Raw genomic sequence first — 72,089 nt, forward strand, 5'->3', positions numbered from 1 at the left:
TGTGGGTAACTCCAAGTAACACCAAGGGAAAGTGTTTGTACTCAACACACAAAGGGAGTGTGAGTCACCCTGGTTGAATAATCTACAAAAATATTAAACTAATAAATAAACAGTCAAATTTTGTTTGACTCGTAAGAATTTAGACACTAAAGTGTCCTTATTTCAGTCATGCAACTCTATATTTTGATAAAAGGTTTGACATTTCCAGAAGGCAAGGCACAGCAAGATTTTGTGCTGTGTTTTTTAAATTTTTAATGGCTGAGAAAACCAAAACCATACAAATCAGATATTGCATGCCTGCTGATTGCTGATAATGAGATGGGCAAAAACCCCTGTGGGGAAAAACTCCCATGCCGGCTCCACTATATGGCAACCAAGTTTGTCAACTCCACACATCAGCATACATCTACATTGAATAAGTGAAATGAATGTGCTAGAATATATAGCGAAACATTCTCCCAACTCAGCCCTAGACAACGTTTCAGTTTACAAACTTGATAATTCACGACACAAGGTGAAAGTATGAGCAACTCACCACAGTGGAAGTGGGAGAAACTCACAACACAAGTTGGATGTGCAAGAAATTCACAACACAGGGGAAGTGCAGAATTTCACAGTGGAAAGTGTGATCATTTCTACACACAATGGAAAGTGTGAACATTTCTACAACTAATTACAAATTATACAAAAACAGACATGCCAACCTCTGGGATCACAAAACTGTATTCTGAAACCCCAAAACCTGTATTTTGCATCAAAAACCTGTATTTCTTTTTAAACACGCGTAAACGTAGTTTTAAGCCCGAAATAGACAAAACAGAGAAGGTGTGAAAGCCATTAAGTTATCAAACAGCCGAATTAAACCAGTTAATTAAAACTTGAAGAAAAAAATAAAAAATAAATAAATAAATAAAAAATAAAAACAAATAAAAACAAAAACAAATAAAAACAAAAATAAAAACAAATAAAAACAAATAAAAACAAATAAAAACAAATAAAAACAAATAAAAACAAATAAAAACAAATAAAAACAAATAAAAACAAACCAAATAAAAACATTAAAAAATTTGGCAGAGGTTTCCCTAGGGGTGGTTAACCCAATGGAACCGGTTTTGTATGAAAAAAGATCTTGATCAATCATATCTTAAAGACATTGATTAATCATATCCTTTTTCATATAGAAACCCTTGTCAACTAATTAAATATCATTTTCTTTGTCAAAAGAAGACAACTACAAAACAAAACCAATTTAATTTCAATGAAGATGACAAAAAAACAAATCATCCCAAAATTTTTCGTTTGTTGTATTTGGGGGCATAGTTCTTAAATTTATCTTATAAAAATCTCGCTTCAGGCGCTCTATATCTTTTGTGTCTTTATTTTGGCAAAAAATTCTTTTGCAAACCCGATTCGTCCATTCACAAAACGACCGATACCATATAAGCGCCCTCTGTTGGTCAATGAATTGTGTTAGACGGGTTCCCTGTGAAATCGGGACGTCAGATAAACTGGCGTGTAGTAAAGCAATGCAGGTTTGTGCTACTAGCGTGCGTGCAATGATGGATGCGAGGGAATCTCCGTTGCGCTCGCTCGATGTGTGGTGAAAGTTGAATAAGGAATACCCCCGTGGAACAATAGAGTTTACTGGATAATCATTATTGGCCGTAAGTAGTTGGCCGAAAACTTATTTGTGTAAAAAAAAAAATTTTTAACTTGAGTTAAAAAAAGGGCATGACGGCCAACTGGGATAAAATTGTATTTTTGCGGTGGCGATGCTCAAACCGTATTTTTTTTGCAAAACCCGTACACCCGTATTTTTTACAAAAACCCGTACGAAGTACGGGAAAAACGTACTAGTTGGCAGGTCTGCAAAAAGGTTGATACATCGATGTTGATGGCGGTATGATGGGCTGCAAACTCCTTGTGAATATCCGACACTCTCTGTCTGGATTTAGTTGATCTGCAGGAGATGGAAAAAAGGAAAGAAACACAAATAATTTAACACCTTCATTGATATAGCAATCACAATCTAATAAGGCAATGCAAAATATATATGTGACACGTTTTTGTCATGATTCATAAAAGCATTTGCCTCTAATCCTCTAGAATTGATTAAAGGCACTTTGATTTGAACGCGTCGGCTGGTCATGTTGTCTGCAACAGACATTTGCCAAGTGCTAGATTCGTCATGCTGGTAGGCAAACAAGTACAAACTTCATCTGAACTTGTGAATGTTCATGTTACACTATTGTGCACAATTTTTATTGCCAAAATCAAGTCTGTGGAGAATGTTATTTTGCACGTAGCAGTAGGTAAAATAATTTTTAAATCAAGTTATAACTATATCAACTTCCCAAGTTGAAGTTGGCCAGGGCCACCAATCTAGAAGCCAAGATTGTAGGGGATTTCTATGCTACTCAATGATTGAGGCACACCAAGGTTGAACTCTTCATAGTCGCACAAGTACTGTTTGGAGTTTAGTAAATATTGTCTCACATTATGCCTCTTTACTACAAGTCATGATAAAAAGGCAATAGTTTTCATTTCTGCACATTCATGAAAGACAAATAAACTCCACTGGAGGGATGTATTGAATAGCCAGATAGATGAGTGATTTTGGCCCTTGCTATCTTTGATTTTGAAAGATCGCAAAGAGATTTTATGCTATAATCTGAGAAATAGTTGGGTTTTTCTGAAAAATACTTTTATCTCTACCAATGTTAACATACCTCTCAAGTTGGTTGATTGTTCAAGGCACAGGTACTTCCACTCTGAATGAAGATCTGACACTCTCAACTGTCTGGATTAGTTGATCTGAGTAAATGAAACAAGGTTAGAAAAAAGGTTGAACATACCAACAATAAAGCCATTATATACAGATATTTACTACAAGCATGATAAAAAGGCAAAAGTTGTCAGTTCTGCTTATTCAAGGAATACAAATAAACTCCACTGGAGGAATGTACCGAATGGAAGATAGATAGATGAGAGATGAGTGAGTGATTCTGGCCCATGCTATCATTTACTTTGAAAGATTACGAAGAGTTTTTACACTATAGTAACCGAGGAATAGTTGGGTTTTCCTTAGAATTTTGTTCAGTACTTTCCCGGAGTCCTGTGACAAATATCACGGGCATATTACTCGGGTGGGATACGAACACATGACCCATGCAGTTCTAGAGCTGTGTCTTACCAACTAGACTATCAAGGTTGCCTGGTAGCAAGAGGCAGTTCGAATCCTATGTTTTGACTTCAGTCACACAAGGGGGTAATTTTATTGTCACTTGTTTTCAGAAAATAAGCTTATATAAAAAATGTTATGATATTTTTAAACATCAATCATAAAAATTTTGTTGTTGTCTATAACAACTTTTGTTTCGCACCTTTAAATGTGAAGTTGATTGAGTTGTCAAAGCAGACTGCTGGAGACTCTCAAAGACTTCATCATTGATAGATTGAGACATCTCTGTTCAGTTTGATGGACAGCCAATGAAGATCAGACAGCTCTGCAGTCTTCATTAGTACGTATCTGCACAAGTTGACAAAACACATTCATAAATACCTCAAACAGTTCGCTTTTCCTACTGATGGAGAGTGTGTCACAAGGGGGTGTTTAAATGGTTGATAATGACCAGCTGGAGCTCTGTTTATAACCGGTTGTTTTCGGATACTACCAATAGTCTTGGTGCAAGACGTTTCTTGGTACATGCAATGCGGGCGCTGTCGGTGAAGTGGCCGCGCTATGTGTGAAAGGAAAACGAGAAAGTCTTGCACCAAGACTATACACACACAAACAGATCAGGGGTACAGCGCTCAAGCACGTCAGAAACAAATAAGTTTAACAGAGTTTCTTACTTTATTACACCTTTTAACCAAAAAGGCATTTATGAATGGGAATAAAAGAGTAGTGACTCGTTCTTAAACGGCTGTTTGAAACCTTGCAGGGTCATTTCCTGTGATCACACGGCAACGACCCTGCCAGTTTTAATCAGGCCGTTAAAGAACTCGTCGCTTCCCTTTCTTTCCCTTATTTAGGAACCTGCTTAAAATTTAAACATTTTGTGAGTAAACTATTCATTGTGTCATGCAGAATTTTCCAATACCAGCTTGTTCAACACAAGAATAGTAATGCAAATCATACCTGTAAATCAGGAAGTTGGTTGAATAGAGAAAGCAGACTGCTGGCGACTTATCAAGGCTTCAACATGGATAGATTGAGACATCTCTGCTCAGTGTGATGGGCATCCACAAAGACTGAAGACCAGACATCTCTGTCGTCATTAGTTCATCTGTAGATGAAAAAAGGAAATGAGAAATATATTAATAGTTTGTCTTCATCACAGCATTTTTACTCCGCGTGATCAGCCCACAAAATACAACAATACAAACCAGATCAAGAAAAAACACCAAGAAAAGTCGTGTTTGTAAACACAAAATGCCCTGCTCAACAGTCCGTTTCTTGACATTTGACACATGAAGAACAGAATGGGTATTTTTTCACAAAAAATTTTAGCCAGTTTTGTATGATGTTGTGCTGCCTTTACTCTGCCATATTAATGTAAGTGGGAAAAACCAATGGGTGAAAACACTCATACACACTACAACTCCCCCCCCCCCCAATTTCTACTCTTTCTGCATTACTTATTTGAAAGAAGATTTATTCATTGTCGAAGAGGGTTGGGTTAAAGTAAAATAATAAACCAATACTGAATGAATGAATGAATGAAGGCAGAGGGGATAGTGATAGTATGGTGGAAAGGCAACATTTCTTTTGTTTTAGCCGTTATAACCTTGACAATTTGCCTAAGGTACAAAAACAAAAGGCTTCTTGGGGATACCAAGACCAATCAACAAACCAAGTTTTGTCCTTTTTTTTCAAAACATTTCCTCAATGGGGTTTTGAGTGTTATGAAAGGATACAACAATGTATATTAGACATCCAGGATCAAGCTTGTGTCCTTAATAGAGTTTGTGCCATGATTTTCAAAAGTGGTAAAAGGGGCAAGTCTGGTGACTAGCTGTCGAAATTGTACGCGTTAGACCAAGTTCTCGTTTTGCTGATAATACTAGTTCCTAACCCTCCATCTTCGTAGACGGGAGGAGGGTTACCTTATCGCAACTAAGTGCTCGCGGTAACAGCGCCCTCTCTTGACTTAAACCGTGAACAAACTACAAAAAAAAAAATGTTCTGTTCTTATTTGACATTTTAAGACCGAGCTGTTTTGACTGGCATAATTCGATAACTAGTGTACGTCCATTCCCCCTCGGGCCTGTGAGTGACCAGAAAGGGGCCTATTTCCCTCGGCCTTCGGCCTAGGGAAACAGGTTGCTCTTCTGGGCACTCAAAGACCCTCGAGAGAATAGACGTATACTAGTTACCTCGTTGCCAGTCAATATGTGCAAGGTTGTAGCTAGGGCAAATTGGATGCCGCTAATTTTGTCGAGAGCATAGTCGAGAGGGTGAGTGTAGTGGCAGCGTAGCGCCTCACAACCCGGTGGGATCAACAGGGGCAGCGTTCTTTGGAAGCTGAAGGGTTTTAGGGAGACGATAGCCGGGCGAAACCGAAATAGTTCTAGGAGTACTACAATATCCATGTGTTTTCAGTAAGATAACAGGAAAATTGTTCACAACCAAAAACTAAATATTTTTTTTTCAAATCATCTGTCTAATTTTTTTTACAATAACACTTACACTTCATGGTGTGTTGAAATTTTTAAAGCTTTGGTTTTACGTTGCGAGAGACTGTCCGCCATTAACAGTGTTTATGCATGCACGACATTGGAGCAACGTCATATGTTTTCACACCTTTCATTGGTTGGTATTTTATTGAATATTCAGAAGCTAGTATGGCGTGCAAAATAAATCCAAAATGTTATTCAATTACTACTTAACAAATTTAATCACATTTTTGTCCTAAGGCATTATGGCTACTATATTAGAATCCAGAGATATCATAAGGCATGAAAAGTAAAACACCCCACCCCCCTTGAAACACACACACTTCATAACAATCCGTTTTCCCCCATTTCAGACCAGTAATGTTTGGTTTCAGGAGATAAGAAACCAATCTATGATATTTTCTCTTTAATGTAGACTTAATATTTATTACGCATACCGGAATTTATTAATTTGCAGTAAACCCCCCCAAAAAATGGTTGTCATTTTCACTTAAAATATTTTAATATTTTCCCCACATTTGCACACCATAGAATCCCAATTGGTAACCACCTCACCTGATCCATCTAGTGACTAAAGCAGAATGAAACTCAATCTAGCAGATAGTAATTTTGTTTTGAACTTTCGAGGTTGGATTATGTTTCTTTGACTCATTTGAATGTTGGCATATTAATAATAATGCACTATTGATTAGTACCAAAAGTCAATCATTTAATTAATGTTTGAGCATAACCAACGACAGGAACTTTATTCTCAGCATGATTAAGCCTGATGAAAATACAGACCGTGAGTAAACTGCATAGCTTTTGTCACCGGTGCAGCTTGCACAATCTCGCGGTAATTGGGAATCAAAGTTGGGGACCGAAAACATATTGGAAAAGTTTCCGTATGGCGCCACCACTTTTTCATTCGAAATAAAATAATATAGTATCTAACTTACCTGATTGATATATCCCTTTTTGTAAAAATGAGTGAAAAATGGTGGCGCCATACGGAAAGTTATCCAACATATTATGAGGGTCGATAACGTATGACGCTACGATATATATAGGCTATCCCTTTTTGTAAAAAATGTATGAAGAAGTGGTGGTGCCATAGGGAAAGTTATACAATCTTAAATATATGTAGAATCTTATATACTAACTAAGTCACACTCACAGTGAACAAATTGTACAGACTATTCCCTCTCGTCACAGATAACTTAACATCACGATGTTGTGATGATGATTGCCCACATGTGTACATGCCTTTCCTACTCCTGCCGATGGGGGCGCATCTAATGAGACAAGTTATCTCAATATAAAAAAAATTTCACTTGGCACACTCAACAACGACAAAAACACAATATTTGTTTGCATTTACATGTTTATAAAGCAAAAGTTACTTACCACAATGTTCTTCAATTCTTGTGGAACTTGCAAAAATCGTCCAGGTGCATGAGAAACATGTAATTTCGGGACATTTCTGGTCGTCCGAGAGGCTTAAAAACGTTTACACATGTGCTGAAGAAAATCGCCATCTTTAAATTGACAACATTTCACCTTACTGCGCATGTCCTTTGCCTACACACACAACCATACACCACATCATAGTTCCCAAATTTTATATTAAACGTTGTGAACCCAATGCAAACATTTTTTCTTGCCAAAAAGAATAATCCACTCGAATTATTGAACTTTAAGCGTTTAATAAAGTAATGTTGTAGACAAAGAGCGCCCTTTTTAATTTAGTTCTATTACGGCGGAGTGATATCCAGACCCTTTTCCAAGTTAAGTCGGCACACACCACTTGTTATTCGGGGGTGGAGCAAGTTTTAAGCAGGGACTCTGTATGCATGGTACAGTGGTAGAGATGAGAACGTTCCATCATTTACTAACCACCCACTTTTAAAAGCCATTCTGCTGATAAATAAACAGAATGAAACGAATTTCAGACGAAAACAAGTTGTAATCCCTTGAGGGAATGACAACTTAAAAAATAGGCAATCTCAGTAACATTGATAAATTTCTTGTTGAATAGGGCCCTACTAGTTGATGGGAATACAACCAATTTTAGGATTGTCTTTTTAGACCAAAGACTTTTGTAACCAAAACCCACACCTTATCTAAACAAATTTAGGAGAAACACCCTTTTTCAAGCGTTTACAGTTTTTTTTATTGTTGTATTAAAAACAATCCACTGAGTTTTGTAGCAACGTACATCGGAAATGGCGAAAGTGTATGAAAACATCAAAAGGATTGTGCAGCAGGCCCACTTGTAATTTTGGCTCCAATGACATGAAACATCACAAAGTACCCCTTGTATATTATCATAAGTTAAAATTACACCAAACTCTGAAATTATGAGTAGAAAGGCTTTATCCCTTTAATTTTTGGCTCAAATGACATGAATTTTTAAGAGGAATGTGCAGCAGGGCTACCGGTGGTAAGTTAGGCTCAAATGGCATGAAACATCATAATGAATGAGCGGCAATGCCCTGTAGTTTTAGCTCAAACGGCATATGGAACATGAAAAGGAATTAGGGTTTATTTTGGGGTGTTATATAATAGGTTTTGGGTTCGGTTTGAATTTATATAAGATTTTATAAAGGGTTCGTTGTTTTTATGTTATAACATGAAGAAGTACACACAGAAAGGCTGAGAAATGGTTGTGGTAATTGTAACATTATGACTTTATTGTAAACAACATTTTGTAGGTATTATAAAGGGTAAATCTTTATTTACATGTAATTTATATTTATTTGCAGACAAGAAACCATAAGTGGTCTGTTGGTCCGTAAAGTCTAAGTATTCTACACAGAACAATGAAGAATCCAATGTTGCTAGAAGATTATTAAGCTTCCATTATGTCATAAATGTAGACTTCAACTTGCATTTCTCTAAAAAGGTAGAAGTTCACGTCTCGCAAACATTATGTTCTTGAATATTAGAAATCTTGAGAGTGAGTACGAGTCTTGTTCACAGCTATTGATTTATAAAGAGAAAAGTGACAAGGAATTGCAGATATCAAGGTACAGATTGAACAATAAAATATGGGTGCGTTCGTTTAGCTTACCTGGGTCGACCCCGGTGGTCTGTCCCCCGTACGTTCGAATAGCTTCGACGTCAATCCAGGGGCTCACCCGGGTCAGCCCCCAGTGCCCTGCATGTGGAGTGGGTCACTTTGGGGTGACCCGAGGTGCATGACTTCACCACGAGGGCGAGTTTGATCTTTCGATTAGCTCTTGTCAGGGGGTCACCCGAGTGACCACTGCGGGGTGGACCCAGGGAAGCTTTTCAAACGCACCCTAAGTTTGTATAATAAGTACTACTCTAATTCAAAGCCTGAAGTGGAGGAATAGTTTAGTAGTGCTGAATCAAGATTAGCAATTTTGTTCAAACCCCAGCTATATTATTCAAACATGCAGCATACTTTAAAAACATTATTTCCACCAAATCGAATCATCATGTTCCAATTTCTCCGACTCCATGGAGAGCAAGCAAACACGCTGTTCTTGATCCAATGGGGGAACTTTGGAACGCTATTTGGCAGCAGACTTATTGTCATTGTTTACGTCTGAGCATGCGCGCATTACCGAGAACAATGGATTTGACCTGGCAAGTCTGCTGCCACCAAGCGCCCCGAAATAACCCCATTGAAAGATTAGGGTTCACTGTTTTGAAAAAGGAATTACATGGAGGTAACAGGTGTGAGTTGATAAAGACATAAAGGATGTATTATTCTGGCCTCTTTCTTTAATAGAGCCTTTCCAGAATGTTATCACACATGGGTGCAAAACCAAACTAATTATGAAGCCTACTGTACATTGATTTGAATGCAGGACAAAACAAGATGTCCGCATCATCACAAATATCCCTGGGCCTTCTACCAGAAACCACGGACCTCTTTCCTTAGGCTTTGTATCAGTAGAATATCAAAGTGATGCAGTACAGAATTTCAGATTCACATTCACGTTTCAATTCTTAATAATTTTCTTAGCGATTTGTTAAAACTGAAAAGTTACTCATGTGCTACCAATGGCATTATATCAATACATCAACGTGTAAAAGTGTGATAGTGGTATTTCGCTATAATCATTACTGTCCCTCTGCAAGTTCCGATATAAAAAATAGCTCTACAACCCATAATTCTATACTTTTTGTTAGTATTGATAATGCAGCGATATATCTCGTTACAGTTGAATACTTAATTGCTTTGTTTATTATAGTGACTATTGCTGAAGATGTTATTTTTGTGATATAGATCAACATACACCATTGAGATATTTTAATGAAAAGAAGAATGCTATTCTTGTGAAAATCCGAATATATACATTTTTTTTTATAGATACTTGTATTAATTTCAATGACTGTTAAAATGTGAATTTTTTAGTTAGCTATAGTACTATGTCAAATTGGCAAAAGGCAGGGAAGGAATACTGGATGCATAGTTTCATGACGTTATTTACATAAATACAATGGCGTCAGGTAAGTAATTAAGTCTTGAATGTCAATAAAGTCCATTAAGTGAATAACCTTTAAGTATTTGGGACAACCAATCGGGCTTTTGTTTATAAAGTAGAGGGTCGATAGTAAATTTGAATAGATTTATCTTTTAGCCTTGTACAGAATTGGTACATTTTAAATGTTCCTGCGTTTCCCAGTATTGTTCATGCCACTATTACATTGTACAACTCATTGAACATATAGTAGGCTACTTCATCTACTGTTGTTGAGTAAATATTCATACAGATAAACCCCTCGTTTAGTCTACTAAAAAATGTTCAAGTTACAGTCGCTGTTTTGTCCACTAAATATTCCAATACAAATTGTACATCACTGATTTACACAACTAATTATAATAGCCAATAAACAGAAAGTTTGACATAAATTCTACCGATTCATGGTATATAAACCATAACAAAAATGTACCATTATTATAGTATTTTTAGTCACCTGTGACCCATCAACAGAAATTATTATGAATCAAATTGCTAAACTAGACATTTCGTTTTGGTTGAACAGACTTTCCTTACAAAGATGAAATAGTATGAGGTGTTAATGGTCCCAATTGTGTTTAGAGTGAACAAATGTTGATATAAAAGAATCTAGTGCTAACTAAGCGATACAAAATTATGGTCAAGTGTTAACTCTCAAGTGCACTTGAGAATATTTCCATAGTCCATGCAAGTCTTAAGAATATTCAACAGTTGGGAATGTAAGTGCATGTTTACTTTACATGTTTACATGTTAAAGTTATTGGGGACCAAGCTGCAATGACCTTAGACCAAGAAGGCTGTCTGTGATGGGTCTGTTTCAAGTTCATTCTTGAGGAACCAGCTGTAATGACCCTAGACTGTGATGCTGTCTGTGGTGGGTCATTTAAAGTTCTTTCATGGGCTGCAATGACCTTAGACCCCAACCTTAGACTGGCAGAGTGTCTGTGATAAGTCATTTTCAAGTTCATTCTAGAGAAACAAGCTGCAATGACCTCAGACTAGGTCGTCTGTGACGGTCATTTCCAAGTTCATTCTGGAGAAACCAGCTACAATGACCTTTTAGACTAGAAGGTTGTCTGTGACGGTCATTTCCCAGTTCATTCTGGAGAAACCAGCTACAATGACCTTTTAGACTAGGAGGTCGTCTGCGACGGTCATTTCCCAGTTCATTCTGGAGAAACCAGCTACAATGACCTTTTAGACTGGGAGGTCGTCTGTGATGGTCATTTCCCAGTTCATTCTGGAGAAACCAGCTACAATGACCTTTTAGACTGGGAGGCTGTCTGTGACGAGTCATTTCCCAGTTCATTCTACTGAACCAAGCTGCAATGGTCTCAGACTGGCTGCAGATTTGGACTTGAAAGCTGTCTGTAATGGGTCATTTTCAGTTCTAGAGAACTCATCAGTGGCATTGACCTTAGACTGGCAAACGGTCTGATGATACAGCGTCACTTAGAAATAGTGAGAGCATCAGTATGGCCTATGGTAAAGCTAATCGGTCAAAGCATTTTCTGCAGGACATCCTCTAAGAAGAGAATGCCCTCACTGAAGCCTCTGGACCACGAGCCTGGAAACGATGGATGATGTTCCAGCTGCCCCTGAGGGACTAAAGCCATACACGGATATCCAGTTACAGCACCGATCGGGCAACAACCTCCCATGGCAGGGTCTGGGGTGCAACTCAATAGACTGCAGTCTGGTGCCGGTTGCTTCGCAGCCAACAAAGTGGGGCATTGCATATACTGTCCTTTTGGCCCCAGTGGACAAGTATCAAACCTATGAACATGGTGTACCCGAGTGTGCTATGACAGTACCTCCCTGTCCACTATTCCACACAGATAACTCCGAACTGGTGACCTCACTAACTGCCAACTAGTGCACTGATGTAGTAGACATATACGAAATATTAAAATAGTTATGAAATCCATTACAGTTTTCTCCCAATATGTGTGTTCGTGCATGATGTATTTGCATTTATCTTAAGATATGAGTTATCTATAGTGACACCTCTGTGGAATATGAAATAATGAAAATATGAAGATTATGCTTTATGAAAAAAGTCTCAGCCATGTTAAGTGAAAAATGAACATGTAAGCTCAGGAATTACATTGACTGACAGAAGAAGGTAACTAATATCGCATCAATTAGCAAAACAAGAACTAGATGGAGGTAACTACAATCATGGTGGCAAGACACTTATTTACAAAGTATTTATTTATAGTGATATCGATATGTGTTTATATACATTATACCCTGCAAAAAGTCTTTGTTTGTTTTTGGTAAATACAAAATTGAGGGAAACAGATAATGTTAAGTCATATTTACATTAAGGTATATAATTACCCAAAATAATTAAGTACAATTTAAAACACTTTTTTAAACAATTGTGGCCAACGCAGTATTCACATCAATTTCACAATATTATTAAAAATAAATATCATCAACTTAATCCAATCGACTGCATAATTTAACTAACAAACAAAACAAAATAAATTTGATATGTTTGCTGTAAGCTTGTAAGTCTCACTCATAAACTAAAAATCAAACTATTTGACAAACTTTTTCACAAACTAAAAACAGTCTGGTTACAAAATTGAGATACTTCACAACTACCTCTAATTTAATAATACTTATAGTATTGCATTTTTTTCTATTCCTCATATAAGGAATTATTATCAATAATGTAGTCTATGAATCTTATTATTTCTCAAGCGTTCAAAAGTAAACTCTCACAAGGAATGTAAAGGTTTTCCTATTATGCAAATGAGTTGATTAGCATAATATATATATTGTATGTAAATAATACGTAGGGGATGGATTATAAGATTGTTGTGGTGGGAATAGGTGTATAGTATCTACTGTCTATGAAGATTAAACCATTATAAATCTGTGAGATAAAGTGAACATTTTAACCACCTATTATGTAAAGTTTTTGGTATCTTCATAATTCGCTCAGATATTTTAATAAGATGTATATGTTCAAGGTTATGAGTATAACGAATCTGAGATGAAAACAGGATCACTTCATTCAAAATGATTGAAGTCTAAATACTAAACAATTCATGGAATTTTATAATGTGATACATCGACAGCAGTAAATTTTAAGGTGCAAACATGACACTAGTTTTAAAATTTAGGTTTTTGCATCAATGTGACACAGAGTCAACCAGGACAGCAAAGTTACATCGGAAGACGGTTTCATGGTATTCACATGAAAAGCATTTTATACAAAAATAATCCTACAACCTTTGGCAACTTGGGTATAGAAGTGAGTATAATGCAAATTTGTACTCCATGGTATCAGAAAGAAGGAGGGAGGGGTGTATATAAATGAGTTCTGGCCTTTGGCAATAAAATTTTATAAAGAAAACATCCTCGCAAGTCTTCTCACTACTTAACAACTTGAAGATTATACTAAGAGATTTGTTAAGTGTAACCAATGAAGTGAACAAAACTATGGTTTCCACAAAATATGATTTTCGTATGATTTTTTTTCAGGATTATATATGGGGGAAAAATTGTTTATAAAATGTAGAAGTGGGCTGTTTCCGAATGAGGCGTGCTGACTTTCACAGTTGTTAGTAGAAGTGTTAGCAGTCGTCTACCTGATCGGCTATAACTCGATAGATGTCTCCGGTATGGCGTTGTTCATATTCAGATCTTCAAAGTGTTTGAGACAGAAGATTTTGTCCCCTAACGTGAGTTCAAAGTCTTGGGATGGGTTGGTGATGACGTAACGTTTCCCCAACGATTTACCAGCAATGATGAGGCTACGGTAGATCCCTAGACAAAGGATGCCGCTCTCGAGAGCATGAAGAAACAAGTGGTCGTAGGTGTGTCCCTCCTGAGTTAATGGGGGGAATAATGGACTACTTTTAGCAAACTGTGCGTACCAAAGAAAATGTTAAATGGGCAGAATCTTTCTCAAGGCTTTATGAAAGACAATTAATTCTATTCAATTCGATGTAACGTTTATGGATGGCCAATGCTGTTGTTATTTTGGCTCAATTGTTAAGATGTCTGGAACAGGAATACAAAACATAAATTTCATTTTGAGAAATGTATTGTATTTTAAAATTGGAAAAATTGTAGGCAATTTGATACTATTAGAAGGCTATAAATTAAGGCTAAACAAACATTCCTCTAAGGGGAGTCAGTTAAATAAATGGAGAAAATAAACTTAGGAAATAAAAATTTTGTAATTTAATTTCAATTCTTGGCAGCACTTCAATTTCAAAATCTTTAAATTAAATTGGAACGTAGACCATACAATCTGTAACATCACATTGTTACAGACACATATCATCTTGCCCTACAATGTACACGTACAAGGTCATTATTTTGTAAACAAAGGTTATAACTTGGACTTATAGAAATGAACGTTGAATTTCTTATTTTAACAACAATTTTATTAGATGACTTGCTTCGTACTTCCCAATCCATGTCACTATGGCCTCTCCCTCGTTCCCATGTATTGTCTCCCCCCCCACCCTTCCTTCTCTCCTTTTCCAACCCCCTTTCCTTTCCAAGTCATCCTTGATTTATTTTCTGATTTGATGTATATTTTAACTCCGGTGTATTTTAAAACTATTTATTTGTGCAATGTCATATTTTTATAATATTGTTGCTGTTTTAATTTCTACTGTTCATGTAAGTTTTGTGCTATTTTTAATTACTGTAATTTAATGTGCAAATCGAGAAAGTGATTTTCATGCTTGGCATGACGAATAAAGAATTGAATTGAATTTAATTTAATTTAATTGAACTTTGGGCTAGAAACTTATTGCACAATAAAAACCGGAATCTTGAGAGCTTACCCTAAACTGTTGAAACACACCAACCCCAATACTAAGCTGTGCCACAGTACACCTATCTCGGAGTAGTTCCATGAGTCTATTGTGACCAATCTGTACCCCTGGGGGTAGCTCTCCACCTTCGGATAGAATCTCCTCTAAGTCGGCATTTGTTCCTCCAGTGATAAGGGTCCTGATGAGGGTCAGGGAATTGGAGTTGAAGTATGTCTGTAAAGAGCAAGAACGTTGGAAGCAGTTATTAGTTACATGTACAACAGTCACAAAAGTTCTAGTCTTGGACATAAACGCCTCCTCAAATTAGGGTTAACTTAAAAAGGTCAGTCAAAGGTCTAGAATTCAGATCTCTTTTTAGGGTAAATTCAATTTCTTTAGAGGCACTGGACACTATTGGTAATTGTCAAAGACCAGTCTTCTCACTTGGTGTATCTCAACATATGCATAAAAAAACAAATGAGAGAAAACTTGATCTCAATTGGTCATTAAGAGAATAATTGAAGAAAAAACACCCTAGTCACACAAGTTGTGTGCTTTCAGATGCTTGAATGCGACACCTCCCCTGAGGATTTGAATTCAAATTAACTATACTTACTTCAGAGTTACCAAGAAAGTTTTGATTCCAAGAATTATTTTGAGTATTTACCAATAGTGTCCACTGCCTTTAAAGAATTTGTTTGTTTGATAAGAATAAAGAGTTTGTACTCACTGCGCTCATCAATGAGTCTAAGACGCTGACAGCAAATGCTGTACCACAAGCAAATGGCTGAGTGAGATATAACTCAGTATCAGGATCATCTTCATCGTCGTCATCGAGAAACTGAACGTTGATGTCGTTTACTGAGAAACACCAAAAAAAAAAGAGGTGGTACATCTTTAATAATCAAATAAATTAATATTTTAGTTTATTATTTGGTAAATTATGTGGACTTTGCTACTTTTGCAAGGTCAAGGGTTCGAATCCTTTCTGAGGTGCCTGCAGAGTACTGAGTATATAAAACAAAATAGTAATAATAAAACGTATTTATAACGCGCTTTTCCAAAACTTGATCAAAGCGCATAGTTATTACACGTACAATAAAAAAGTTCTGATTGTTCCAAAGATTGTAGGATATAGTGCCGAAGGGTGCAAGGTGGGCAAATGGTGCTCATCTATTGTTAGAATTACAGCCTGGGCACCATTTTGGTGAGCAAATAATATTTGATAACAATATAGTCATTATCTGCTCTGATTGCATCAAAAGAGTTGCATACTTAATGGCGTCCAATGGCTTAAAATGTCCAAGGGTATACGTCAATTCACATAACAGAACAGGTTGCCCATATGGTCAGGTCATTGGCAGTCAGGTTAGTGTAGTGGTGCCTTGCCTTGTCTTCCACCTCTGAGACCCCAGTTCGGATTAAACCTGGGGCACTATTTGGATCGGGTTTCGGTCCCTATACTAAATTGACTGTGTGGGTTCGTTTCCCAGGAACAATTCTCTGGTTTTTTTTAATCCCAAATCTAAAAATGGAATTTCTTCATTGTTTTCTCTCTTCTCGTTTGGCTCTTACAAAAGCATTGAGAATATATATCCCAATCCAAAAATCTAAATGTGATCTTTGTTCAGGAGATTGACCCAAAAGAGTTGCTTACTAAAATGGCACCCTAATGGTGTTTGGTCAGTGAGTATATTGACTTACCTAACTCAGTCAGCATTGGAACAGTAATCTTAGTTGATCCTTGTGTGAATAATGACCTCTTGATACTCCCTCCGTTTAGCCGCGTTGGTGATTCTGATGGTAAAACAATTTTACCAGTTTCAAGGGCAAGTGCTAGGCATAACTTGCTAGGCACAAATACGCTCTAATCCTCCAATCAAATTTGCAGAATGGAGGGGTGATATAAACCTATATTGCAGGGCCAATATCACTATCCTGCGTCTTGTGTGTTCTATGTCACGCGCCAATGTTTGCTTAAAGATAAACTCGTTATCACACGCGCGCTCGTGGAAATACTGAAAAACATAGCGCGTCTGCGTCCCATATCCAACTCGGCCGAAATATTGGACGCAGAAGCCCGACATTTTTCCGTAATCCAATCAAGCTTGTGTTATAACTATTAATCTGTTCCCCCACAAAACAATTCTTTTTCCATGTACATTTAATCAAAACAAAAAAATACCTTATACATATTTATGACCATTTCATGAGCCAAAGTCTCACTGGTTCATCCGATTTTTTTACATTTTTATTATGCCTGTTTGCCTCACATGAATCGTCGCAAGGTGAAGTATATTTCACATGCAAATTATTGCTCATACTGCAAACCATAATTTCTCAAGAAAATGGAAAACAAGATCAGCTGTAAATTTATGAGACTTTCCTTTAGAGAAAAAGGAATCTATTTACCTGCAGCATACGCTGCGATGATCTTCGAGCGTCTACTATGAGCCCCAGCAGCCATGATGGATTTAAGATTCAGAGAGGACAAGATGGTCTCTTTGTCTTGAAGCCCCTGCTCAATATTATCTCCCATGTTAGCAGACAAGATGACACACATTGCACTCTGATGGACGTTGACGTTACGCATGTCTGCACGGCTCAGCGGGGATCCCTAGATAGTATGAGGAAAGTAAATTAGTTATAATGACTTACAGGTTGCTCATCTTAATATATGTTTCAGGTAATTAAGACAAAGATCCGCCTTTACTACAATATATGGACATGTAGAGCGAAGTCAATGAAGATTGGATGTTTGTAGTACGCCGCTGCTGAAGAGCTTGCGATTAATTATGGTAAGATTGAAAAAATGCCAAGTCGTGATCCAAGTTTAATTTAATTTCACTTATTCGCCTGCAAGCATTACGAAAATTAAAAGTTAAACAGTTGCAAATCAAAGGATCTAAAATCAATACAAATGTTTTAAGAAGAACATAAACATGTCCAAACACATGCAAGTACTGAGGAACCTGGCTTGTCGGGCAGATACTTTTAGGGAACACTTAAACTGGAGGTGGTAGGGCCTACACGATTAGAAGCAAAACCAAAACAAAGAACCCTGACAGAGAAAGCCAATAGTGACAGAAAGTCAAGTCACTTACAAAGTGGCTAACCATTTGGTTCTAAAACCACAAAAAAGACCAAACACATTACCCCCCACCATCAAGGCAGGCTGGGCAACTCTGAAAAAAAGACCACTACATGTTAACAAAAATTGAATTCTTTAGAATGCTTTTTTGTTTATTCCTCTAACCAAACCAGGGGCTTAATACAGATAAAATCACTTTTAGGCCATCTCGACATTCAGTATTAGCCAAATTATTCGGAACACTGCTACCATGATGGTAGGTATAACTGTTATACACTTTATTGTGTTTTTGTTCAGTCAAGTATGTACTTACATTACATAAGAAGACCTTGGGAAAATTCTTGATTTTATCCCACTCTCTTGCCACATACTTGAGGTTGCCAAGGAACACGATGGTCCGTAGATCCTCACTCTTGAAGTTACTTGCACGCAGAGGCATTACAAAGTTCCTTAAACCAATCAGAGGAGAGTTTTCATCCCCAAACAAACAGACTATGATGTGGTTTACCAGGTGACGCCGTTGGTGTGTTGATGCCTAAAATGGAAGAGTGAACAAAAATGTTAATAAGAAAGATTTGAATGGAGACACTGGACACCTTTGCTAAATGTCAAAGACCAGTATTCTCACTTGGTGTATACCAACATGTGCATGAAATAACAAACCTGTGAAAAATTGGGCTTAATATGGTTATCTGAAATGTAAGAAGATTATGAAAGAAAAAGTACCTTTGCTGTGCAAAGTTGTATGTTTTCAGCCAGATGCCTCATCAGAAAGGCTTGAAGTCTTTCTCAGATTCGAATGAAATTACCTCTTTCTCAAAAACTATGTTACTTCAGAGGGAGTCCAGTCGCTTCTCACAATATTTTATACTATCAACAGCTCTCTGTTGCTAGTTTTACCAAGTAAGTTCTTACAAAGTGCTTATATATTTTTTAGTAATTACCAAATGTGTCCAGCCGTCGATTTCACCAAAATCTTCCTAACTTAGGATCAATCTTAGGACTTAGGACGGGTTCAGTTCCGTATCCAAATAAGTAGGACGCGTTGAACCCATCCTAAGTTAGGACGGGTTACTCGTCCTAACTCAAGTTAGGATTAATCCTAGCGTTTCGTGAAATCGGCCGCAGTGTCTTTAAGTTTGATTTTAACATGAATCTTGACATTTAAATAGGCTAGTACAAAACTTTAAGCAGACAACAGAATCTTCCAAACTTACAATTAAAACTTCTTCGATTTTGCGTGCAGGGCACCAGTGAAACAAGCCAGTGAAGTCATACGCTGGTTGGTGGTCTGATGAGGACTCAGTCACTGCACTATAAAAATAAAATTTATTAACTCTGTAAATTTTTCTCAAAGTATAAACAAAAACAAAACAAACATAAATGGTTCCCAATGAATTTAGAAATAGAAGTTTTAAAACTAAAAAATCAAATCAACACGATTTTGATATAAAACATTGTGAAATGAAGTTTTACCCAGGAAGAATTTTGAGTTTTTAGCAGTCTTATACTGGAGGCCGATGACACTGGGTTTTGAAAAGAGAAATAAGTAGCGTTAAAAAAAGATAATAAGACCGAACCCTCTTAAAACTGAGAGGCAACAAGAGAAAGACAGATGATACCAAGACAATATCAAGACCTAAACATCCGCATCAGTCAGCTAGCAGGCAACGAGAAACCAGAGAGCCAATTTCAAGACCTTCAACATCAACATTAACTCAACTGAGGCAATAAGACCAAGACCATCCTGAAGACCTAAAAACATCCAAAGTGTCAACTTAGAGGCAACGAAGAGAAAGACAGACCAACTGTGAGGCAATAAAACAAATGAGACTGAGGAAGACCAATCTCAAGACCTACAACATCCACATTTAAAAAAAGTCAACTGAGAGGCAAGACGAAGACTGATGAAACCATGACCCATCTCAAGACCTAACATCCACAATTGGACAACTGACAGGTAACAAAGACCAACAAAGACACTCGGTCAACTCAGAGGCAACAAGAGCAAGACTGGTGAGAACTAAAAAAAACCATCCACACTAAATAAGTCAACCTCAAAAGCTAAGAACATCCACACCAAGTCAATATACAAAGACTGAAGAGACCTAGACCCATCTCACACCTAAAATCTTTCACTAAGTCAACTGAGAGTGAATTACTTACCCTTTGATTTGCAGATCAGGTAAGTCAGCATGGGATGTGCGAGCAGCAGGTGCTGTAGAAAACAAAAAACGTCAACAATGTTGATTAGTTCAAGACCACCGCAAACTATGTTGTTAATTATTTCTCTTCATTTTGCAACCTGTCTCTGAAAACAGGCGAGATTTTTCAACTATTCGTAATTCTTTACCCTGGTGAAAATGCATGAACACCAACGTCTTGCGCGGTTACCACCCGCCAGGCTTGCCATTTTGGGAGTCAGTGGTAAGTGTGTAAACATTGCGTCGCTCACAATGTGCACACGGGGACTATGACTCCCAAAATGGCGCCACCAATATTACTGTGATGATGACGTGAAGTGAAATATAATATCAAGATTAACTTGCTGGAAATGAAGAAAGTGACTGAACACAGTCAACGTTTTTGGACCTTTTGGGCCATGTCACACGAGGCAAATATACAGGCAACTAGTTCCACGCAATCTCCATGAAGAAAAGCCAGTCACATTTCAATGTTCACCTAATGTTCTCTTGGATCGCAAGAGAATGTCTGAAAAAATTACTCATGGGCTACAAAACAGGGAGACGCGTAGAAGCTCAGTTGGTAGAGCGCTGGCGAGTTTTCTTGGTCATTGGTTCAAGTCCCGATCTATAGTCATTGTTTTCTTTGTTCAACATCAACTCTTGTTGTAAGTAAGGCCGTGTCCGAAACGGCGACTTCGGCTACAGCTACGGCTAGATCGCGCGCGTCTGCCTATTCTTCAACACTGGTAGACGCGCTGATCTAGACGTAGCTGTAGCCGAAGTCGTCGTTTCGGACACGGCCATATTCAGGCAATAGAACTTTATCACGCTGTCACCATCTTGGTCATGTTCACAGTTTCCAATAATAGTAATCAATGCTAACATTCCTGTGCATGGCACCAGACTATTATTTCATCCAGTCGTACAATGAGTTGGAATGGAGCAAAATCAAGATGTCCATACCGTGATAAAGGTCTAATAGGTACGACTGATTTACACTTAGTAATTTTCTTAGGATTGAAATCCCAATCTTGCATGCATAATAACCGTGTACCTGGTTCATGTAGATCTCCAAGTCGAGTCATTGCTAGCAGTTTATGTCCGTCTTTATGGGTGTACTTTTTGGCATGGTCTGAAGAGATATAAAATTAATAATAGAATAGTGATATTTAAATACAAAGGAAAGAATAAGAGAATGCTCCCCAAGGATGCATTTCTAAGAATGAGTGACCAAAGGGTTTAAAACAATAATGGAAACACATCGGAAGTGTCGTGGCCGAGCGGTTAAGAGCACCGAATTCAAACTCTGGTGTTTCTGATCAGCAGAGTGTGGGTTCGAATCCCCAGCCGTGACACTTGTGTCCTTATAAGCAAGACACTTAACCATTGCTTCGTCCTTCGGATGGGACGTAAAGCCGTTGGTCCCATGTGTTGTGTAACGCATGTTAAAGAACCCAGTGCACTTTTAAAAAAGAAAAGGGGTTCGCCCGGTGTTCCTGGCTGTGGCTGCTGTATGCGCAGAAGCACCTTGTAAACCCTGATAAGGTGCTAAATAATTGGGTCTCAAAATTCATCACTGCAATTACCTATCAAAGTTTGTATATACTCAGCGCCTTGAGTACCTTGTTTGGTAAATACGTGCGCTATATAAGACTTTGATATTATCAACTCAAGTGACATCTTGATGCAGAAAACACGAGTGAATTTCACAGAAATCTTGGTTCAAGTAGTAAAACAAATTAGATATCTAAAAATAACCCCCCGAACAAAAATATTGACAAAATTGGGAGACCACCAACATAGGGCTAGATAGCTCAGTTGGTAGAGCGCCGGCACGCTAAACTGTTTTCAAAGCATTTGGTCGGTAAAAAGAGACATTCTTTTTCTCAGTGTCGAATGTGAAACTGCTATTAATTACCTCATAGTTCTGAGTTAGACAATAAACCTTCATTTACATTTAAAGGCAGTGAACACTATTGGTAATTGTCAAAGACTAGCCGTCAGTTGGTGTATCTCAACATATGCATAAAATAACTAACCTGTGAAAATTTGAGCTCAATCGGTCTTCAAAGTTGCGAGATAATAATGAAAGAAAACATCCCTGTCAAACGAAGTTGTGTGCGTTTAGATGGTTGATTTCGAGACCTCAAGTTCTAAATCTGAGGTCTCGAAATCAAATTTGTGGAAAATTACTTCTTTCTCGAAAACTACGGCACTTCAGAGGGAGCCGTTTCTCACAATGTTTTATACCATCAACCTCTCCCCATTACTCATCACCAAGAAAGGTTTTATGCTAATAATTATTTTGAGTAATTACCAATAGTGTCCACTGCCTTTAAGTAACTAATTCTAATGAAAATGTCAAGATACAAAACAATCATTACAGGGTGGCTCTCTTTCCACACACTGATCTTATTAAATAGACAGAACTCACTGTTATCCATGCAGGAGAATTCTTTGCATTCACACTTCCAAATTTTATCCACTTCCACGCCTTCCCCATGGCACGCTCTACAGTAATAGAACGCCCTAAAAGATGAAGCAGAGAGAATAATATAATATGTTGGGGAGCCAATTTAAGTAGCGATGGCATTTTGAACATGAAAGACAGGCCGGCTGCGGCTGGGCTCGGACCAATTCAAAGATGCAGAATTGAAATGAGTGAGGCAGATAAATGAAAGGTCGTAATCATCTGCTGGGATAATCTTCGCAAGATAACAAAACCTGACCTCTCTTAATTTAAACACGATAATTGTTTAAAGGATGAGCAGGGCTGTGTTCATTCAAATTCAGTGGCACAATCAGATATTTTCTTGGGGTGGGGTTGGGGGAGGGGCGTGTGGGGGGTACTTTAATTTGGGAGGATGTTATTTAATGTAACAATTCAAGTGTGCATGTTTTCAATCTAATATAGGGTTAGGGGCATCTCCTCTGGTCAACGTTCAAATTGCTTGAAACTCAAACCAATGTGTTTGAATTGGAACTGCTCTGATTGGAATATACAATCAAATCAATGCACACACAAAAAATATAACGACAAATGAATACATAAATGAATAAATACATAAATATTATTTAAAAAAAAGCTGGAAAAAAAGTACATTAGAAATATAAAAAAAAGAAATAGAAAAAGGCAAATACAGATAGCATAAATTACATTTTTGATTTTTTTTTTTTATATTTTGAAAACCTGGTACAACACAAACTAGGACTTATGTCAACAAACTGTTCTGCAAATAGTCCATATCAAGAACGATGTGAATGTCTCGACGGGGTTATAGTTTCCCCTTTAGGGCTTCAAAACATTCAGCAGAAATTGAAAAGCTGCACTCAAAATAATTTCTCATAAATCTCTCTCCCATTATTTTCAATTGTCACTGCAACACAGCCAGCTCATTTCCTGGTTAAACCAAACCAAGGACATGATAGCTTGATGACCGACATTGAGCCCCAGTTTTGACACCGATAACTGCGATTTTTAAGATGGCCATATCACATTGTGGTATCCACTCTTTCTCAATCGCGAGCAGATTTGCGCTCCAACGCCTCCCAACCTTGACATGTCACTGAAAATGTGACAAATGTACCACCATTTTCCAAGAGACAATATCTTATATATCAACCCACAACATCGTGTGTAAGATGTTTGTTTTTAAGACATCTTAAAGGGACTAAGAAATGTAATGGTTTGTGGGACTTTGCACACTAATTTCAAATCTTTTCCATCAGAGTTATTGAGTTTTGAATTTGAATTTTTATATGTTTTTCGTCCAAAATGCTCACACCTTTTCAAATTAAATGTACGTATATTAGTTTATGTATGTAGGTTTCAAACGATTGCTTTTAATCTTTTATTGTATTTAATATTATGTTGTTATTGAAAATTTGTTTCTGTTGTTGTTTTTACCTTTTCGCTTCTTGGGCATCAGGGGCCAGGAAGAAGCCAACAGTTCCTCGCGTGACGACGATGTGCTGTCCAGGGTTAATAATAATGCTAAATAGAAAAGGAGATAAAATGGGAAGTGAGAAGGTAAAATATGACTTATTAAGTACCGTAGAGGAGCTTTAGTTATTGTAAACTTAATATTATGAGGCTTATACATAACTATGTCAAGTGCTGATTTCATAAAGATGTGTTTTAATCTTAACTGCTCCGGTTAAACTAAACCCACTGTGGCAATACTGACAAATCAACGCAAAATAAATCTGAGCGTATTGTGATGCCACTAGAAGTCTCATTTATACCAAGTCGAAAACTTCCCTGTTATTAACCGTTTTTCAGTTTATTATATCCATACACAGTCACATGTGTTTATAGAAAGAGTGTCAGAATATAGCGCAGTCACCTATTGATTCATGTACGAACCAACACTTATTGCTTCCACAAAATGATTATTAGACTGTTACAAAATCCCCATTGAGGTAACATAATGGCCATTTTGTAAGTAAAAGCTTTTCTTGTTCTAAGAAGAAAAATATTATGCCTACAATTGTTCAAAATCATTGTTGAAAATAATAAGAACTTGAACAAAAACCAATTATTTAATCTTTAAACACAGTTCGATCTTTCAGACCTTGATGGATACATTGCATACAGTCAATGTCTGCAACTATATAAGATTTCAGCTTTAAAATAGAGTGCCAATGAATGAATAGATTACATCAGACACGATCAATCCAAACGCTGCATATTAATGACATGAAAAAAAAACTATCTCTGACTTACTCAATCTCATCAAACTCATTCGTCTGCTGAACCGCAATTAGGAGGAGTTTCAACTTTTGAAAGCATTCCCTAAAGAAGAAGAAAAAGAAAAACAAAATTCACTCTGATTAAATTTGAGTGCATAATTACTGAGTTTGAGTTGGCAAGTGCGCCGGGGGTAAAAAGGCTTACACAGGGGAGTTCGCCGCCAATACATGGAATGTAATTGGAGACGCTTCCGAGAGAAAGTAATCCCTCTTTGAGATCAAATCAAAGGTGCACGTAGGCCATGAATGGGAGAGGGTATACGGCTGTCTTGTCTTGTCACAATCCAGGGAGTGTGTTTACAAAGTGGAAATATCTCAAATACAAAGAAGCGTCAGAATTGAATGGACTTCCACACCTTTCTCAAACAGCTATTGGAAAATCTACGCTTGGATATTCTGTTTTGTCAATAACAAAGTGGAAATCTCTGAAACAGTAAAAAGCATCATTCTTGAATGGACACATTATTTCAACACTTTTCTCGAGCAGCTATCGGGAAATCTATTATTGGACTTTTGTCTTGAATCCAGGAAGTGTGTTTTTCAAAGTGGAAATATCATCTAAACACACATTATTTCCACACTTTTCCTGACTAGCTGTTCTTGGCGAATCTTTTCTTTGAAATTGTGTCGCGTCAATCTAGGTAGTGTGTGGAAATATACATCAAAAAGTTAAAAAGCAACAAACAAATGGACATATATTTCCACAATTTTAGCCCAACAGCTATTCTTGAATAAACTATTCTGCCTTGTCAATCCAGGATAGTGTCTTAACAAAGTAGATGTATGATATCTCAAATACAAAGAAGCATCAGACTTGTATGGACATATATTTCCACAATTTTACCCCAACAGCTATTCTTGAATAAATTATTCTGCCTTGTCAATCCAGGATAGTGTCTTTACAAAGTAGATATATGATATCTCAAATACAAAGAAGTATCAGACTTGTATGGACATATATTTCCACAATTTTACCCCAACAGCTATTCTTGAATAAATTATTCTGCCTTGTCAATCCAGGATAGTGTCTTTACAAAGTAGATATATGATATCTCTAATACAAAGAAGCATCAGACTTGTATGGACATATATTTCCACAATTTTACCCCAACAGCTATTATTTGCAATTCTCTCTATGAATAATATGAAGTGTTTTTATCAAAGTGTGAATACATCTCAAATAGTAAGAAACAACAGACTTGAATGAACACAAAATTCAACAATTTTCCCGAACAGGTATGCCTAACATTAGAGTTTATATTCTTTGAAAATTATATTCTTGTCAGCCCAAGCACAAAACTTGAATAGAAAAAAATAACAAAATATTTTTTTCCCAAACAAACCATTGTAAACGCTATTCTTGGAATATCTTTTCATAAAAAAAATTGTTTTAAATAATCAAAAACAACATATATTGAATGGAAACAATATCACCACACTTTCCTCGCAAAATTGGGCTTAATGAATTGCGATATGATAAAACAAACTGTTCAAACTCATAAACAATGCGATAAAGTACAAGTCTCCCTAAATGCACGAATCACCCTTTTGCAATTTGTAATCAGTCATTATTTTTGAATGATGACACAGAGAGTGTTCGCCAAACGTTCTGGCAACATTTTAATAAAAAAAAAAACAAGATTTTGTTTCCCGAGGCGATTACATATTTAACCGAGGTCTCACTCCACGGTCCTAATAATCATTCCTTGACTGTAATTACTGAACATGATCGTCAATCACGATGACAACAAAATGAAGACTTGGAATATTCAGCTGTGGATCTAGTCGAAGGATACTTTAGAAATATTATGCGAGACTGAGGTGTCCTTGCTAAGTGAAAAACTGCAATGTCTCACTGTGTTTTTCCTTGTTGTAATGCTTAGCATGTTCAACTCAATCAATTTCAATTTCAATTCAATTCAATTCAATTCAAAATTTATTAAAAAGAATGTCTACTGAACAAAGGTAAAAACGAACTACTTGAAAATTATGATGACAACATTTGAAGACTTGGAATATTCAGCTGGTGGGTTTAGTCGAAGGATAGGGCCTACTTAGAAATATTATGCGAGACTGATGAGGTGTCCTTGCTTAGGGAAAAAATGAAATGCATCAATATTTGCTTTCCCTTTTAGTAATGCTTAGCATATCCAACTCAATTACATTAAATTCAATATGATTTTTTTTATAAAGAATGTCTACTGAACAAAGGTAAAACAGTTAATGACAAAAAAATTATGATGAAACAAAAATGAAGATTAAAATATTCAGCTGTGGATCTAGTCGAAGGATACTTAGAAATATTATGCGAGACTGAGGTGTCCTTGCTAAGTAAAAACTGCAATGTATCACTGTGCTTTCCCTTGTTGTAATGCTTAGCACGTTCAATTAAAGGCACTGAACACCTTTGGTAAATGTCAAAGACCTGGGGTCGATTTCACAAAGAGTTAGGACTCGTCTTATATCGAGTTAGGACGAGTAACTCATCTTAACTTAGGATTAATCTTAAGGTCCGCATGCTACAGTGCAGCTGTTGGTACGCATCCTAAGTCCTAAGATTAGTCTTAAGTTAGGAAGAGTTTTGTGAAATCGACGGCAGTATTCTCACTTGGTGTATCCCGACTTATTATGCATAAAGTAACAAATGTTGACTCAATTGGTCATCGAAGTTGCAAGAGAATAATGAAAGAAAAACTCCATTGGCACACAAATTTTTATGCTCTCAGATATCAATAAAAGGCTTCAGGTCTAAATGTTTTTAATATTTGAGTGAGAAAGTACCTCTTTTTTGTACCCTATCTACTTCAGAGGAAGCCGTTTCTCACAATGTATTATACTATCAACAGCTTCCCCTTGCTCGTTACCAAGTCAGTTTATTATGCAAACAATTATTTTGAGTAATTACCATCAGTTTCCAGTGCCTTAACTCACTAGCCATTCTAAAAACAAAAGAAATCCTTCGATTGAGACTGGATTCCCTTTAAAGCAATCATTGCTTCCCATTTTGCCCTTTCAAGTATCCACGAGCAAAAACTAATAAAACCAAACAGAGGTGACAAATGAATGTAGACAAAGTGAGCCTTTTGCTACCCTTCGTTTCGTAAACTTACTTGACAACCTCTGGTGCTGATATGCCATCAAACGCTTGCGATAAGCTCTCTGTGTAGATCTCGTTGCCACATCCATGTAGATAGTGTGACATCCAACCTTCTGGACTTTCCTAAACCGCAGGAGGAATCAATGGATGTGATTAAAGGCATGCAACTTGGGATATCACCCGTTTTAGAATTGGAAAATAACTTTTGCCCTCCACCAAAGAAAAAGAACTTGGGATATCATCCGACTCACTGTGCCCGATTACGAACATAAAAATGAGTTTTAAAAAAAAACTTGGGATGTCACCCGATTACGAATATAAAAATGAATTTTTCCCCCCACCAAACAATTTTTTGGGGGATATCACCTGATTACGAATATAGAAATGAGGATTGCACTTTACCAAAGAAAAAATAACTTGGGATATCATCAGAATCACAGCGCCCGATTACGAATATAAAAATGGGTTTTGCCCTCTACTTAGGAAAAAAACTTGTAGTGTCACCCGATTACGAATAAGAAAATGAGTTTTGCCCTCCACAAAAGAAAAAGAACTTGGCGGTATACTACCCGATTTCGAATATAAAAATGAGTTTTGCCCCCCACCAAAATAAAGAAGTGCATCTCGTTTTTGGCTCTAAATTACAAGGTTTAAGCGATTTTTCAATCCCCAAAAAAGAGTAAATTTCAATAAAAGATTTCAAGAGGGGGGAGTGCTTCTAAGGGGGTGTGGAGGGGTCTGTGCTCGATACTTTGTGGTGCACTAACTAAATCGGAACAAAATAGTCACTGTGTATGGGGCTTCTTGGTTTAATTTTTAAACCCCTTGCACGATGGGGAACGCATTGTGGGCGTCCATCTTTTCCGGGTGGGCCCCAAACCCGAGGCCCTAAAAGCCGAAGCGTTGGTTTAGAAAATGGCCAAGATGCATTGCTCAGAGGCCATATCCGACCAGGGCCCAATTTCATAGAGCTGCTAAGCACACAAGTTTGCTTGGCATGAAATTTCTTCCTTGATTAAAACAGGAATACCAACCAAATTTCCATTTGTTGCATATTGCTTGCTACTGGTATTCAGCTGTTGTTTGTTTCAAGTCCTGATTGGTAATCCTGCTTTTATCAAGGCAAAAAATTCATGCTAAGCAAGTTTTTGTGCTTAGCAGCTCTATGAAACTAGGACCTGGAGGCTATAGCTACGGTTACGAATGTTGCAAAGGGCTTCCCATTCTTTACTGTGGCGATCCAGCCAAAGCCTGATAGCCGTGCAGTAATCCTTACCTGGGCCCAATTTCATAGAGCTGTTAGCACAAACATTTGCTTAGCATGAAACTTCTTCCTTGTTAAAAACAGGATTACCAACCAAATTTCCACGTGTTTTTCAGGGTAAGCAAACAAAGGCTGAATATCAGTAACAAGCAATATGTAACAAATGGAAATTTGGTTGGTAATCTTGTTTTTATCAAGGAAGAAACTTCATGCTAAGCAAATTTTTGTGCTTAGCAGCTCTATGAAATTGGGTTCTGGACAGATATGGAAAATTAGTCTGGCCCGTTATTTTGAATTTAGTAATCAGTGGATTGTTTGACGCACAATGAATTAAATGCAAATATTAGCTAAGTATTGTTCCATAAAACGTATTTTCAAACACAACTCATAAATACTAAAATGCAGAAATCGTTTGGATTTTTTTTATCAATCTGTGGATTGGAAATTTAAAGTGTATTAAGTTGTTCTCTTTAAAACTGTGACGCAATAAGTGAATTATGTAAATTGAAGAATAGGGATTTGGGTGATGATGATAACATAGTGATATTAGGGTGATGATGAGAACTTGGTGATAAATTGACAAAATTATATAAATATATACATCAAGAAAGATAGTAAAAATATATATAGCTCATGCATATTCATTATCCATAAGAAGACTGCACATGCGGAGTCTCTCACGGATGCCCATTTTACAATACAGACGATGCGTGTAATGCAAAAAGTCCGTGCAAAAAATAACAAACAAAAAACGGTCAACTATATATGCACATAAAATGCCATGCAGTTGAACCATGCGATATAGAGAGAAAAAAACCGGCACCGGTTTGTATTATGGGCAACCGTAGACCGGAAAAAGGGAAACATTTTTCACTCTTAAAAATCCAGAAGATATTTATTTGGATAAGTATTAATCAGGAAAATTGGTTAATCCTCAGCAAAATCGTATAATAATTATTTCATCACAATATTGAACAAAATCAGTACCTTGGGGTGGAGGGGCGGGGTTGGGAACGAGGTTGAGAAGAGGGACAGGGGTATTAAAATCAGTATTAGTTAAACCTTAACCAAAGGGGGTTGAGGAGTCGGGGCTAGGTTGGAGAATGAGATTGAGATGAGGTAAAGGACACCCGGGTAGGACGATAAGGAGGTTAAAATCAGCATTAGTTCAACCTTAACCGAAAGGGGGGGGGGGAAGAGGGGCTGGGAACGAGGTTGAGTAGAGGAACAGTACACTCGAGTAGGGAGGTAGGGGGATTAAAATTAGTATTAGTTAAACCTTCTTAACCGAAGGGGTGGATGAGGCGGGGCTGGGGACGAGGTTGAGAAGAGGAACAGTACACTCGGGTAGGGAGGTTATAGGGGGATTAAAATCAGTTTTAGTTCAACCTTAACCAAAAGGGGTGGGAGGAGGCGGGGCTAGCGGCGGGGGAACAAGGTTGAAAAAAGGGACAGTACACCTGGGTAGGGAGGTTGGGGATTTGAACTTGGTTAGAATTGGTTTTTGTTTGTTTATATGTTAAATAAATGCCCAAGAATTTTCAGATAAGATTCGCACAAGATTTTGCTGTTGTAAAGACTGACGCACTAAGATTAGTTTGCACTTTCGTTCGGCCCACAGACATAAAGAACCTGGGTTCTTTATGCTTGTGGTTCGGCCGTGTCGGAATTGGCGGCTACGACTACATATGTTCCCGAGGGCAACAATTCAGGACACGGCCTAAAAACAACAAACTGGGCCCACTGAGTTACAAGTGAGGCATATTGGTCTTCGCAGTTCTGACCTGCACACCTTTGCAGTGGTGTATCAAACACGAATTTCACCTTTTTCATGGTAAATAAAGAAAACTGATTTTTCGAATAGGCAGTTATTATGTTCTAACAGGAATAAGAGTGAAATGAACTTGTCTTTAATGGGTGTGGACAACGTTTGTTTGACCACGCCTTTAGCCATGCCCTTGACTAACGGCACCCACTAAAATCAAGGTCAATGCACTTTTATTCTTCTACAAATTTGGGTAAATTAATGTAAACAAATAATAAGTAAAACAGAGTTTTAGTAAAATTTTCATCTGAAAGATAAATGTAAAACTATAAAGAAGATAACAGTTTTTTCTTGAATGGGTTTGTTCATATCAGCAGGAATAACTTACAAGGTAAATTTCCGCTGGAGTAGATGCATTCTTAACAACCGACTGCGTCTGTAGAGTCAAACACCAACGACAAAATCATAAAATTGAAAGAAATAAAAAGCTGCAAAATCTGCTGGAAATCCTTGGAGAGTTTTCTGTCTCATTAGTGCTTGAGCTGCCAGTTAGGAACTGGCTTATTAAGCTATTTTCTATTACTACATATGCGCATGAATTCAGTTAAAATTAGTTAAGAAAGAGAATATGCTACAGAAACAGGGGAAGAACAGTCACCCGCTGGACTTTTTACAACACAGGCCGGTCCGCTGTCTTAGGGACATTCCCCATTGGCTCGTACACAAACAAGCCTTAGTCCGTCATGTGAGAAATAATATTGTTCGACACACCTGACCCTACCCATGCAAATATTCATGGGTCCGCCCCTGGAATGGGGGAATCTAATTTCTAGACCATCTGGAAGACTGTGGGGTCGCTTACAGTTAGTTTATCCCTCATTATATGCCTAGATTGAAACAAGAATTACCAGTTGTCAATTAATGGCATGGTTTTATAAAACGTTCCAAATGGACTATTGTAAACAACTAGTTATAAATGTTCACATGTTAGTTTTATTGTATAAACCTATATTTGGAATGTATCATTATTAAGACATTTGAAGGGTTCTAAAAAAAAAACAAAGGTATACTTTGCCTTCAAACAAATGATTTAAAGAGAAGGTACACATTTGGTAGTTACTCAAAATAAATATTATCTTAAAAACTGACTTGGTAGCAATCATTGGAGAGCTGTTGATAGTATAAAACATTGTGGGAAACAACTCCCACTGAAGTAACGTACTTTTTGAGAAAGAGGTAATTTCTCACTAAAATAATAAAAGACTTCTAGCTAGAAGTCTTTTATCTATCTGAAAGCACACAAATGCATCCAACAAGGGTTTTTTTTCTTTCATCATTTTCGATGACTGATTGAGCTCAAATTTTCACAGCCATGTTATTTTATGCTTATGATGGGATACACCAAATGAGAAGACTGGTCTTTGACAATTCCCAAACGTGTACCTTCCCTTTAACCAATTTAAACTAGGAATGTGTTTGTTAATAAAATTTGTTTGTGCAACTCCCTTTCGGGACCCTGGATTCACATAACAACCATAACTTATGTTACAGATGACGGAACCTTCAGTACAGAAGAAACAAGTCATGATCCAAAGATAATTAATGTATACGAACTAAACAAAATCTCCCGGAACGAAAAAAAATCGGTGGCTAATGATCAGAGCTTTGAATTTGCCTGTGTCTACCGCCCCCTGGCCAGTTGCTCCTGCTCCAGCCTTGGTAATGATTCATGCGTTCACGACTAAAGTGTGTGCATGGTGCCCGCTGCTCGTTGCAGCAATTACCCCTGCGCCGTAATGTGTCAGAGCAAAATGATGAATCAGTCTTAATTAGAATTGTTCTACCGTGGCCTAGTTTTCTTTTTCTCATAACTTATTCGGTTTATAAATAGGGGTTGTCACTCACTTGAACGAGTCGTTTGTGTTAATTAACTGTAGTGATTTAACAGTGTGAAGGAGGGGAAGTTTTAAAATGTCAGATATAGAAAGTGAGGGCGCTAGCTGTCCACTGGGCTCCAGGTAGAGTTAGGTCGTAGTCGAATTGGCGGCTACAGCTACGGCAACGGCTGTTGCTAAGGGTATTGCTAAGGGTATTGCTAAGGTCAGCCTATATAATTCAAAACCTGATGCCTCGTTGATCAAATCGTAGCCATAACTGTAGCTGCAAATTGGTACAGGGTATTTCAATGTCTCCCAAAGGACGTATCCGAATTGGCAGCTATCGGCTACGGCTGTTGCTAAGGTAATTCTATACACTTCAATGCATGATACCTCGGCAATCAAGCCAAAGCCGAATCCGCCAATTCAGACATGGTAACTCAATAACTACTTTGACATGAATAAGGTTTGTGTCTTATATATGAGTGTTTCATTTTGTCTTCCATATGCCATTTTTGAGCAAATGTTAGTTGTGTTTTTCAGTACTGAGGTCCTTGAACAGCAAAAAAAATTGTTCGGAAAGTGTAAAAAAGTTGTGTTGGAAACAAAAACAGGTTTTCTTTATTAACATGTAGTTGACTGGTTTAATTATTGAGGTTCGGCGACCCATTTCCCCGGGCCGAATTGTACATCTAACTTGAAACCCAACCTTCATCTCAAACTATCTTTGCCAATAACCAATATCGACCTCGTACACACTACATTGGCTTCTTCTCCTCACATGATGTCTTATTCATGTGTGATTACTCTAGGACATTTTTGATGAGCGTCTTTTCATCTTTCATGACATTTCTAGGTTTCATACACGGTCTGTAGCCGTTCTGGAACACTGTCTCTCAGTTGGAAGTATTGGTAGGGCAATAATTTGGTGAGTTTACTCGGGTGTTTGCAGAGCGGGGGCTCCCTTGTACAATGAGCAACCAGGCAGTGGGTTTAAAGTACTCCGTACCTCCCCCAGGCCTGGACCATCGAGCATACTAAACGCGCGGGGGAAAACTAACAAGTTTCGTACAGTACACAGTGCATGTTTACTGCAAATATTGCTGTTGGAGCAACCCCATTTTGCACTTGCACCATGTTATTCACTTCAAATAACTTTGAATTGAGCCACTGAGTCGAAGGCACCAACAACTCTACTTTCATACTCTCTGATAGGCCTACTGTTTTCACCGACTAAGATATCAACGCCAAAGTCAGGTAAATGAGATATAAGAACTATCCTGTACTGACTGACCAAAAAGATACACAATTAGGCCCATTAGACTATAATAAAAAAACATACTTTTCACTTATTGGATATACCTTTAACAAAAAACCGTCTTACCCTACTGATAGGCCTCTATACCAATGCCCAAATCAGGTGAATGATGAAAGTACTATCCTGACCAACCGGCCACAAAGATACACAAAGGTATTTCACAAAGATACACATATAATCACTATAATAAAAGTAAATAGGCCTCCTTGTCACTTGTTGGACCAGTATACAGATTGACAAAAGGACAAACACACATGGGGCACCGACAATACCCCACCACTAAACACACCACAAAGTATAAACAAATAAAGAAAACAAAACAAACAAATAAACACACCAACAAACAAACAAACACACCAACACCCTAACAAATCAACAAACAAACAGACCACCACAAACAAACAAGATTTTTACCAAAAAAAACGTTTGAAAAATGAAACAAAAATGAAATAAAAAGCCCACAATATGGACCGTGATATCCTTTATACACGTCGACACTATGTCAACAGTCTACGCGTAAACCATCTACATGTATGCTGTTGATATTCCTAGATATTTAAATATTCTAATTTGATTGTATCTCTTAAAATATATAATCAGATAAAACACCCAGTGTCCCGACACAAATTTGATATAGCTGGTCGATGAACTATAAAGAATAGCAATAAGTTACAGAGATCTACCGCAGTATATCTTAGCATATTATGGTGGGGTCTTCGTGAGAGAGAATTAACAGATTAAATGGATTATGCCGCGACGTTTTTTTCCTTCTTTTTCTTCTTCTTTTTCGCTTACAGGGGATGTTCAGATGGCAGGGGTTTTATGATAATTTATGGACTCGAGATTTTTCACTAGACAACTTCATGATGAAACACAAGTAATTTTGAGATGGAATTTAGGGTTATGTCACATCATGTAATTTACATGCAAGATCAGTTCCAGGCAATCTCCAAGATGAAGATAATTAACAGCTCAAATTTACGTAATTTTCTTGTAGATATTTAAAAAAAAAATGTATGTTGTGATACGGCAGTGCTCCTTTTGCTTTGTGGGACATTTTGGCCAGACTAGTTCATACATTTTACATTAATTCTGTTCAATATCTGTTCATAATAATGTCTGGTAAAAATAGTGCAAAATACATATCAAAATGATAATGTGATAGAAATTTGGGAGAAAATTTAAAATTTAATTCAAATGAGGCAATACCGTTTTACCATAAGAGAAATCTGATAATTAAAAAAAATGTACAACCAAATATGAAAATATGAAACAAGTCGGTGTATAAATGGAATAAATATATATATTTCTGTAAAAATGTGACGCTTAAGGAAATAACTTGAAAGAGTGTGCAGCATGATAACTAGATAAGTATTACTGATATTCTAACTGGAATAATGTGCATATTAATCAGATGATTTGATTATTCAGTAAATATTGAGATGCTTGTGAAGAAATGGTTATAAATAGTCAAACAAAATGACAACAAAAAAGCTATCAAAACCCAAAAGCCTACCACCAAGATCTCAAGAAAAGCAAAAGCCCACAAAATTGTTTTGATATTTTGTGAGTCAAACATCTTACCAAATCCTTTCCTTTTCAAGAAAAGCCAGCACCATTACTTGAGCAGGAGGTATTCAAAACTACAACAAGGAAAGTGTTCCTCATATTAAGAAGAAGCATTTGTGAACAGCCACAATCAGGGATAACTGTTGTTCATGTCCATTTTATGAACAACTGTTTGAAAACCACTCAGGGTTATGTCACGATTACTGGCCTTGTTGTGGAGCCCAAGGCAAATCCGATTTCTTTAGGAAAAGGAATATTGGTGCTATCCCATACAGTGTGTATCTGTTGACGTAATTTGGAGTGAATATAACTTTGTAGTAGTTATCGCAATGCCATTTATATATCAATATGACAATCTCTGTGCCAATGATGAATGCAAACAGATTTAGTTTGTCAAATACAATATCTGCAAAGAGTTACTCAAGTTTGTTACGTTGTTCATTTGGTGTATTTGTATACAAAGATACCCTTGATTGTGGCTGTGTGCATTTAGAATCTCCAGTTCCCTGTTACTTGATCTGAGCAAGTTGGGATGGGTGAATTAAGATGTCCACTGCATCTTAACACGAGCGAGGACTTTGTCTGCCCCGTTGCATGGATTTAAAATAGGTTAATCGCATCATTATTCCCGGATGGTTTTTCATTTGTTCCCGGGGCCTCTTTTTACAACCTCTAAATCTTGCTCCTCGATCCCAAAATCTGTTTGACATGAATAATGAAACTGTGCACTGTTGTGAAAAAGAGGAAATGGGGTCGAGGTGTTGATGTGGAGTGTTTAACTGATGGAATAGCATTACGACTGTATTAAGTGGCATGTTTAACTGATGGAAGAGCGTTGCGACTGCATTAAGGAAACATATGAGTATGGAAAAAGAATGGCAAAAGGAACACTTGTTAAAATACCAAATAGTACCAGAAATCAATCAAAATGGCAAGAGTTACAGTTTTGTCCAGAAGAAAAAGCAGGGTTCCTTAAACAATGAAGGCACACATGTATAGCACTCGGAACACGAAGTGCAGTTCCCGAAATGCTCTAAAACTGTGAGTCTTAAACAAAAGTAGGACTTGGAAAAGTCTAGGTACAGCACCCACATTGCATAACCAGCACCAAAAAATACTAACCCAAATGCCTGAATAAAAGGAGGGAAACATCACTCGGCTAACGTCACTTTGGCATCGCATAGTTTTATTGTTAAAATCTTGTGACTATTTTGAACAAAAAGTGTTCACTTGGCGTGTTCAACCGTTATTTGGTTTAAAACCAAAACTAAGTAGTTTTGGAAAACAAAAGGTAAGGTGCAACAATATGTGGGTATTAATTATGCCTGCATGTACAACATCCATGTCACAGGGATGGCAGGCAGGCTTCATATGCCCGGAATTTCACCATAGGGTGAAGAGTATTTGTTGCCTTTGCCCAGCTTTTTTTTACGTGCCTGAGTTTTCCCCACTGTTTTGGGAGGGCAGTTGTACCCCTTCCCCCCCCCCCCAACGCGGGTCGTTTGCTATGAAAAACACTTAATGACTTGCATATGTACAAGTTGATAAAGTGTGGATTTATTTCCCCCACATGTTTAACTTCGTACTCTATACCTTTATAGATTGTTCAAAATTCTCGACTTGCAGCTGTGGGCTGTCCATCAACAACAACAACAAAGAGGGAAAAAAGAGGGAAAGGAAAATAAAATGGAGAAAGAACTCGTTTATAAACTCTTTACAAAGAGCACATCCTTGTTGATCGCGGGTGAAAGTCATACGTGTCTTTACGAGTCTATGTGAAAGCCAGAGATGTACTTTCTCTAATTGAAAATACAGCCCGGGGTATAGGCCTGCAGTATTGAATGATTTACAACCTGTCTTAGAAGAAGCAGCATCATAACAATTATTTCAAGTTTTCTAAAATTAGATACCTAACACTAATTGCGTAAACACGTTTAATTTTATTCCAAGCGTATACACAGGGTTTCCGCAAATTACTCTTGTTAAAACTAATGATCTTATTTTTTTCAGTTTTATGTGGAATGGATCATGTTAATCATCAGTGACGCAGGATGACGATAGATACATGATTTTTTAAACGAGCTTACTGTTGTGATAATTTGGGGGACTGCAATATACCCCCACCCAAGTGCTTTGCCTCAGGATGAAAACACCCAAAATAATGCCAATGATCTACTAAATCTATTCGATGTGGTTCTTTTTCATTTGCGTGTGTAATTTTTGTTCATGTTTTAAAGTTCTACTATTTCAAACGTTGACCTAAATATTATGCCATTGAGGCTGTCCCAATTAAAAGTTCAAAGATAAATATTAATATTAATCACTTATTGCCAAAGCCCGGATTTTATTACACTCCCCCCCAAAAAAAAAAAAGTAATCAAAAAATATATTTAATTTTCTTTAAAAATATCCCACTGATAGCTGAAACTCAATCAGCCAACCAAGTTTCCACAACATTGCTCATGGGCAGGGGTTTATGTGTTAAAAATATGGGGGAAAAAAATGTAATTTTGATATTTGAATTGTGTAATAATAAACATGGTTTGATCACTATGGATGTCTGAAATGAGTCACCGGAGAATAATTATGAACTTGAAAAAAAAAAAGGGTTCGCTCTTACCTTACGTGGCAAACGCTTTGATTTAAAAAATCGACTGATCTGAAGTTATAGACATGACGTAGAAAACAAGATCAGCATGCATCAGAGGATAGTTGGTAAAGATAAACTAAACAAGACGTGATACTAAAGAGAAACAGGTTAATTAAAGGAGCACGTTGCCTTGGATCAGTCGAGTTGGTCTTTGAAAAGCTTTTGAAACCGTTTGTTAAGGAATGCAATGGTTAAGAGACCAACTCGACCGATCCAAGGCAACGTGTTCCTTTAAGTAACCCAAACCCCTGATTCCTCTAGAGTGTCCTCACTCAGAAGACGAGGAATTACACTTATCCCCAAAGCAGTGTTTCTAGAGTCAGTTTCAGAGAAGAGAGAGAAAGTGACACCCAACACGGGACAAATGTTTGTTCAGCCTACTGATTGGCCCTTCGCTTGGAAAAGGGTTACCAGATTCTGACAGGGTGGGCATCCAAATCGGTTTAGAATGCAGTCTGTGTTTGGATTAGTCTCAAATCGTTTCTTGGATTTATGAGATTTGTTTAAAAGCCACTGTAATTTCCCCCATGTTATAATGGAACAACCCGTGCCACGAAATGACCAGACAATGGACCTGTCTAAAGATTGCATCCCCTAAGAGAAATTCCATAGAAACATGCACACACTGCCGAATACACACATTTAATGTAAAATCACAATTAAAGGCAAATTATAACAGTTGTTATAGCACTGACTAGACCTACAAACCGATAAAAAAGTCACACAATGAATTGTATATGACGAAGAAAGATTGTGCAGAAATGGAGTAGAGCAAAGATGATTTCAAAAGCTTGAAAATCTAAATGGAAGAGAAGACTGAGTTTATAGACCGTAATAAAACATGAAACGCTCTGAAATGTTTTCTGTAAAATATTCGAAGAGTCAATCATGGCGTCCCAATGGGATACTTTGGAACGCTAGGTAGCAGCAGACTTACCAAGTAAATTTCCATTGTTTACGTGGTTCTGAGCATGTGCACTTTTCTGAGAGCAATGGATTCACCAGCTAAATTTGCTGCCACCAAGCGTCACGGGTCGAAACCGGGTCAATATTGAACCGGAAGCATTTAGAGTGCACTTATTGGAACAAGGCATATTTCAGGTAAACGTCAGGAATATTCCTTCCATTTCATGTTTTATTTGAGCCAAAGTTTCAATCTATGAACTATAATTGCAGCACCTTGAAAACCAAACCAGGCTCTATAGAAAAAATAGAATGTGCATAAATTAATAATGTTGATTTGCATATACTCAATACCTCATCCTCCGGGCCATGTTCATTTGGGCCATCTTTCTTTTTAATCTGAAGTAGAAAAATGTCAAATTTTCATAACCGATTTCTATACTTCCAAGAGGCCGGTGTGTTATTATAACATTTCTTTTGAATTGTTTTAAACACAACCATCCAGCTGAATCACAAGTAATGCTTCTGTACTTTCCCAAGAAAACATTGATTTCGTGTTTACTAATTTTACCTTATTCTCAACTCCACTGACACCAATGATTCCATCGACTTAAATGTGACTGAGCAATTTTTATGTTCAAGTTTTCCCTTGGGGGAAGTTATGTTTAAATTGTTGTCAAATTGAGACTTGAATTTAGAACAATGATTTTAGGACACAACTTCATCCCCTATCAGGTTGGTTTAAGGGTTGTAAAACCATTTTATGTCAGATGCATGTTTAGAATGATGCTCAGGCTGCTTTATAAATAAGTCTACTAGCTCCAACGTTGCAAATTTGTATTTGCTTTATTTATTACGTTCACTTTGATTTATCAAGTGTTTGGGATATTAATGTGTTTTTTCGATAGCACATTATCCTAAAACTTGGTGCTCTTTGCACAGACTACTACTCCAAATATTCAAACACTCGGTTAATAAACAAGCATAACGAGTTCCTCTTCTTAGCAATCTCAATTGACTGGAACAATATACATCACTGGATACTTAAGCATGTTTTACTTAGCTGGAGTTATGTGCTTATTGCTTATCGGCTGTGATAAAGCTAATTGCACTTACCTCTGAGCTTGAACGCATTGCAAACAGATTGGCCATCATTGTTGAGAACCCAGGGGCAAGACACGTCTGGGCCATGAAACCAAGTTTCAACGCAGCGATGCAAATAACATCGTCTCCGTAGGTCTGGTTCCAGCTTGGGATGTTCAATAGATGTGTCTTGGGTAGGAGGAGGAGGAAAGAGGTTGAATAAAGACACATCATATTGAAATTTAAAATACACGTGTTCCAAAGCTTAGAATGGTAAAACGGAATTAAAGACAATTAAAGTTTGAACCATTTTCCCCCTTTCAATAGTGGCTTACCTGAGAGGGGCAGAAATGGGCTTGCATAGAACCCAGTCCCCCCCCCCCCAATGTGAAATTGTGTGCTTAAGCCAAAGCCTTTTAGGAAACTTTTAATATGAAATGCAAATGTACTGTCAAGTCTGGCAGGGTTCGACCACTACAGAAACAACTCTAAATTCAAGGACTTTCTAGGTCCAGAAAACCCATTTACAAGGATCGAAATCCAGCAAATGTTGATGCTCTATTGGAGACTTGTAAATAAATCAATACATGTAGGTGTTGAATTACTTGACCTGTGCCAATTATAAAAGCTTGGTTGATCACCATTTCAGATTTGATTGGAAACCATGTTTTTGAAAAATCCTTGCTGCTGCTTGTGTTTTAAAAGCTAAGTAGGATTTGAACTTTGCATGGTGGAAATACGATATAGAAAGGTTTGCGGTAACACCATGTAATGACTATCTCTAATGAGCTGGGGTGGTTCTGAAAAGAACCGTTGGTTTCAACTCGACGTTTCGATCAGTATGCTCAGATCGTCATTTCAGTGAGTTTTTCTTTGATTTGTTTGCCCTTTTTATCATAACCTGAAAGCACTCTAGCAAAATGCAACTTATCATCGTCTAAACAACACTTTATCAGGCCGAAAATAATGTGATAGTAACTCTGGTGATTTTGAGACCTTAGAACACTAGATGGCAGCAGACTTACGAGGTAAATATCCATCGTTCACGTAGTTTTGTGATCACACACATGTACCAAGAACAATATTTTTTTTAATTTTTATTTTGTTATTTCAAATCTTAAAACATATTTTTTAGTTTATACACAATGATTCTTTGTACCACATAGCAGGGCTGTATGCTTCGATTTTGAAAGAGCAAGGGCACCAAGGCATTATTTTCTTGGTAAAGGGCACCCTATGATGAAATTGCAAATTTGTACTGGAGCATTTCAAGGGCACCAAGGCAATGACCAGGGGACACAGAGGCAATCGCCTTTGTTGCCGCCATGAAGAATCAGGCCTGACATAGCGTACCAAAAGTCCCACATTCTTAAATGATTGTTCTGTGAACAATAATCCAATGATGGTGGAAGTTTAATATTGGAGACTCACCTTACTATGGTCTTGGATTAATTGAACAATCACTCTCATCTCTGGGTTGAAATTCTTGATGGAGATAACACGCATGATTTGGCCCGAATCTTCACTGTCCGGTTGAGGGCAGTATTTATTGCAAAGAATGAGGCAGGCATCTGATTCATTTAACTGTAAAACACAAGAATATTGAAGTAAAAATGTCAAACAATTTGTTCTATTTACAAACAGAGTGAGACGGTTTTCAGAAAACCAGTGGATGAGTTTAATGTCTATTCAAATGAAATTTGACGTCAGTGTTGTTTCAAATCAGTACATTTCCATTGTTCATCATCGGTTTACCTCTAAAGCCCCTTTCACACCAGAGCAATTTAGCAAGGGTCCCTTGCTAAATTGTAACATGGTTGTAAAATTTTACAAAATGTACCTCATGTGAAAGCAACTGTTCTTACTGTCCAGGCTCTTTTGCAAAATTCTGTCCACAACATTGCTACATTTCACAACCATGCTAAAATTAAGCAAGGGACCCTTGCTAAGTTGTTGTAGTGTGAAAAGCACTTATGACGTCAATGCAATAGGTCAATCAGAATGACTGAACTGAACCTGGGTCCAATTTCATAGAGCTGCTAAGCACAAAACTTTGCTTAGCATGAAGTTTTTTGCCTTGATAAAAACAGCATTACCAACCAAATTTCCATGTGATTTTTAGGAAAAGCAAACAACTGCTGAATACATGTGGAAGCAATATGCAACAAATGGAAATGTGGTTGGTAATCCTATTTTTATCAAGGAAGAAATTTCATGCTAAGCAAATTTTTGAGCTAAGCAGCTCTGATCGAGATGAACGAAACTATGTTTGACATTTTTGTCAACATTTTAGTCAACACAATTGTGTCGACTTAAAGGCAGTGGACACTAATGGTAATTTAACTCAAAATAATTATTAGCATAAAACCTTATTTGGTAATGAGTAATGGGAAGCTGTCCTTGGTATAAAACAATTGTGAGAAACGGCTCCCTCTGAAGTAACGTAGTTTTCAAGAAAGAAGTAACTATACACAAATTTGATTTCGAGAGCTCAGATTTAGAACTTGAGGTCTCGAAACCAAGCATATGAAAGCACACAACTTCGTGTGACAAGGGTGTTTTTTATTTCATTATTATCTCGCAACTTCAACGACCGATTGAGCTCAAATTTTCACAGGTTTGTTATTTTATGCATATATATGTTGAGATACACGAAGTGAGAAGACTGGTCTTTGACAATTACTAATAGTGTCCAGTGTCTTTAACATAATGTGCATTGTAACATTTTTGACGAATTGAAGACACTTTACCTTGACTCGCTGTAAGTCTGATGGGTTGAAGACAGATCCCTGGAAATACCTGAGCTTGGTGAAATGACGTCTGAATAAAGCCTGTAACTCCAGGTCTGGGTCGGCCCTGAGGAGGAAAAACAGATAGAGACAAACCAGGTTAGGAATTAAAGTGTCACATTGATTGCTGGAAATTGAGTTTTTTTTAATAGTTTTTTTAAATAATTTTTTTAGAATAATAATAACAATTCATATATGGCGCATAATAATAACAATTCATACATGGCGCATTTCACAATAACCGTATCAATGCGCTTTACATTAAGTGCCCTGGTCATACAGCCAATAACATCCCTTTTTTAATGTTTCTCAGCTCCTTTGGGATACTACAACCTGGGCAACAATTTATATCGCTCCAAATGCTTTTTCATTCACAATATCAATCTATACCCTCGCAAGTACTCATTTATACCCCTGGGTGAAGAGAAGCAATTAAAGTAAAGTACCTTGCTCAAGGACACAAGTGTCACGACCGGGATTCAAACCCACACATTCACCCTTAAAATCACAAGACACATTTGGTAATTACTCACAATAGATAACAAAATAAAAGCTGACTTAGTAAAATTGGTAGAAACCATTGGGAGAAACTGCTCCCTCTGAAGTAAGTATGTTTTTTTTTAAAGAGGTAATTCCTCACTAAAACTTCAGGCTTTTTCTATTGTCCAAATCAATCAATGCAGTCACGTATTCGTCGAAAACACAAGTTATAACAATGAAACAATCAACGAACAATTTTAGTGTTCACGATCTTTTAAACAGGTTTTAACATTGTATTGGTTTTGTATTTAATGCCAACATCGCAACGCTATTCTGTAGTTTCAGATGATTATTTCTGGCCCTTGCAATGTGTAATTTTGAGTAAATTACATCCTCCTTAAAGTTATCTGTACCGCATTTGTATTTCATAGTTCATAGTTCATAGTTCAATTTATTTAAATACCGTTCACGTTTTATCATCATGTGGTTCCAGTATTAAAAAAATACAACTGTAGATCTGATTGTTTGTCTGTCATTGTTTATTGCCAGATTGCATTATGTTTTTCTGTATCTCGACAAACAGGAGCAATTAATTAATTTTGTTACGAACTTGTGAATGTAGTTTGCTTTGGCAGTGAACAGACACTATTGGTAATTACTCAAAATAAGAATAAGCTAAAACCTTACTTGGTAACGAGTAATGGGGAATTATTGATAGTATAAAACATTGTAAGAATTGGCTCCCTCTGAAGTAACGTAGTTTTCGAGAAATAAGTAACTTTCCACAAATTGGATTTTGAGACCTCAGTTTTGAATTTTAGGTCTCGAAATCAAGCATCTGAAAGTACAAAACATCGTGTGACAAGGGTGTATTTTCTTTCACAGTTATCTCGCAACTTCGACGACCAATTGAGCTAAACATTTTCACAGGTTTGTTATTTTATGCATATATGTTGAGATACATCAAGTGAGAAGACTGGTCTTTGACAATTACTAATAGTGTTCCTTGTCTTTAAGGGAAGGAAGAGAAGAATAAAATGTTATTGACTGAGAAAAAATCCCCACTATAATTTCATTAAAGCGTTAACCTGGTTGTTTTAGATGCATTGGGCGAAGAAATTACCAAACACTATACAGGAAGACTGCATGTAACAAACAGTTATGTTAAGGAAAAAAAAAGAAAAGAAAAGAAACCTCCTTTCTCCCAGGGAGAGAAAGAACAGAGCAAAAGCCAGCGTGTTGGAGAAAAACAGCAGCCAAAAACAGACAAAAAGATCTGTAATAAGATTACGAGCTAGAAGCGTGCACAGTGAAAGAGACTAGGGCATTATAGAGAAGCAGAAATGGAAGGCCTTGAGATTGGCTAATATGGTTAATTCTGCCGGGGATGCTCCAACTTTGTAGAGAATGAGAGAAGGAGAGCATCTGCTTTAGAGAAGGGTTCAAATTGCAGTGTTAGTCGCCCTGTATTTGATGTTTTGCAATTTGAAAAGCTTATTTTTAGAATGAAAACGGAAATTGAACTGAAAGCATTTCATATCATCTTGAGAAAAGTGAATTCCGTGTAAAACATCTTGAACAAGATGGCGTCTAATAAGGAGTTAGCTAAGCACTTAACAGTTATGCTTACCAGAATAAGGTTACCAGAAAAAACACTGTGTCACAATTTGTGACCGGTATCCTGCTCATATTTTCTGTTAAGTAGTATTTTCTGCTTCACCAGCTCTATGAAATTGGGCCCAGAAGAATGAGCCAAAACACTGTCGCGTGTACCATTGTGACCGGTATCTTGCTCATTTCTGATATTAAACAAGTAATTGGTAAGTAATTATTTTCTTCTTAAGCAGCTCTATGAAAATGGGCCCAGGATAAAACCGTTACTTGTGACTTCATAAAAATAATCAACTACTACTAAGCAAAAAAAAAGTTAAGTAATATTTCCTATGACATTGGGCCCAGGATGAAGTAAAAACGTTGCTTGATGATTTCAAAGAATCATCAACTAAATGACAGTTGGTTATTTGATATTTTTATTGCCATCCAATGTTGGACATCCCCTTTAAGTGCTCGAAGTGCCTTGTCAATGGTATGAATAGATTGGAGATTTGCCACAACGGCTCAAGTTTGAAACAGCTCAGGGACCGGATCGTCCCTTGCCGTCCTAGGGACAAAGGGACTCTGACGTCATCCACTCAAGGATCCGGGTGGAATCATCATTTTTATTTTGAATGTTTAATGGAATATGAGAATCCCCCATGGTAGGTTTGTGGAAAGGCACCGGTAATTCAAAACTTGCTGCTATGAAAGAAATATAATCAAATATTCATGTTTAGATATCATGAATGAAAAGGGTGTCGTTCAATGATGAAGTATAAGGCGTACAGTATGTATTGTACACTTAGTCAAGACATGTGTGTGTGTGTGTGTACATCTTATAGTAGAGGCACACTCAGCAATATGGGATCCTCACCAAAACACCTACAAAAATCAGTTGGTAGGGGTTCAACGGCGATCTGCCAGATTCGTCCTTAACAATAACAATAGAAAAGATAGCGTCAGCAACCTGATATTAACAACTCGACTGGGAACACCTTGAACACCGGCGGGCCATCCAACGCTTGTCACTCCTTTACGAATCCGTTCACAAGCTTATTCATTGCCATAGACACTGAATCATACCAGACCAAATCGCACACGGGAAGGGTTGGAACTAGACAACAGGCTGCAACTGCCTTCATCAAGCCTTCTGCAGACAAAGACTGTTACAAATTCTCCTTCCTCCAAAGATCCTTTGCAGAATGGAACAAACTACCACAGGCACAGGGTATTCGCGACGCACCAACTATTAGTATTTTTAAGAGTAAACTTCAAGATGGATATGGGTAACATCATCAGGGGGGGGGGGGCTCACTTCATGTAAATCATTGCTGCTCAGGCACCTGCACGTGTACATCCCGATATGTGGAGATTGTGCAGTAATCCACCAGAACCAGAACCAGACACTGTAGGGAGGGCCGGTCCTCTAACTATATTAAATTAATAAAGCCTTAGGACTAGCATTTGCCAAAATACAATCAAATAATAATGAATGCCAATCAATGACAGCTAAAATATATCAAATAAACTTCTCCTGCATAGGTTTAATGGTAACCCATAGCAACCAACACAAAAAGTATCAACACTACTATACAGTATACAAAACATGTAGCCTATTTTAACATTACACAATGCAAAGTAAAAGTTCACAAAAAGGTCAGTACACAGAGGCTAGCGGACGCACGTGTGACGGTGCTGCCTGGCAATACTCACACACACAAAAATTATCAAAATAGTGAGCTACAAATCACAGATTTCAGGTATAAATGAGGGATTAAACATGAAACAATACTCACAGATATCTATATGAACTTATCCATCCCAGATAAATGTTTTTTTTTTGAGCACGGCCAGAGCCATGCTCCCTACAAAAATAGAGAGAATTACCAACCAAAATAGTATGTGCTCTTTCATGACGGATGGAAAAAGAGAGTGATTGTCACATGACAATCCTAAAAGTAAACTTTTTAGAAGTTAAACAATGAGGGCGCACTCATAAATATAATTATTTACACTATTTTGCGTATCTTTTTAATGGCAAAGGAGGGCTCTAAAATTACAAATATTAAATCTTATATAAAAATAAGTAATTGGGCACTGCCTTTAAATCATTCAAAATGTGGTTGTTTGGAATTGCTCCCTGTTATTTTTTTTGTTCACTGCACTTATGCACTAAGTGTGTTGTGATTAATGGGATGTGAATTAAAAAAACACACATAAATTTACAGCCAGCAGAACATACGGCTCGCCATTTTGAAGAGGCAGACACATTTCTAGATTATGTTTTGACTTAGTTCCTACGATGTTTATACCGAGGTTTAGTCTTTTGTTTGTTTGTTGTAGTATCTGCCCATTATAAAGGTACCAGAATAAATGTTTTTGCTTACCTAAATGTCATGTGCTGTGATTAATTAGCCATTTTCCATTTGAACTGTAAGTGTTCACTTCTGGTTCGCCTTCATATTGTCATCATGTATCTTAATGATGTACACATGTACTTTATGGCAACCTCGAAATAAATGTAACCCTAAGTGCTCAATCAAAAGGCAATAGGCCTACAGCAATTCAACCATTATAACTTCCTAAACTATTCTACAAACAATTTAGTATGTTTCTACTATTATCATCGTTTACTGATTTATACATTCCGTCTGCATTTTGCCAATGATTTATTAACAGCTCGAACCACTCGCCGAATGTTCATAGGAAAATCACATGAATTATGAAACTTGACATTTATAAACCCAACGCAAACATCATGATCTTTGCTTTGGTGTTTCCTAGTGCAGTGTTGAATTACAGGCACGAGTACAATGATAACAAAAAAAACAACCAAGAAACGTTATGGTGTATGGGTAAAAGGAAAAAAAAGAAGAAAAAAACGCTTTACTATGACAATTTAAAAGAAACAAATGTGTCTAGAATAATGTCTGACTCACCACTTAATTACAAATTACGCGGTGTAATATAATTGAATTGAACTAAACAAGTATGCTATACAAGAAGTATAGAAGACAGAAATATCTCAGACTATCATGAAATGAGCCGCAAAGGAACAGACACACATGTGTTTTAAAAAGAAGACTCGAGGACAAAAAAAAAAAAAGGAAGTGGAAAAAATTCATTTAATGAAATTCTAAAATAAAGAAGCATAAAATAGATATTAGACGAGTAGGGCATAGAGTTTGTAAGACGACAACCTTGGGGAAATTGTCATGGGGGAAAACGATAGAGGGGAAAGATATGTCAACAAGGGGACATCAATACAGACAACAGATATAAAAAAAAACTGCCATGGGAGAAAGAGATAATTAAAAAAGAAGAAGGGAGAATGTACAAACAAGACGTCAGTATCGGTAGAGAAAAAAGCTTTGAATAAACCATAGTCTGTGGAAAAAGGGTTCCGTTAAAGGCACTATAGACACTATTGGTAATTGTCAAAGACCAGTCTTCTCACTTGGTGTATCTCAACGTATGCATAAAATAACAAACCTGAGGAAATTTGAACTCAATGGGTCATCGAAGTTGGAAGATGATAATGAAGGAAAACACCTTTGTCACACGAAGTTGTGTGCGTTTAGATGGTTGATTTCGAGACTTCAAATTAATTCTAAATCTGAGGTATCGAAATCAAATTCGTGGAAAATTACTTCTTTCTCGAAAAACTACTCCACTTCAGAACAGAAGGAGCCGTTTCTCACAACATTTTATACTACCAACCTCTCCCCATGTCTCGTTACCAAGTAAGGTTTTATGCTAACAGTTATTTTGAGTAGTTATACCAATAGTGTCCACTGCTTTTAAAGGCACTGGACACTTGGTAAATGTCAAAGACAGTATTCTCACTTGGTGTATTTTAACATTATCTATAAAAAATATATAAAAATCTGTTAAAATTTGGAATCAATATTGGTCATCGAATTTGCAAGAGAATAATGAAAGAAAAAACCTTCTGCAGTACTTTGTGTCCTTACAGATGCCTAATAGGTCTACAACATTTCATTCAACTGAAGTCTTTATTTTGGTTTTTACCCATACATGTACACCGATGTGTGTTAGCACTGTATACTCGGTACTCTCCCGATTCCAGTGGAAAAAAAACACTCGGGTTGGATTCGAACCCACGAGTCTTAGAAGTCTTTAGTATTTGAGTGAGAGTTTACCTCTTTCTCAAAAACTACGTGATTTCAGAGAGTGCCGTCTCTCACAATGTTTTATACTATCAACAGCTCTCCATTCCTCATTATCAAGTAAGTTTTCTGTGCTACTAATTGTTTTGAATGTTTTTTACCAAACATGTCCAGTGCCTTTAAGAAGGCAGAGAGATGGTGGAGGACAGGGAGATGTAAAGGAGGAGATTTTAGCCTTGATGCAGTGGGAAAGGAGTACCGTCTTGGTGAGATGGATAACTAGGTCCTTAATAAGATGTACAGCAAGATGAATTTGAAGACACGGTGAGATGTGTCACGAGAAAAACCGATTGTCAAGCCGTGATACAAACCGAACAGAGCAGTTATTAAAGTTCTTTGTGCAATTTGTATGGATGAAAAATTCAACAAACAAGTGAACGTTGTATTTGTTGATAAAAAAACAGAAGCTTAAACCAGATACTTTATACACAAATCGAGTTCCCTCAAAATGGACTGAACACCTCTTTAAATCACTTCTCCAACACTCTCCAGTTCAACAGCCTCGCATTGTAATTAAAAACCCATCCAAAACATCATCACAGAAAAAAAGGAAAACCAAAACAAAACTCAACCGTTGCCTCAATGCATCATAGAAAAAGACAAGGGCACGGGAGACTTTGCACTTCTCTTCTAACGGTTCCCTATTTCACCTCCTGTAATTTGACAGAGTAAACATCATGACTGAAGACGAATTGAGTCTTGAGGGATGTGGGTAAGCCAGTCTTAAACCCCGCCGAGACTCCAAGGCCAAGCAAACATGAATGTCAAGAGAGGCAACATCCACACATACAGTCGAGACCTGATCATGTATGATTTATACGGACGGTGGAATCTTGCGTTCACTCCGCTCGCTCCACTGCGCGCTGTCGTGTCGGCCGAATTTTTACAAGAGAGATTTATACTGTAAATCGATGTCTTGCCGTATACTAAACAAAATAACATGGACAGGAATCATTTCGAAAGCTGCATGTCCACAGCACAACATCAGCCCCCCTAAAAAAAAAATTATGCTTAACACATTTCTGCTAAGCAAATTTAAGCAGGATACCAACCACAGATTGTATATGTGACATGGTACTTTGGCTGGTAACCTTATTGTGGTAAGCATCAATCGGGCGTGCTTAGCTAGTTGTTGTGCTTAAGCAGCTCTATGAAATCGAGCCCTTCCCACATAACACAGTATGGCGCGTACGAACAAATACACGTATGTTTAGTTAACCGGGAGCGAAGCCAAGCCTAAAGCTATTACCATTGATTTTCTTTTTTTAAATAGTGCATTAAACAAAATCGTCCAAAGCAAATTATAGCTTTTACTGGCATGGCAACACAACCCCGTTGAGAATTCCCTGTATGATTCCACTCAAAGTAGAGGAACAGTAATCACCACTGAAGCTGGGTTTTATATCTTTGTCTGGCAGTGCCGCTTTTCCCCAAGTGTTGGTCACAGACAACCGACCAGCTAAATGTACGCATTTTCTTTGTTTTATTGAGCATAACGGGGAATTTGTTTCCATTAATCCGCCAGGCCTATATGTTTCCCATGATCTTAAAGGCACTGGACACGTTTAGTAATTGTTAAAGACCAGTATTTTCCTTTGGTGAATCCCTGCATATGCACAATATACAAACCTGTGAAAAATTTGGCTCAATTGGTCATCGAATTTGCAAGAGAATAATGACAGAAAAGAGTGTGCTTTTAAGATGCCTACAAATACTTCAGGCCCGAATTCTTTTAGTATTTCAGTGATAAATTACATCTTTCTCAAAAACTACGTTACTTCAGAGGGATCCGTTTCTCACAATGTTTTATACTTTAAACAGCTCTCTGTTGCTCGTATACCAAGTCGGTTTTTATGCTAACAATTATTTTGAGTAATTACCATTAGTGTCCAGTGCCTTTAATTGGAAGCTATATATATCCATGTCGACATACGGTAGATTTTTGATAAATGGACCGACAAATGGTCGAGGCAGCAGTGGTTTGTTGCCATCGTGATTCTGAAGTGAGATGTGGAACAGTGAGTGCGAAAGACACTACTTGTTTATTAGCTAGGGCAAAATCTAGCTCTAGTTTTTAAGGTAGCACCATTTTACTGATGGCATGAAAGTTAGCGATGAAGTGACAGAGAGTTAATTACCATGTCCAAAATGGCCATTAGTAGAAATACAGGAGTATCAATTTAGAAAAAGGTTTCGCGTGAAGCCATTGCACTTTAATGCTTGAAACTGCTTTTGAAATATTTGTTCAACCTCGTAAATTACTTCTGAAAGAGTAGTGGACAGATGTGTGTTTGAATTCAATTTAAAATTCCAGTTTTGTTTTTCAAACAGAAAAGGGGAAACTCCACTACTTACAGTAATTTCTTTCAAATACAGGGCTGTTTACTTCTGAAAGATTGAAATAAATGTGTGTCTGAATTCAATTTTATATTCGTGATTTTGTTTTCAAAAGAGAGAGAGTAATAGTTGTTTTTTTGTCTTTCTAGATCAAATTAAACAGTGCTGTTGTTTAACCACGATGAAAAGCATTGATTTTCAATTTCGCACAAAGTAGTGTAGGCATTGGAAAATATCGAAAACTGTGTGTGTCACTGCGACATGCAAAGTGTTCGAAGTTGGAATCTATTTGGAAATGGGAAGACAAATCACTTCTTCGGTTGACTGGGGTATACATAGATGACTATTCATTGCTTCTCTTTATATATACGACGGAAAGTAAAATGATGGAAATAAACGAATAATAAATAGGTAAGAAATCCTCTCGCTGTATTTGTTTTGTTCCACTGCGGTGCAATTTTTAGTAGTTGTACTAATTTTCTCATTGTACGTTGTCATGCGCATTTCAACAGCTTGTCTGTAAACACAATAGTAAACACAAGCTCCACGATGCATTTGTCATTTGGAATACACAAATTTCCCCATTCAAACCAATTCAGTGTGTTTGTCCCTACCTCCATTGGTCCATGTTTATCTCTGTTTTGTTTTCCAGTTTCCGTGAGTTTGAAACAAAACCTAATAAGGGGATAATTACTGCCGCCCCCAGGGGGCGTCCTAGCTCCGAATTAGATAAATTGGTCCGAGTCTCGGAGTAATTGGTATACCCATGTCGATTAACTTGTTTAAATGACATCATTATTCCTTCATTCCAGAAACGAAACTCTATCTAGCTCATCAAAGCTATGAATCAGGCAAATACTTGGTTGAAACATTGTGTTTGTCTTAAAAAACAAAAAACAACAACAATGCTGTCTTTGCGAGAAAACTGCTTGAAAACTCATATTTAGTTATGTTAAGGAGAATGAACGAGCAGGTGTAGATTAGTGGATAGATTCTTGAAAATAGTCTACACTTCTATGATTAGAGTGTCACAGACAGAGTTAAACATCAAAGAACATCTCTCCACTTTAAAACCGCAAAAAAAAACACCAACAAACAAAAAGCAACCACAAACAAACAAACGAACAAACAAACGCACAGCTCTTGGTTGTGACCACTTAAGGAAAATAATATTCTTCAACACTGTAAATAACACTTTGTGAAGGTGTGGTAGTGTTTAAGTCTATAGTGTTCCAAGTCTTTACATCATGTGGACTTCCTTTTGGTTTCAGGTCCACACCTCGTAGTATCATTAAAACAAACAAAAAAGCCTCCCAACAAACCAAAATAAAACACCTAAAACAGCAACACTAAAACAACTGACATTCGAAGACTAGCACCGATGAAATTCACAGATTAATTTTATGCATGTGTGTGATATCACTGCACTGCCCCTATAAAGTCACCTTTAATTTCGATCAAGCTTTTCCATCAATTGCGTGGCGTTTGATTATCCTATACTGACAGCAACTCATCACAAGAAGTCATGACGTCACGCCAAGAGCGTCTCCGATAATCTTTAGTAACACTTGTGATAGATGCGAGTGTAGCAGACGTCGAGTGCGGGGCCTTAACGCTTTTCAAATTTCATTTCTTAATGCACTTTTTGATTAATGTGATTAAGAAACAACTCAAAGAATATAGCTCATCTGTCAGTAAGGGTTTTGCTTGACTAAAAATAAAAATTGAAGCTTAGACTTAAAGATAGAGTCAAAATTGTTGTCAATTATTCTCAACCGACGATAAAATGGCTCGCTTGCAAATAAATTAACATAATATTTCTGGTGGGAAAAAACAGAAAGGAGACGATGAAGAAGAGAAAAAATATAGGCACAAACGATCTATAGATATAGATTTTTATATTCATTAACTTGTGGAGTTATTACCCAAAAGAGCACACTGCTCTCAATGAGAATTACCGTTAAAACCTCTCTAACAATCATACATTTAATTCGATTTACGGATTATATCATGGGCCGACTTTAAAGTAAAACACAAAACATGTTTAGTAGAATCAGTCGAATGAAAGTTGCATCAGTTTGTAATCAAACGAAACACACAAAACTTCCTCTAAAACAATACACTTCCTTCCAAACAAATAAAAACAAAAATGCTCGATAACTTGACAAGACGACTAGACATCTTTAACATTTCCTCCCTGCAACCTCCTCCCGTCACACTAAGCCCTTGACAAAGAGGGTTGTCAATTCCAAAGACTTCAAACAGAGAGAAAGGCAAAACCCTGACCATTTGTCAAGTACACCGCAGTCCCATCCTTAATCAGGCTGTCCTCCAACGCAATGCCCAATCCTACATGACATTTGAGACTGTGTATTGACAGCGAGCATTCCCCCCCCCCTACACCCCTCCCTCCCACCCAACCGCCTGAGCGACCATCTTCAAGACCGTCAGGTAGCTGCCTATAATTGCCAACCCGAAACATGTCGGGTATCTTTCTGAGTTGATCATGGCTGTAATTTCAGTCCTCGCGTCAGTCAACTGTGATTGTGACAACAAACGCCAGGTCTATACCCAACACATTCAGTAATCGGAGATTTCAAAACTCATTTTGGGAAGAGGGATTTTGCTCTGAATGTGGGTGTCAACTAATTTCTTAGACGGGGTATTCATTTCTGCTGGTTAGGATGTTAAATTTTCGGAGTTAGGATGTTTACATCGAGATGTCGTTTTATGTGTATATGTAAAACGCAGCATGGAAGCAACGTAACATGTACAGCTCAAGTACTCAGCGCTGAAACTTGAGAGTTCAGAAGCGCACTGAGTTCCGAAGAAAAAAACCCTGCAAATTGAGTTCAAATCTAAGTCTAAGGTAATTCTTTAAAACTTATTGTCTTAATTTAATCACAACTACAGAGAGTTTACCCTTTGCATAAAGTAAACTGCTTCAATGTTTTAAAGGGAAGGTATCACGTTTGGTAATCACTCTGCAATACAAATTTATTTGGTCAGAAGCCTACAGCAGCTTTCGATAAAGCATTTTGAGAAACATTTCACTTCGAAGTAGAGTGGTTATTTGTAAAGATATCAGTGTTTATGCCATCAAATTTTAATTTGAGAAATGGTACTGTTGAAATGTTTCTCATATTGTGTATTTTGTATGTATTAGGGATTATGTCGTGGATTAAAGCTGTTGGGATATCTGGGGTTTTTTCTACAAAGAAATTGATACATCTTAACATAGTCCAGATTGAAGAATGGAGGGAAACATGCACTAGGAAAGGAGTGCTAAAGAGATTGAATAAAGCTGTTGATAGCTCTTTGTTCTTCAAAAGAGTCAATATTCCTCTTAACATAGTCCATACTATAGACGATGTGACCTGTGACATCACATGTTTACAAAAGAGCCACAGAGCCTGGACTTCCTGCAGGCAAGATTTGTACACAGCCTAATGGAAGACATTGTAAAATCTTAGATTTAATGGCGATCGCACTGTCTAATTCTTGGGCCCATCCCAAAACCTGTCCAGCTTTTACTTTAATAATTCTTGAATTTTTGTGGAAATTATGACACAAAATTAAAACTTTCCCTTATGACCTTTGTAGTATTGTGCCAGTGCCACAATACTCAAAGAATGCACAAGGTCACACTATTGTACACAAAGTTCACATGATCTATGGCTAGAAACTTGCACCAGGCAAGGAGTTCCAAAGAGATGCAGAGAGATGTTTGCATGGCTCTTTGTTCTACATCTCAGCAGATCAAGAGTGTATGGGTGATGAGAAGAAGCAGAAAGCCTGGAAGCACGCACGTAATAATCTTCTATGTTCAGTCATTGTCTTTATTGATTATCTTTGATTTAAACACAATCACATGTGTTTCCTTTTCTCTAAATCATTGTATAGCTACACATGTTCAAATGAATTACAAACAATAGTCTCCTGAAGTTTGTGTAACGCAAGAACTTGGCTTAGAGGTTTGTTAAAGGGAAATTACATCATTAAAAAAAAAAAAAAAAAAAAATTCAAATAACACAAACGTACAATAACCTGTGAATTTCATAACTTCAATACGGGCACGGTTTTCAACGAAAAGTACTTCACATAAACCTTATTGTTTTTGTGGTTTGTTAACAGGGTTACATCATGTTATTATTTGTTTGTTTGTTGAATAAACACAAACCGAACTGCATGTGAGAAAATCACAACTTCAATACAGTCTTTACGTTTTCCTTTAAAGCCATTGGACCCTTTGGGTACAGACAAAAACAAGTTCACAGATTTACAAATAATTTACAGGGTTTACAGAAGGTAATGCTTTACTTTTTGAGAAAACGGTAAAACAATATAAATTCTCGTTAGCGAGAATTACGGATTTGTTATAAACACATGTCATGACACGGCGAAACGCGCGAAAATAGGAGTTGGTTTTCCCGTTATTTTCTCCCGACTCCGATGTCCGATTGAGCCTAAATTTCCACAGGATTGTTATTTTATATATAAGTTGTGATACACGAAGTGTGGGACTTGGACAATACTGTTTACCGAAAGTGTATAATGGCTTTAACGAAAATAGTTGACAGAGTCTATATTAGTGGTTTGTTTTCTGTATAGGGTTACATCTATGGGTAATATCATATGGTTACATCATATGGTTTATAATCTGGTTACATCATATTATACTTTGTTGTTCAATAAACACAAACCGTCTAAACTACCTGCGAAAAAATTCATAATTTCAATGTCTTCACGTTTTCCTATACGAAAAATAGTTCACATTATTTTGAAGGACTTCGTGTGCGTTCACCGCATCGGCCTTTAATTCGATCAACATTGATTTGTGAGGGTCTTTAAAGGCACTGGCCACTATTGGTAATGACTCAAAATAATTATTGGCATAAAACCTTTCTTGGTGACGAGTAATGGGGAGAGGTTGATGGTATAAAACATTGTGAGAAACGGCTCCCTCTGAAGTGCCATAGTTTTCGAGAAAGAAGTATTTTTCCACGATTTTGATTTCGAGACCTCAAGTTTAGAACTTGAGGTCACGAAATCAACCATCTAAACGCACAGAACTTCGTGTGGCAAGGGTGTTTTTTCTTTCATTATTATCTCGCAAGTTCGATGACCGATTGACCTCAAATTTTCACAGGTTTGTTATTTTATGCTTATGTTGAGATACACCAACTGTGAAGGCTAGTCTTTGACAATTACCAATAGTGTCCACTGCCTTTAAAGACACTGGCCACTATTGGTAATGACTCAAAATATTTGTTATCATTAAAACTTACTTGGTAATGAGCAAATGAGAGATGTTGATAGTATAAAACAATGTCAGAAATGGCTCAACGAAGTAACGTTATTTTTGAGAAAGAGGTCATTTCTTACTCAAATAATAAAATACTTCAGCTGAAGCCTTTTATTATGCATCTGATAACACACAAAGTTGTGCAACATGTGTGTTTCTTTCATTACTCTCTCAACTTCGATGACCAATTGAGTCCAAATGTTCAGAATTTGTTATTTTATGCATACGTTGGGATACACCAAGTGACAGTGACCAAAGGTGTCCAGTGCCTTTAAAGGCAGTGGAGACTATTGGTAACGGGGAGCTGCTGATAGTATAAAACATTGTGAGAAACGGCGGCTCCCTCTGAAGTAACGTAGTTTTATAGAAAGAATTTTTTATCACGAGTTTGATTTCGAGACCTCAGATTTTGAATTTGAGGTCACGAAATCAAGCATCTGAAAGCACACAACTTCGTGTGACAAGGGTGTTTTTTTCTTTCATTATTATCGTGCAACTTCGATGACCGATTGAGCTAAAATTTTCACAGGTTTGTCACTTTATGCACATGTTGAGATACACCAAGTGAAAAGACTGGTCTTTGACAAGTACCAATTGTATCCATGTCTTTAAATGCTAGTTATTCAAATTGGACAGTATTTCAGAGAAATTGGGAATGGTAGCCTACTGGCATGAAGCAAGAAGATCTGAGAGTAAAGCTGATCATCCTTCAGGATATTGAGTAAACCACACGCTCCATCTTCAGAGGGGGCCCCAATTTCCACCCACCTTCTCTCCACATGCATCTAATTATAATATTGCCCCCTCTTTTGACGCTTGCCTGTCTACGCCATTGACCATGCAAGAGTGTCAGGAGCTGGGTCGTGTTACAGTAACGTTATCCTTGGCAAGGTGTATACAATATGTATATGGTCTTTTGTGAATGATTAAAGTTAGGTTTAATGACAGGGAGTTCAGTTTATCATGGCCCCCATTGGAGCAGAAACATCTTTAGGAATGGGACTTAAGACACGTCCTGGAATAACACTTCATCCATCGTGATTATAAACTGTAAACACAATATGTTAAAGGGGTAGCAGATCCTGGGTTATTAAGTACAATTGGAAAATATGATTGCTGACCGTCGGTGGGAGAAAGTGTTCGGGGAAAACCTTTTCTGGGGTGATAATGTAAAGTACTTCACTACTATGTCAAATTTCAATGTCCTTCTTCCCTCTCTTGTATACAAACAAATTATTATGAAAAGAAATTATTCCCCAAAATGAAAAAATATGTGGATTTGTTTTTATAACATGATGCGTGGCCTCTTCAATTGATCTATCACTGTCAAACTACATCTGCTCCATCCAACAACAACAAATAACAACGAACAAAATGATAACCCCAAACAACAATAACAAACTAAAACATACAACATACAACAAACAACAAACAACAGCAACAACAACGAACAAACAACAACAACAACAACAAACAACAAACAGCAGCTACAACAGCAACGCAAAAAAACACCCCAAAACACAAAAACAACAAGAACAACCAGCAAAAAAACTAAAAACTAAACTAAAAACAATGTCATTATATCACCTGATCAAAACCGCAATAGACATAAGGAACAAACAGCCTATCATTAAACTTAACAATTAATTTGTTTTAGTGAGCGGTGAGGAAGAATATGTTGTGTATCCTACCTTTAAAATGGCACTAATGAAATTGAGAAGGATGTCACATAGACCTATAGGCATTAAAGGCCCCATCAATATTAAACAAATATTCTCAAAGTATGTGATTATTACAGCATATCATAGCCAAACTTAATCATCGTCTATGACGGCTGCAAATCCGTAAAATACGACCAGCCCAGACAACTCTTATTTGCTCTGCAGGATCCTTAATTAAGATTCAAATGTTCGTAATCTGAATAAAAAATGTTCCCAATAAATCATAAATCGCCTTTATTAAAAGGGAGTGGGGACGATATAGGCTAAAGGCACTGGATATCTTTGGTAATTGTCAAAGACCAGTATTCTTACTTGGTGCATCCCAACATTTGCATAAAATAACAAGCCTGTAAATTTGGCCTCAACTGGTCATCGAATTTGCAAGAGAATATTTAAAAAATTACACACTTCTTGCATTACTTTGTGTGCTTTCATATGCATAATAACAGGCTTCAGCTAAAGTATTTTATTATTTGAGTGGGAAATTACCTCTTTATCAAAACCTACGTTACTTTAGAGGGAGCCGTTTCTCACAATGTTTTATACTATCAACAGCTCTCCACTGATCTTTACCAAGTAAGTTTTTTTGCTAACAATTATTTCGAGTAATTACCAACAGTGTCCAGTGCCTTTAAGCTTAATAATACCACAGAGGATAAAGATTAAATACGATTAGTTTTGTTTTAATGTTACCCATATTTAATAATGTCCCCATAGAGAGTCCCAACCCAGCATTACTGATGTCATGTTTTCAAGTCTCTTATTATATCTATCTATCTATCCATTTGTTTACACTTCGTCTGGAGTTTAGAATACACGTCTACAAATCGTTAAATATTAGATCAAGAACATGTTCGAAGATAAATCCAAGGGAAGTTGGAGTCAAGTGAGGTTTTTATTTTAAAGACACTGAACATTATTGGTAATTGTCAAAGATTAGTCTTCTCACTTGGTGTATCTCAACTAATGCATTTAATGACAAACCTGTGAAAATTTTAGCTCAATTGGTTGTCGAAGTTGCGAGATAATAATGACAGGAAAAACACCCTTGTCACACGAAGTTGTGTGCTTTCAGATGCTTGATTTCGAGACGTCACAATCTAATTCTGAGGTCTCGAAATCAAGTTCGTGGAAAATTACTTCTTTCTCGAAAACTACGTCACTTCAGAGGGAGCCGTTTCTCACAATGTTTTATACTATCAACCTCTCCCCATTATTCGTTACTAAGTAAGGTTTTACGTTAATAATTACTTTGAGTAATTACCAATAGTGTCCACTGCCTTTAAAGTGTTAACCAACTTGAGATATAATTGGTTTTGGTATATACAACTGTCTAACAAAAACCATACAACCATAGGTAGTGTCATAGATGGATTTTTACGACTTGGTCACAAACCACACAAATTCTGTACCTTCTTCTATCGCTCACATGTTTTGTTTTCTTATTCGAAACAAAATACAAAGATTTACGGCAACAATCAAGAACCATTGTTTGGACTTATCAATGAATGAGCAGTGAATGACCAATGGGATGCACTACCGTGGCAACAGTTGCCATGGTAATGGAACACCTTGTAGTAGTGAGGGGTCATGCAGGTGTCTTCATTACCAAGGTCAAGCTATAAACGCCAGGACCGTTACACAGAGCGACCGCTGAGAAATATACAGCAATTAATAACTGATTAAGGTGGAGGTGAGAGAATCATTTAACAATTACCAAAATTAGTGTAGTAGAAAGGAGTGATTTCCGCTTGGTGGCCTTGAATATATTACCTTGCTGTTATTTATTCATTTTCTTCTGGCAACTTCTTATGTTTGTACAAGACATTGGATTGTTTGAGTTCAACAATCTCCGAACTGCATCTACAGGGAAAACCGAGACCACCATTGTTTTCAACATTTACGGTTTAGTCATAACCACCTCGTTTGTCTTTATTTTCTTCCTGAAAAATTCTTCATAAAATGGACATTTTTTATGTTTGTACAAGACGCTTTCTATGAGATGATTTAAGTTTAACAAATTCCTTAATAATTATCCATATTTTTCTTTCTGCCGGATAACATTTGAGGCATTGCACGGTAAAGTATTAATGTATATTTGGATTGTGGTAAAATATAAAGCAAGACAAGTTCTAAAAATAACATAATCTACCCAGCAAGTATACAAACCGCAAACTAAAATATACATTCACAACAAATTACTGGTTTAAATTCTTTGTGTACTACATGGAAAACGACGAAAATAGCATTTGTTTGCAGCATTTGATTTACTCATTAACATCTCCTAATTTAGATTCATGACGTTACATGGATATATTTGTAAAGCCAATTCATTAAACATTAATTGCCAAAAAAATAATTAGAAAGATATGTTTAGCTGTATGTGTATGTGTACACACATCAAACTGCAAGCCCATGTTCTAGCATTCACATAATACGACGTAGGTATAACACATGGTTCCACAATTATAAATTTCCAGAGCAATTCTAAACATCTGTGACGCCATGTTTAATGATGCCAAAATCATGACATCAATTCCACACAAACGAAATCACAAACCACCATAAAGCTCATTTAATCAACCGCCACCCTATTGTGTGATTATATCAATGTGCTACCGTAGTGTTTACCGATGATATTAATTGATATTTTCAGTGTGATTCCACTCAGCACATATTATGCAATTTCAGATAGAGTCAACACTCCCAGCTGCCTGTGAATGGATTCCTGTCTTCACTATGACAACACAGGCGTAACCAAGGATTTGCCTGCATTTGTTCAGTGCAACATCACTCAATTTTCAACTCCCTGAATAATACCAGGCGATTTGCTCTCCTATTTGTTTTTCCAAAATGAGGAATAAAACATCATCATTTTCCTTGTCATACAAGACAATGATTTGCACAAGAGAATGTAATTTGGTATGTTTTATAATTACTAGTGGGTGATCTGTTTCATTTTAGGATTTTAATAATTATTGGTCAATGCTGTTTTTGTGATTTATCTTAAGGGAAACATCCCTCAAGCGCATATTTCTTCAACAATTTCCGCTGTTTGTAATTTCAGAATTGTCATGGAAATGAGATGTCCTCTTTTTAGTAATTTTATATCATGCCAGTCTCAAGAGGTTTTTCGTTTTTACTTTAAGTTTTTGCCTTTTTTGTGAGCCAGTCACAGTGCGAAAAACAACAAACGTCCCAAACACAGTCTAGTTGGACACTGTTCTACAATTGCAAAGGTCCTGGGCTCGAATCACAACCGAGTAATGTGTATGTGTTTCTCTCAAAGTTCCGAGTATACAGTGCATCGGTGTAATGGTAAAATCTTTTTTTATTTTTTATTTTTATCCCTGATGCAAAATTAAACATCCGCTCCAAACACACTTTGAAATAACAGAAGTCGGTCACCGTTTTATGGCACAAAACAAAGAGCTAACAATATTGTTTGTTTAGTGATGATTTGTTATGCAGGCCAAATGGTGTGTTACTCATTTAATGCACATGGTGATTGATGGTCTATATTTATGGTGGATAAAACAAAAGTTAATCTATTTATTTATCACTCGTGCTGCCACCTAAATCACAATGTGATACCCAACGCTAAAAGGTATCCAATTAAAAATAGTGTTCAATGGTAGTGTTATATATTTAACTTCCAAGGCAAGGCACACCACTAAAAAACAAAACTCGCTATATCTATCTCTAATCGATATGCAATTTACAAAATACCCACACCAACACCAGCATCACCCCAGGCCCTGTTCTCCTATATACCTCGAGTTTTGATAATAAATTAACTTTTCCCCCCTCTCTTTTCAAAACTGAGATGAGTCTCTCGACAGCTTCTTAGGGAAAAGGTCAACCAAGCAACGGGGGAAACTGATAAGGTGCTGTGTTTATCATAATAAGACTGGAGACGGTTGGCTGCCATCTTGTCAGCGAAGCATGGTGACCTCACTGCACCCTACAGGCCGTGTCTCTGGCTATGGCTGATGCAGAGTCAGCACAGCGAAGCCATTGTGCAGGGTTGTCTGCTATATTGTCAGCCAAGCATAGTGACCTCACTGCACCAATATGCTGTGTCTCTGGCTATGGCTAACTGATGTAGAGTCAGCCAAACGTAGTCATGGTGCAGGGTTGGCTGCTATCTTGTCAGCCAAGCATAGTGACATCACTGCACCAACATGCTGCGTCTCTGATTATGGCTAACTGATGTAGAGTCAGCCAAACGTAGCCAACGTTGGCTACCATCTTGTTATACATGTATAGTGACCTCAATGCACCTTTAGGCAAAATTTCTGGCTATGGCTAATTCATGCAGAGTCACCGAAACGTAGCCATTGCTCCAACCTGGACCCCACCAGAGAATCCTTTAGAAAAAGGAATAATAGAACAGCAAAAACAGGACCCCACACCGGATCGTAAGGTTGTGTGAACGTGTACATGCATATATGAATGCCTACACCATTCTGGTACCAGGTTCACTGCGTGTATGTGTCGACACAGGGCGCGCCAGACCTCATCTTACGTCAGTCTCAACTTGAAAATACAATGATTTAAAATACCACCAACACATCCTGGGGTGGATTTCACAAAGAGTTAGGACTAGTCTTATCTCGAGTTAGGACCATTTACTCGTCCTAACTTAGGACTACCCATGCAATTTGTATATCTCCTAGGACTAGTCCTAAGTTAGGACTAGTCCTAACTCTTTGTGAAATCCACCCCAGCTCTGTGTTGTTGTCACTGTGCAGATACTCTTTTCTTATATACACTGATTACCGTAAATTAGACAGTGTGGACGTGTGTGTAAGTCCACATGATGTTTCAAGCCCTTTATTAACATGTGGACCTCTTATTTTCTGAGGCCCACACTTCGTATAGCGTTAAAACAAGATGGCTGCCACATAAAATCTAAACGTACATGGTTTATAGGATCGAAACTAGCCCCATATATTACTTCGTGCCATAATCAACTCCTGGGGATATTTTCTAAATCGTGGACCTCTTTTGTTCCCAAGTTCACACATCGTATGTAGCGTTAAAACAAGATGGCTGCCACAAACATCCAAACCAAACGCAAAGGGTTTAGGATCGGAGCTAGCCCCCATATGTTACTTCGAGCCATAATCAACTCCTGGGGATATTTTTGCAATCGGTCTGGGGCTCCGTGTCTTAGGCTTGGATCTTGGGATGTCAGTTTGTACCTGCTGTCAACTTAATGGAAATTTGATTATTACCTCTCTGCACCAACGGACGCATCACGAGCATCGGTCTTGCATCTTAAAGGCAGTGGACACTATTGGTAATTACTCAAAATAATGATAAACATAACACCTAACTTGGTAACGAGTAATAGGGAGTTGTTGATAGTATAAAACATTGTGAGAAACGACTCCCTCTGAAGTAGCGTAGTTTTCGAGAAAGAAGTAATTTTCCACGAATTTCGAGACCTCAAAATTAGATTTTGAGGTCTCGAAATCAAGCATCTGAAAGCACACAACTTCGTGTGACAAGGGTGTTTTTTCTTTCATTATTATCTCGCAACCTCGACGATCAATTGAGTTCAAATTTTTACAGGTTTGTTATTTTGTGCACATGATGAGATACACCAAGTGAGAACACTGGTCTTTGACAATAGTGTCCAGTGCCTTTAGATGAAATTTGATTATTGCATCTCTGCACCACAGGACACATCACACGCAGCGGTCTTGCATCTTATGGGATTGCTTTAATCTAACTGTGCACAGCGGGCTGGGTATATGATGATTATGGGGAGATCACATTTTGCTACTTGTGTGAGGGCTCTGGGAGGGGGTGGGTTTAACCTCTTGTCGACCCCAATAAAGATTATGTGAACTCCGATATCAGTTGGAAATTGGAAGTAACTTTTGGAATGTAAACACTGAAATGATTACTAATTGGATGAGTTTTCCACACAACGTTATCTTCCGAAGGAATGTTCCGTTGGCTCAGTGCTATACGGCCATGAATTGCACTTTGATACTCATTACAATAACATAATGATCAATATCGTTATTAAAACAGTCAATCAATTTCACTGAGTAGTTGTTCTTTTACGACATGCAATTAAAAATAATAATCAACCAATGTAAAGGCGCATAACACTATTGGTAATTTATTAAAATAAGTGTAGAACTTATTTGGTATAACGTGCAATGGAGAGCGGTTGACAGAATAAAACATTGTGAGAAACGGCTCCCTCTGAAGTAACGTAATTTTTTTTTTGAAAAGGGTAATTTCTCACTCAAATATTAAAAGACGTTAGGCCTGAAGCCTTATTTCTCACAAATGTGTGCAACCATTTTTTCCCTTCATTATTCTTATGCATCTTTCGCAGATTAATATATATGTTAGGATACACCAAGTACGAATGCATTAAAATAAAATGCAGCCAAAAACTGACCGAGAACTCATATGTTAATATTACTTGATCAAAATTTAACCATCAAAACCAGTGTTAAAGACAATGGACACCATTTCTAATTGTCAAAATCCAGTCTTCTAACTTGGTGTATCTCAACATATGCATTAAATAACAAACCTGTGAAAATTTGAGCTCGATTGGTCATCGGAGTTGCGAGATATAACTATGAAAGAAAAAACACCCTTGTCACACGAAGTTGTGTGCTTTCAGATGCTTGATTTCGAGACCTCAAATTCTAAACTTGAGGTCTCGAAATCAAATTCGCGGAAAAATTACTTCTTTCTCGAAAACTATAGTACGTCATCTTCCGAAGGAGCCGTTTCTCACAATGTTTTATACCATCAACCTCTCCCTATTACTCGTTACCAAGTGAGGTTTTATGCCGATAATTATTTTTAGCAATTACCAATAGTGTCCACTGCCTTTAAGACGACTAACTGTAATTAAACATGATATGATTGTCAAGCTAATGATTCATATCTTCTCGATGAATGTTGAAGTTAATGAGCTGGCGTACTTTGTGTATTAGTTTGCTATCTGTGAAGCTCATTACACAGACAATTAAATGGTTCAATGTTATTTGACATCATCAATTTCACCAGTAGGCCTACATAAACTATTTATGTAGTTAAAAGGTCTGTTCACATTAACTGTTTTCACATGGATGGCACCAAGTATACCTAAACCAATAGCGGGGAAGGATATACGAGAAATATTTGTAGGAATTGTACCTGTTTTAGATGTGGGAGAAAACCCCAAATAATGCTTAAAGGAGAACCCATGGCACATTCAGATCAGGGCCAAATTTCATAGAGCTGCTAAGCACAGAAATTGGCTTAGCATGACATTTCTTCCATGATAAAAACAGGATTACCAACCAAATTTTACCGTGATTTTCAGGATGAGCAAACGACAGCTGAATACCAGTAACAAGGAATATGCAACTAATTGAAATTTGGTTGGTAATCCTGTTTTTTACCAAGGAAGAAATGTCATGCTAAGCAAATTTGTTTGCTTAGCAGCTCTATGAAATTGGGCCCTGGTAAGAACTGGAATCCTAATCCACATAGTGCCCTTGGCGTGATTCGAACCGGGGACCTAGAGATGGATGGCGAGGAGAAATACCGACCACTACGATAACCCGGTGACACACTGCAAATCCCGTTGGTCAAAATTTGCCCAACTTTTTTGCCCAACTAAATTAGTCATGCATTTACCCAACACATTTTTTGACCAAGAAGTTTCAGTGTACAAGCATGGAGTTCGGCACACAGCTAGAGTATATCAAATGACAGCAGAGATATTGTCTTCGCAGGTTTGTCCTTCGAAAAAAAATCAAAGTAGAAAAACAAGCGATTTTCAACATTTTCAAAATGGCTGCCAGTGCTTTTGTTCTACGTCATATTTTTTTCATGGATAAGTCTGCGATGTCCACATAGCCACATATCTTTCTCATGAAATCCCCTGTCTGTGCATGGAGGTAGCTCCATGGTATGTGTGCCGAATTGCAGGCTTATATCATCAAAGCCACAATCCCATCACCTCTATGCCGTAAGGGACAGGTAGCCTTTACCCCAAAAGTAATATCTTAGAATGTTCAAGTTCAGTAAGGAAAACTGTCCTGCCCTTAATCAGTGACTTTTTAAGAACCATTCCTGGTGTATCTTGTGGAGGTAACACCATTTGTTCACACATCCAAGGCAGGTCAGGTAAAAAAACAAATAAAAACAGACCTGATCCGATAAACTTGTTAATTTACTAAGATTTTGTTCCGTGTGACCAAACATCTTTTTTAAAGCAGTTGGCCATGGCAGGATCGTTCAAGGTGCTGTAAGTAACACAACTATTGCTTGCTTTTTTGCAAAATAACATTTAGAACATATATTCTGCATTTCTAGCAATTTGAATAAGTTATTCATATCTGTAATTGTTGTTCCTCAGTCGTAATTGTAGCCAAAAAGAATCAGAATATTTGCATGGTGCCATTTCAGACCGTAGGCTATTGTAGCGTGGATGTCAAATGCATGCATTGGTAAAGAGTTGTCAAGTTTAGATGAGAAGATTAGAATTAGATTTGATTAGAATTGTTTACTAGCCAATAAAAATAATAAAAAACCATCAGACGGAGCCGTTTCTCACAATGTTTTATACTATCAACAGCTCTCCGTTGCTTGTTACCAAGTAAGTATGCGAACAATTATTTTGAGTAATTACCAATAGTGTCCAGTGCATTCAATGAAACAGTAGGCTTGTTGAAATAAATTTGCTCTCCAGGTCTGTTAACGTACTCAAATTATTATAATAAGTGAAAGTACTGAGAGCAGTTGTCTCAGTCTTGATTGTTCAAGACGTTCCTAATGGAGATTTTAATTTCCGACTTGAGGAATCCTTCAGTATTATTCCTTGTCTTATGAGGATCGGTATTCAAGGCCAAGACGATGAATTAATCATCCATCAGAGAGGAAGAAACAAGGGTTTGGAAATTTATCAAATATCTTGTACTCATTTCATGTCTCCGTATTCTAAATTGTAGAGCCTCAGTTTTTTGATTTGTTAAATCATTGACCATGAGTAAATTTTTAATGGATTTTTTTCCTCCGGTAATAATTGATGTACCATAGTCATTTTCGCCTAGGATAAAAACTACGTATTTTGATTTTTACCAAGGGTGAGATTGGACAGAATGTGAACAATTCCTGAATAAAATATTTGAGAAAACTGAATCCGAAAACCTTTTTTTTTTTCCTGACTCTCACAGATTTGTTATTTTTTTATGTATAATGGTTCATCACACGAAGAAACATGAAAACTGTCTGTGACTATTTTCTCCGCTCTATCCAAACTGATACCTTTAACCCATATAGAAGTAGGTCTCATAGCGAGATATTGAAACATATTCGGTACCTTCTAAACACCAAGGAAAATAAAAAGGAACAAAAGGACTCCAAGGGGAAATTCTAAAGACCGGGTTGCTCAACAATGAATTTTGTGTACAAAGTCTATGGGAAAACTTAAAGTACATGTCAGGAACAATATGGGAAGAACAAAAGATGTCTCCACAGTGGTGCCTATTTGAGAATGGGTGTACTGGTTTATAAAACCATTGTTAGACTACAATAAATAAATAAAAACTATATATACATCACGAAATGTTACTTGCTTACGTCACTGCCCTGAATCACTCATATATATTTTTAAAACCATCTTCGCACTAGCTTCTAGGAACATCAACCTGCCATAATAGTTGATTATTTCTAGCAGTCATGCGCACAAACCTTCAGGACTATTAATTTTCTACAATGTAGCGTCCATGAACTCAGCAGAGCTGAATTGCTTAAAGAAATCAATAAATAGCTCTTTAGAATGAAAACCATCAATAAATAATAATTCACCAAACACAAACTACGCGACCTTTAAAGACGCATCGTCTAATTATTTTCTTCTGATGGGGACTGTCCAGATTTGTCTTTATGCTTAAAGACAAGGTTTTGTTCTTCCAGTACTATAGTATAAATTCACAGGTTTCTTATTTTGTGTATAATTAATGTTGAGATACACCAAGTGAGAAGACTTTTGTTTTTGACAATTACCATTAGTGTCCAGTGTCTTTAATTGAAACAATCATGCTGCTTCAATGTTTATGTCAAAATGTTGAATTTGAATGTTCCTTTTTCATACGATTAACTTGACGTAAAACAAATCAGAATTTGTGTTTAAAATTACAGTGTTGTTTTAGTGTAAAATCCCTTTCTCTATGGTATAACACACTACGTTGCGATTATAAGTGTACACACAGACAGTACACAGGCATGGAGTTTGCATCTTCGCGAATAGCGTGCATAAACAATGCTTTTGTTCCACCAGTATATACCCGTTAATGTTTGTATGTTCTTGCAAACGAACCACAATGCTTTATAATGGATTATTGTTGCCTTGGTAGATTTACAGAGCATAAAGTTTGTCTCCTATGTTCCCCTAATTCCGCATGGACTATCTTCATTACAATCTTTAAACCTCTTCCTGATAAACGAACCAGTATGCCTTGATGATGGACTTGAATTGCCCATTTGTATTTTTTACAAGGGATTTACATCGAATTTGTAAAAAGTGGTACATGAATGCTCTACATAGCAAGTAGATACACACATGGTGTTACCGCAAACCAAGTATACATTGTTACCTCACCATGGAATGCCTCAAATCCTATATAAATAAGGTTGTTATTACTAGTATTGCCTTGGAAGAATGGCAGATAATTTATCTAATTGTTTTCCTCCGATTCCATGCACATACAACTATATTGATCAGAAGGATCGAACCCGTATGCCTTATTATATGGACTGAACTTGCCATGGAAGCCCGACAGAACATTATTTTCCTCCAATTCCACATGAAATTTCCTCAGTTATATTGATCAGAATGAGACCCCAAAACAGCGACTATTTGCCAGAATACCAGCTGAGATTTCTCCTCAAGCGTCTTGGGCACTAGCGGAAGGAACCATACCACCTCAGAATCTTGAAGACTGATGTGGAAATTCAGAGGTGATGAGAGCCTTAAAGGAACTGGCACTATTGGTACATACTCAAAATAATTGCAGGCATAAAACCTTACTTGGTAACGAGCAATGGAGAGCTGTTGATAGTATAAAACATTTCGGAACGACTCCCTCTGAAGTAACGTAGTTTACGCCTAAAGCCTTTTATTAGCAACTGTACCCAGTTTTATAGAGCTGCTTATAATGACAAGCAAACAACAAAAAACGCAATAAACATTTCTATTGACCAAAATTTAGCTGGAAAGTTGCAAATTGTACACGTTTGCATGCTAGTTTGGCCTTAGCAAATTTTAAGGTTCTTAGCTACTTTTTTGTATGCTTAAGCAGCTCTTAGAAATTGAGCCATGAAAGCATACACATTTTTCTTTAATTATTCTCTTGCAATTTCGTTGAACAATTGAGTCCACTTCTTTTCACAGATTTGTTAATGTATGCATCATGTTGGGATACACCAAATGAAAATAATGGTTTTGAAAATTTACCAAAGGTGTCCAGTGCCTTTAAAGATGCATGTGTTTTGTTCTTTCTATTTCCATTTACCATATGCAAACATTGTAGTTCTCTTGTCTTTAAGAGTATTTCCATTACCAAACGTGTCCAGCCGATTTCATGAAACGCTAAGATGAATCCTATCTCGAGTTAGGACGAGTAACTAGTCCAGGGACTCGTCCTAAGTCCTAAGAATAATACTAAGTTAGGAAGAGTTTGGTGAAATCGTCGGCAGTTCCTTTAACCACGACTCCCATCTCCCGTGCCCAGAGGGGGTAGCTCGGGCAAGCAACGTCACTGCGAACTACACACGGTGCCGGGTTTCAAGATTCGGATATGTACCATTTGTCAGAAGATATGCTCAAGTGTTCTCGGAACGTTTTCTATGACGGTAATTTTAGACGCAGAGTGGTGGAGACCGCAAATTACATTTACACCTGCTTAAGCATTAGGCATTCAATTAAATAGGCATTCAAATATATATATTTGGCATGTGTCACGTGACTGCCAACGGCCTGTCAGAAAGACTCATCTAATTGCTTATTGATTTCCGGATTATTATTATTATTTTTTTTTACGAACCCGTTTTCTACTTCTTCCTTTCCCGTTTTGTGCCATTAAGATTTTGCCCCAGTTCAATAATGGACTGAATTATGTAAGTCTGGCGCCCCCAATAACATGTGAACATATTTTAATCTTGTCTACTGAAGTGCAAAAAGAAGGCTAATACATATACAAATTGAAACCTGGAAATAGATTGGGCATTAATTGATAAGGGATGTTGCTATAATAGGCTGTTCCTGTTCCGCTTGTGATCGTATTTGACAAGACTGATACGAATTTTGAATAATTAGTTCAAAGTCACTGTATATTGAATGTTGGAAACAAATATATTTCAATAACAAGTTAATATCTGTGCTTATTCTGTGTTTTTCAAATTTCATATCCAAAATTTAAATTTCAATTTCAAAACTCACAAACAATGGAAATATGTTTACTAAAAATAAATACGCAGTAGATTTCTCTTGCATCTCTCTAAACTCTAGTCTGAGGCACATTCCGTTTTTCATTTAAGAACCTGCTAAGAATTTACAATATCTGTAAAAGCAAAGCTTGACTCAGTCAAACAATCATCAACATTTCCTGGTCCACGTAGATCTAAAAGTAAACAATTTCCCCCTGTTCATCTATCATAGGAATGTTAAGGAAAAGTAAATGAATGACGGTGTAATTAAAAAGAAATGCATAATGAGATTGGCAATCATGCGCTTTGTACCAGTTCAAACCAGAACATGTCGAAACAAACAAATTAAAATGCTCTAAAACGGTTTTATTTAATTATCTTCCTTCCCTCTCTCCACAGTAAAATACCAGCAGTTCCTACTTCCTGTTAATTATGCATGGTTTAAAACCGCTCGAAATTACCACAACAAAATACCTCATTATTAATTTGCCTATCTTTATATTTCTGCCGATCATGCCTCAGAGGCCCTAAATACGCCAAAGACCAGTGTTCGTTCTTGGTGTATCCTTATATATATATATACATACACAAAATAACAAACCTGTGAAAATTTGGAATCACTTGGTGTATCCCAACGTATGCATAAAATAACAAATTCTGAACATTTGGAGTCAATTGGTCATCGCAGTTGCAAGAGAGTAATAAAACAAGAAAAA

General features: G+C 37.1%; 1 protein-coding gene and 1 long non-coding RNA gene across 2 annotated transcripts; both read right to left on the reverse strand.

The window, feature by feature from the left end:
- Positions 1-1,077: 1,077 nt before the first annotated feature.
- On the reverse strand, positions 1,078-7,184 carry LOC117291874. The gene is made up of 5 exons (XR_004519213.1): positions 7,066-7,184; positions 4,142-4,289; positions 3,384-3,529; positions 2,730-2,814; positions 1,078-1,960 (listed from the first exon to the last, which is right to left on the reverse strand). It is a non-coding gene; the product is annotated as an uncharacterized LOC117291874 (long non-coding RNA).
- Positions 7,185-9,332: 2,148 nt separating this feature from the next.
- LOC117291403 (calcium-activated potassium channel slowpoke-like) lies at positions 9,333-47,275 on the reverse strand. Its single transcript, XM_033773057.1, has 18 exons — positions 47,253-47,275; positions 43,247-43,352; positions 41,928-42,080; positions 40,530-40,685; positions 31,485-31,532; positions 28,081-28,190; positions 24,945-25,013; positions 24,126-24,212; positions 22,653-22,747; positions 21,273-21,350; positions 20,199-20,250; positions 19,250-19,346; positions 18,346-18,567; positions 17,354-17,558; positions 16,646-16,738; positions 15,672-15,802; positions 14,972-15,175; positions 9,333-13,998 (listed from the first exon to the last, which is right to left on the reverse strand). Exons 1-18 carry the CDS (start codon positions 47,273-47,275, stop codon positions 13,768-13,770), a joined length of 2,160 nt encoding a protein of 719 aa, XP_033628948.1. The 3' UTR covers positions 9,333-13,767.
- Positions 47,276-72,089: the final 24,814 nt, after the last annotated feature.

This window comes from Asterias rubens, chromosome 6, assembly GCF_902459465.1.
Source record: "Asterias rubens chromosome 6, eAstRub1.3, whole genome shotgun sequence".
In the NCBI taxonomy this organism is placed as follows: domain Eukaryota; kingdom Metazoa; phylum Echinodermata; class Asteroidea; order Forcipulatida; family Asteriidae; genus Asterias; species Asterias rubens.

Bases quoted from the DNA above. Each gene is read 5' to 3' on its own strand.
- LOC117291403 (XM_033773057.1), bottom strand. From the start codon at position 47,275: ATGAAAGAGCACATACTATTTTG. The intron at 43,353-47,252 runs GTTGGTAATTCT...TTTCCTCCTCAG, and splicing joins AAAGAGCACATACTATTTTG to GGCCGACCCAGACCTGGAGT. The intron at 42,081-43,246 runs GTAAAGTGTCTT...TGTGTTTTACAG, and splicing joins CAGACTTACAGCGAGTCAAG to TTAAATGAATCAGATGCCTG.